This window comes from Cucurbita pepo, chromosome 6 (assembly GCF_057944985.1).
Source record: "Cucurbita pepo subsp. pepo isolate OVF chromosome 6, ASM5794498v1, whole genome shotgun sequence".
NCBI lineage: Eukaryota > Viridiplantae > Streptophyta > Magnoliopsida > Cucurbitales > Cucurbitaceae > Cucurbita > Cucurbita pepo.
In genome coordinates this window covers 13,796,597-13,857,544 of record NC_141803.1, presented here as the reverse complement: position 1 = coordinate 13,857,544, position 60,948 = coordinate 13,796,597, and the positions used below count along the sequence as shown (strand labels likewise).

The following is a 60,948-nucleotide window of genomic DNA, read 5'->3' as shown; positions in this document are numbered from 1 at the left end:
ATAATATTATTGAATATTGAACTTGGCTTTCGTAGTCTCACAAATAACCCTAAATAGAAACTAACCACAAATCTTGGAAACAAAAATCTTGTAAACAAATTTGGTAAACAAATCAAATATTTAAACTAACCCCATAAAAATACTCTAACTCTTCTTTGATCTAATCAAATTCTTCGAACATGAAGTGGTACGAAGGTTGTGTTTATAGGGAGTAGAAAGAGAGGGGCGAAGGGTTGTTTTAAGAGTATTGTTTGGTATTTAGTTTAATTATTTGTCATATAGTTAATATTTCTATTGTTATTTGTAAAGTTGTAAAAGCCAGGTTGAGTATTCAATAATATCATAACTTGACACTACGATTGTTTAGGTTTTCCTGAGTTATTACTAAGTCAAAATCTAACGCTTAATTGGGTTTTCATCTAATTTTCTTAATAATCATTTAAAACTCACCGTTCTTCCTTCTCAGACGGTGGCATACTCGTTGTGGCTAGTGTCTTCGTGCGGAATCCTAATGTCGCATCGTTCAAATACTCAAAAGCCACGATGGTGATTTACTACCACGACGAGGTGATCGGAGAAGGGGAGACGTCGGCGGATTGACGAAGGCAAAGGACACGATGACGATGAATGTGACGGTGGAGACCGAGGCGGAGGAAATGGATGAGGGTCTGAGTTTGATGGAGGATTTGAAGTCGGGAGGTTTGAATATCAGTAGCCACACGGAAATGCCAGGAAGGGTCAAAATAATTGGATTCATCAAGAAAAGGTTTGAGGTTAAAATGAACTACTCATCTACTTTCAATACTAAAACCCAAATGACTCAAAGGGAAGATTGTGACAAGCATGTACAAAATTTCTGATTAATGAAGAATTATGGGAGGAATTTGAAACCAAATGGCTACTAAGTTTGTAGTGTTTAATTACGAGGAGTATTAAAAATTTTAATTATGGTACGTAGGTTGTTTATACATTTTTTGGATTATATCACTTTTTACTTTGCTTATGTAACTATATTTGTACGTTGGATCAAGAGTGAATTTGTTTGACCATGAGTGAGTGTGACTCCCAAACCTTTGTAACGACTCATGTCTAGGATTTGACATGGTCAGGTTACCTACTCTTTGTTTCTAAGAGTGAAAGCTATTCTCGCGAACTAACTCGAGTTCTTCCGGCATGTCTTTTCCATATTCACATGCATCCTAGAAAAATTCTCCACAGGTTACGTGCATCATAGAATTGCTCCAAGCAAAACATACCTAACCATGAAGTTCTTATAATTGAGCTATCGAAAAGGAAAATGAACCTTATTGGTATATGGAGTGACTATCCATGTTCTAAAGTATTTCTTGGCTATCATATCCTCAGGATACCTCTCGTTTGGAAGTGGTTTCGGTTCAGTCATGTACCCCTCATTTGCTCGGGTGTCACATACCTACCAACTTTCACATTAGTTCGTTTTCAAACCACATCTTACTGGGAGAGATACTGCCCTAATACAATTTGTAACGGCTCATGTCCAAGATTTAGAGCCATTAGGTATCGAATCTGCATTACAAATCTTGATCTATCCTAGACATGACGCGTTACAATTTTGGTCGACCCTAAAAGCTTGATCAAACATTTTAGAATGATCCACTAATCCAAAACCAGTTCGGTGTAATGGCTCGTCCCTTCAAAAGTTGGCCTGAGTTTAACGACGTGACTTTTTAACCCGCCATCAAGAAAAAAGAAAGAGAATTTGTTTGAAAAAAGAAGGTCAGATGGCCAATTTATTTTTTTATCAGTGGGGACATAAAATTATAGACCTCATTTTTTCTCCTTCCACACAATCAAATTCAAAAGGTGACATTTTCCAAGCGTGGGCATGGAGGCTCATAATATAAGTTCTTACCAAACTACACATCGAATAGCCAAACTACACGTCGAATTGTTTACGGTCAAAAAGACAAAGCAATCTGAATTTATTTATTGTATGCTTTGGACCTTCTAAATATGCGACATAAAAATTCAATGTTCAGAATATTCTACTTTCTCTCCTAGAATATATATATATATATATATATATATATATATATATATATATATATATATATATATATATAAATTAATAAATGCATAGTATTGTATGAAAAGTGTATAAATAAAATATTTTCAATAATTTGATTACATTTTTTAAAATTAGATAATTAAGATGTTAACTATTCTATTTTTATTAAAATAATTTTATGTATTTGTGAATTATTAGGTGGAAAAATGTCCCCAACTCAAAAAATGTAGTAGGGGTATTATATAAGAACTTATCATAAACGTAGTTAGCTACTATTTTAATTTTTAATTTGAGACTGGAACAAGCTTCGAGTTTTATTTAAGAAAAAGGGGCCATAATGTTAAAATATTGGTTCTGTGGGCAAGATATGTATGAACGTTGCTAGCTTTGTTAGAAATATTTGCTTATTACTCAACAAATTATCAAAGTTAGAAACACAATTTATTAACAAAGCAACTGAATTAAGAAAAAAATGGAAGGAGTTTCACCGTTACATCGATCTTTGATCTTTTGAACAAATTTCAACCTATTAATGAGATATATAAGCAACCTTTGGGCTATGCTTCTCTCACCCCGATTCATAAAAGAGAAGAAAAAATGGGAAGAGCTTTTCAAGTTGTTCTTTTTCTAGCATTGTTTGTGTTTTTATCTCCTTCTGTTTATTCTTTACCGTTGTCAACAAAAGGAAGGTGGATCGTTGATTCGACAACAGGGCGTCGAGTGAAGCTTGTGTGCGTGAATTGGCCTTCCCACACACAGAGCATGCTAATAGAAGGTCTCAACCACAGGCCATTAAAAGAGCTGGCAGATGAGGCAATCAAGTTGAGGTTTAATTGTGTACGACTCACGTATGCAACTCAAATGTTCACTCGTTATGCAAATAGGACAGTTGAAGAGAATTTTGACCTCCTCGATTTAGAGCAAGCAAAAGCCGGATTGGCTCAATATAATCCTTTTGTGTTGAACAAGACTATTGCTGAAGCCTATGAAGCTGTTGTTGATGTGCTTGGAGAGAGTGGTTTAATGGTGATTGCCGACAACCATATGAGTCAGCCAAGATGGTGTTGCTCTCTTGACGATGGCAATGGATTTTTTGGAGACCGCTATTTTGACCCTCAAGAATGGCTACAAGGTCTTAGCTTAGTTGCTCAACGCTTTTCCAAGAAATCAACGGTACGTACAAATTAAGGAAAATTCTCACACTCTTGAAACTAAATTCTCACATTCTTTTGTTATGACATTTAGGTGGTTGGAATGAGCCTACGAAACGAGATACGAGGAACCAATGAAAATGCAAATGATTGGAACAATTATGTTACTCAAGGAGTAACAACAATCCACAACATTAACCCAAATGTTTTGGTGATTGTTTCGGGCCTAAATTTTGATAATGATCTTCGATGCTTAAAAGAGAAGCCCTTGAATGTAAGCACCTTAGACAACAAGTTGGTTTTTGAGGTGCACTTGTATTCGTTCAGTGGAGATCAAGAGAGTAAATTTATAAACCAGCCACTAAATAATATTTGTGCAAATATTATCGATGGCTTTGTAGACCATGCTGAATTTGTTAGAGAAGGACCAAACCCATTTCCTTTGTTTGTCAGCGAATATGGGTACGATCAGAGAGAGGTTAACGATGCAGAAAATCGGTTCATGAGTTGCTTCACAGCTCATCTTGCACAAGAAGATTTAGATTGGGCATTATGGACTTGGCAAGGTAGCTATTATTACAGGGAAGGTCAAGCAGGGCCGGCAGAAACTTTTGGAGTTCTCGACTCCAATTGGACTCAAATTAAAAATCCTAACTTTGTCCAGAAGTTTCAACTATTGCAGACTATGTTGCAAGGTAAGTATAAATATATTAACGATTTTGAATATATGGATCTATAACAAGTGTATAAGACATTTTTTTACGGTGCACAGATCCAAATTCCAATGCATCGTTCTCGTATGTTATATATCATCCACAAAGTGGCCAATGCATCCAAGTCTCAAATGACAACAAAGATATTTTCATGGGTAATTGCTCCATCTCATGTCGATGGACTCATGACAATGATAGCACTCCAATTAGGATGTCAAGCACTGGTTTATGCTTAAAGACAAGCGGAGAAGGCCTTATGCCATCTCTCTCAACGGATTGCTTCGGCCCTCAGAGTTCTTGGAGAGCCATTTCAAACACTAAGCTTCATTTGGCCACCGTAACTCAAGATGGGAAGAGTCTTTGCTTGCAGGTTGAAAGCTCTAATTCTTCAAATATTGTGACAAACTCATGTATTTGCACTGATGGTGCTCCAAATTGCCTCCAAGACACCCAAAGTCAATGGTTTGAACTCGTTGAAACCAACACGTTGTGAGTTGCTTATGTATTGGGAAGAATAAATATATGACATGCCCGACTTTGAATTGGCCCCTATTTTATCTCTAATTCTATTCATGCTCGTGCTTAACTATAACCGATTTTATTTATCGTACAAACATATATGAAAAATAATACCAACAATAATGATCGTATAAAAGATTGGACATATAATAAATAATAGAAAAATAATTATTGACCATTTAACTGCGAATTTAAGCATAAAATCGACAACCCTAATATGACTCCGGCATTTTCAAAACTTTCATGCCAACCCTAAATTCAAATTCCAACAACTACTAGTATATTGGACCAAATTCTAAATTTCTATTTTAAACTAATTAATAGACTAAGCAACATTTGTTGGAACAAGTTTGAACCATTGGGGTTGAGGATCATCGGTGCAACTTCCCTCGTCTCTAAAGCAAATGCATTTCTTCACAACAACTATAGTATCAGATTCCTTCTCCAAACAAAAATTGTCTTCGCCTATTTTGTTGGCCAATTGGAGATTTGCTTTCGAAGCCACCGTCCAATTGCTTCCATCGCCAGAGCATTCGTCGGATACCACCGGTGCTTTTCCATCTCTGACGGATTTCAAACCCTGCCCGTTTGACAACAACTTCATCGGGACTTCCATCTCCACTATGGTTCCATTGCTTCGGAGTGGCACAATCGCCGAGTTCAACTCCTCCTTTGTCCTCGGATTTGACACATTGCCCTGATACGGGATGCAGCATTATGTATGATATTGGTGCTTTAGAATTTGGATCCGCAAGAAAAGAGCTTTAGTTTCAAATTCTAACTAAAGAAATATATAAAGGTTTGATTTGTTATAATGCACGGTTAGATTGAGAAGCAACAAATTAACCTTGATTCACTCTCTTGATAAGTGGAAGCATTTGTTTAAGTGACGGGGGTACTATCTTTAGTCCAAGAGTGATCCATAACGCCAAAACTTTCACTCAGGATCTTCATTACACCGTCTGTACATATAACTTCCTTGGAACGCCCACAAGCCCCAATCAATATCCTTCCCGGCAATTCGAGCCAAAAAGCAGCTCATGAACCGATTCTCAGCCTCGTTGCCCCCCGAACAAAGAAAAATAGATTAAAGAAATTAGAGAGAGTGAGTTTGCCATTGTGGGAAGGTAGAAGTGACAAGTACTGGTTTTGACGTAACAAAGCCAAAAACATAAACAATTGAAGTTTGAGGTGATAATATTATTGAAAAGTGAACTTGGCTTTTATAGCCTTACAAATAACCCTACATAGAAACGTTTCTATCCACAAATCTTGGAAATGGAAACAAATCTGGTAAACAAATCTGAGAAATATTTAAACTAAATTCCTAAAAATACTCTTAACTCTTTTTCATCTAATCAAATTCTTCTTACCATTTCTCCCGTGTACTTATTCTTTTTTGTCAAGAATTAGTTCAAGTCAGAAAAACTCTGCACGCTAAGTTCTTCACGCAACTTCCGAAATGCTTTCTTATGTGTTTGGAACGTCCGTGTAGAACTGAATTTTTGGATAGCTTAATAGTTGAAGTATTACACACATTAGCTTTGTTCCTTCTATTTGAGAGTGACCAATCTCTTTGAGTATATCCTCCTCATCCAAACATCTTGACATGCACAAGAACTAGCAGCAACGAACTCAGCTTCTCTGGTTCATAAGTGACTATAGGCTGCTTACGAGAAAACCAAGCTACTGCTCCTCCACTAATCACAAGCACATGGCCTGAAGTACTCTTGCTTTCTTCCATGTCTCCGGCACAGTCACTACCAGTCGATCCAGTCAAATCACCGACTCCTCCTTTTTTATAAAATACAACATAATCTACCGTACCTTTCAAGTACCTTAAAACAGTTTTACCTGCTGCAAAATGTTGTTGTGTTGGACATGCCATAAAACGACTAATCAAACTTACAGCAAGCATGAGATCAAGACGAGTAGTTGTGAGATACATCAGACTTCCCACTATTTGTTTATACAAAGTTACATATACTTTTGCACCATTTTCATCTTTGCCAATTTTCTTTCCTGGAACAGTGGGATTACAAACAGAATTGTAATTCTCTATGCCAAGTCGATTTAAAACTTCAACAGCCTACTTTCTTTGACATGTGAAAATACCATCTAATCTTTGTATTACCTCTATTCCAAGAAAAAATTTCATCTGACCTAAGTCAGTCATATCAAACTCTTTCTTCAAGGAACGTTTAAACTCGTCCAATAGTTCTTCATCTGGTCTCCAGTAAATAAAAAATCATCAACGTAAATGCTTACGATAAGAATTTTACCTCCCTTCCTCTTGATGAAGAGTGTTTGCTCACTGGAACTGCTTTTGAATCCTTCCTTGATGAAGTAGGATTCTATTCGACCAAACCAGGTTCTAGGTGCTTGTTTTAATCCGTAGAGAGCCTTTTGGAGTTTGTACACCATCTCCTCACTTCCCATTTTCTCATAGCCTTCACCGGAATCTGTTAACCATACAGGTGGATGTCGATTTCTCCCCTCCCTTACTGTCAAATCTGGTGCGACGGTTACTGGAAAAATTGTTTTCAGCAACTTGTTCAATTGTTTCAGCAACCGATTCAGTCGTTTCTTCCGTGATTTTTCTTTCTCCGTTTTCAGCAACTGGTTCAATTGTTTCAGCAACCGGTTCAGTCGTTTCCTCTGTTATTCCTCCTCCTTCCGCTGTGTTCTTATCTATTTCAATGTTTTCCCCCAGTCTAATTTTTCCGTTGCTCTCCATTTACCCATTTTTTGAAATGGAGTTCCGATGTTGCTTGCCTTTCATACATGCCTCACAGGTGGGGTTTGGAGCCCCAATTTGCGGAAGGCCTTTCACCTTGTTTTTGTGTTTCAAGGTGCACAAGCCTTTGTAGCCGAGATGACCATATCGATGGTGCCAAAGTGTTGACTGGTCCGTATTTGAAACTTGGAGGCATCTTTCTTCATTTGTTGTGGTAGATGGTTCAGCACCCAAAATAAACTGCCGATTTGCGATCATAATTGACTCTGCTATTTTTCCTTTTTGTGGATGATAAATGCTACATACACCATCTTCAAACAGCACTGCTACTCCTTTTTTCTTGTAGTTGTCCAACGCTCAAGAGATTATTTTTTAGTTCAGGTACCCAATACACATTACTAATAGTGCAACGAACCCCATGCAAAGTTAATTTCACTGCACCCTTTCCCATAACTTTCCTACCTGTATTATTTCCAAGTTTTTCAATGTGGGAAAATGTCTTGTCTAAGCTGGAAAACATACCTTCACTTGCACACATATGGTTTGAGCAACCCGAATCTAAGAACCAAGCATCACTCCTTTTTGCTTCATGTCTTAACATATGAGCCATTAACAGCATTTCATCCTCTTCTTCCAGCTCTGCATAATTCAATTCCTTATTCATCTTTGAACATTCATAATTAAAATGAGCTAAGTCATGACACCTATAACATTCAACCATTGCTTTGTTGAAAGTTGATCTTCCTCTTCCGCGTCCTCTGCCCCTGTAAGTTCCTCTTCCTCCATTACTTATTTTCGTTCGTCCTTCGACTTTCAGAACTTGCTCCTCTCCATTAATGCTGGATCTGTTAGTTTATTCAATCTTGTATTAACCGTAATTCATTCGTATTTGTTGTTTGTATTTTAAATTATGTCAGTTTTAGTATTTGTGGATAAGATCAAGGGAAGTTATTAGCAGTTATTAATGTGTGGCTGAGATTGTAAGAAGTTAGTTTTTCTTTCTGTCTATATATGTACTGTGTAACAAGTTGAATAAAATAAGTAACTTGGTTTTGTTTATTTTCTAAGTATTGTCTCTCTTAGAGAATAACGTTATTGTGCAAAAATCACTTCCTCGTATGTGTGTTTTCTGTCATTTGGTATCAGAGCACTGGTTACATGCCAAAGATCATGCCGAGAAATAATAACAACAATGGAGAGAGAGGAGAGTCGTCGAAGTCTGCAACAAAGGAAGGTCTGGTATCACTCCAATGCCCGACGTTATCGAGAACCAACTACTCAGCATGGGCTATGAAGATGAAGGTCTATTTGCGTGCTCAAGGGGTGTGGGACGCAGTCCAATCAACTGAGTCTCTGGATAGTCTTGATGAAAGGAAGGATCAAATGGCCTTAGCAGCTATCTATCAAGCAATCCCTGAGGAGATGTTGTTTCTGTTAGCAGAGAAAGAGACAGCAAAAGAAGCATGGCAGACGTTAAAAACTATTCATGTGGGTGCTGAACGTGTAAAGGAGGCAAAGATCCAAACTCTGAAGATTGAGTTCGAAGTTATGAATATGAAGGAGTCCGAGACTATAGATGATTATGCAGCAAGATTGACATGAGTTGTTAATAAAATACGTACTTTTGGAGACAACTTCGAAGAGGCATGCTTGGTGAAAAAATTTCTCCGCTCAGTACCTTCTAAGTTTCTTCATATCGCATCGGCAATAGAGCAATTTGTCGATTTAAATGTGATGACCATGGAGGAAGTCATCGGCCGTCTTAAAGCATACGAGGAACGGATCGGTGGCAACAAAGAGAATGCTGAGCATGTCTTATTTACAAAAGGAGAATGGAAAGCAAAAGAATCGAAAGGCAAAGGTGAAAGTTCAACGTTCGAGAAAAAACGTAGCGACAATGGAGGCCATAGCCGAGGGCGAGGTCGCAGTGGTCGCTGGAGAGGGAGAGGTCATGGATGTGGAAACGACTCGTTACATCAAGAGAAGAAGAGTGACAAGAGCAAGGTAAAATGCTACAATTGTCGAGGCCTAGGCCACTATGCCTCAGAATGTCGGAAGGTGAAATGTTATAATTGTCAAAAGATTGGCCATTATGCATCCCACTGTAGATCGAAGAAAAGGGAGGATCAGGCGCACTTGACTGAGATGCAAGGTGATGAGGATGAGCCAGTCTTACTTATAGCACAAGTTTGTGAAGTCCGAACTCTCGGTTCACCAGAGTTGACGGAGATGGCTCTTTATGAAGAGAAGGTTGTCCCGGAAGAAATTGACAAGAAAAACAACACTTGGTTCCTAGATACGGGAGCCAGCAATCATATGACTGGTTGTCGAAGTTGGTTCTCGGAATTGAACGAGTCAGTGACCGGCACGGTGAAGTTCGGAGACGGATCACTTGTAGAGATAAAAGGACGTGGAGACGTGATGCTGCAATGTGAAAATGGAGATCACTGTATCCTTTCCGATGTATAATTCATTCCTAAACTTAAAAGTAACATTATAAGTTTAGGACAATTGGATGAACTGGGCTGTAAAGTTGAGATCGAACATGGTTTACTTGTCATTTTCACAAAGGCAAAGGAGTTCTTGGAAAAAGTGAAGCGGTCACGAAATAGGCTATATACAATTAGCCTAAAAACAACGAAACCAACATGTCTACTTGGTAAGTTGTCTGAAGATTCTTGGTTGTGGCATGCTAGATATGGGCATTTGAATTTTGAGGCTTTAAGAAACCTGTCTACGAAACAAATGGTGAAAGGAATTCCGCACGTTGAAAGGATCGAACAAGTTTGTGATAGTTGTGTAATCACTAAACAACGAAGAACACCATTCCCACAACAAGCGAATTTTCGAGCCGTTAGTGTTCTACAATTGGTGCATGGCGATTTGTGTGGTCCAATTACTCCAACAACTCATGGAGGTAATAAATTCTTTTTGCTGTTGGTAGATGATTTTAGTAGATATATGTGGATTGAATTGCTAAAAAATAAATCTGATGCATTCTTGGGATTCAAACGTGTTTAAAATAAAATTGAAGCTGAATCCGGAAAGAAATTGCAAGCGCTTAGAACTGATAGAGGTGGAGAATTTACAAGTATTGAGTTCAAAGAATATTGTGAGAGCAGTGGGATTAAAAGATATTTAACAGCACCCTATTCTCCGCAACAAAATGGTGTGGTTGAACGACGAAACCAAACGGTTATTGCAATGGTGCGAAGCATGTTGAAGTGCAAAAATTTGCCGATGCATTTCTGGGCAGAAGCAGTGAAGACAGCTGTCTAAATCCTCAATAGATCCCCAACGAAGAGTGTAATTGAAGCAACTCCTCATGAGAAATGGAGAGGAAGAAAGCCTAATGTAGAGCATTTTAGAGTGTTCGAAAGCCTGGCGTATGGAAGAAATACAACACCAAATTTAACCAAATTACAAGACCGAAGTGTGCCAATGATTTTCGTGGGATATGAAGCAGGTTCAAAAGCTTATCGTTTGTATGATCCTAAAGCGAAAAGACTTCATATCAGCCGAGACGTCAAGTTTCTAGAAGAAGAAGAATATAAATGGGATGTGCAACAATTGGAAGAAAATAAGAAGGAAGGTGGTAAATTCGCTGTTCATTATGATCCTCAGGTCTATGTGAAGGACGAGGACATTTTAGAAGAGCGGGGAGAATCATCAGGGACTCTATTGGGAGACGATTCATCACCAGCAAATGATTTATCAATAGGAGACGATTCATACGTCTCATCTAGTCCAAGAAAATTTCGATCGTTAAGAGAAATTTACTCTGATTCTATTGAGTTGAATGAAGAAGCTGGGATGTGTTTTCTTTCACTTGAGGAGCCAAATTCATATATGGAAGCAAGAGATAATGAAAAATGGCAGCAAGCAATGCTAGAAGAGTTGTCTGTTATTGAAAAAAATGGCACGTGAGAGTTCGCAAAACTACCAAAGGGACATCGAGCAATCGGGTTGAAATGGGTATATAAGTTGAATAGAAATTTGAATGGGGAGATCGTGAGGTATAAAGCTCGTTTAGTCGCAAAGGGTTTTGTCGAGAAATATGGAGTGGATTTTGATGAGGTATTTGCACCTGTTGCAAGGCTTGAAACAGTGCGAGTCTTGATTGCTATAGCAGCGCAGGAGAGTTGGGAGATTCATCATATGGATGTCAAGTCAGCGTTTCTTAATGGTGAGTTGAAGGAAGAGGTTTATGTAGAACTACCAGAAGAATTTGCTGTGGAAGGTCGAGAAGGGAATGTTTTACGACTTAGGAAAGCATTGTATGGCTTACGTCAAGCACCTCGTGCCTGGAATGCAAAACTGGATAATTTCTTAAAGTCTCTTGGATTTCAAAAGTGTCCTTTAGAGCATGCTGTGTATACACGTTGGAAAGAAAATAAAATTCAGATAGTTGGAGTTTATGTTGATGATTTAATTATTGTCGGGTCAAGCAAGGATGATATTTTGAGCTTCAACCAACAAATGAAGAAGTTGTTTGAAATGAGTGATTTAGGATTCCTGCCTTATTATTTGGGAATAGAAGTTAAACAAGACTTCGATGGAATCAGGTAATCTCAATCGAGTTATGCGGCAAAGCTTTTGGCAAAACTTGGAATGATGGATTGTAATCCGTGTCATGTTTTCCTATGGAGCCGAAAACAAAGCTAAGCAAAGCGAGTAATTGTCCATCTGTTGATTCCACTCTTTACAAGAGTATTATCGGAAGTCTTCGTTATTTAGTGAACACACGACCTGACTTATCATATTCCGTTGGAGTTATGAGTCGTTATATGGAAGCTCCGACCATGGTTCATATGGAAGCTGTGAAGCAAATACTCAGGTACGTGAAAGGAACCATTGATATTGGATGTCATTATGTGAAGGCAAAGCAAGTAGAAAATCGATTAATCGGATATAGTGATAGTGATCTTGCTGGAGATATAGATGATCGAAAGAGCACTACGGGGACATTGTTTTTCTTATATGGCAATCCAATTACATGGACTTCAAAGAAACAAAAGATGGTGGCACTTTCATCCTGTGAAGCGGAGTATATTGCGGCGACGTCAGCTGCTTGTCAAGGAATGTGGTTAGGACGTTTACTGAAGGAATTGCATGGGAAGGAAGTAAATCCAGTTCGTTTAAATATCGATAACAAGTCTGCTATAGCATTAGCGAAAAAACCAGTTCATCATGATCGCAGCAAACATATAGACATGAGGTTCCATTTCATTCGTGAATGTGTGCAAAAAGGAGATTGAAGTGGATCATGTAAAAACTGAGGATTAATTGGCTGATATACTTACGAAGCCAATAGGACGACAAAAATTTGTGGAGCTTCGAGAAAGAATTGGTTTGAAGAATGTAAGAATGTGAAGATCGAAATACAAGATTAAGGGGATGATTTGTTAGTTTATTTAATCTTGTATTAACCGTAATTCATTTGTATTTGCTTTTTGTATTTTAAATTATATCAGTTTTAGTATTTGTGGATAAGATCAAGGGAAGTTATTAGCAGTTATTAATGTGTGGCTAAGATTGTAAGAAGTTAGTTTTTCTCTCTGTCTGTATATATACTGTGTAACAAGTTGAATAAAATAAGTAAGTTGGTTTTGTTTATTTTCTAAGTATTGTCTCTCTTGGAGAATTACGTTATTGTGCAAAAATCACTTCCTCGTACGTGTGTTTTCTGTCAGGATCTTCGCAATTTTTGTTCATGCACCACTAATGAACTTTGTAATTCATCAATGGACATGTTATCAGTATCTTTGGATTCCTCCATGTATACTACAACATACTTAAATTTTTCAGTCAGGGTACGCAGAATTTTTTCTACAATTTTCTTGTCTGGCATATCTTCTCCACTGCTTCTCATCATGTTGGAGGTTATCATCACTCTTGCAAAATAATCTTTGATGCTTTTATCATTCTTCATCTCTAGGATCTCAAATTCTCTCCTTAATGCATTAAGAAGAGATTTCTTCACTTTTTGGTTTCCACAAAATTTTCGTTTCATTGAGTCCCAAACAATCTTGGCTGTGCGACGATCCAAGATTTGCTCAAAGACAGTTCGATAAATTGCCTGGAAGAGGTAATGCTTTACTTGGTGATCCTTGAGTCTAGCATCATCAAGGTGGCCCTTTTGTGCCTCAGTCAACATTGTTCCTTCCTCTTGACCTGAGAAACCAATCTCCACCACACTCCATAGACCTTTTGCTCTGAGCAAATATTCCATCAGCTCACTCCATCACTAAAATTATCAAAGTGACCATCGAAGTGAGGGATCTTCGTTAAAACTTTGTCTTCACTCATACTCTCTCTATTTGATCACTAAAAAATTGGGGCTATGATACCAATTGCTAGGTTTTGACACAACTAAGCCAGAAACATAAACAATTGAAGCTGGAAGTGATAATATTATTGAATATTGAACTTGGCTTTCGTAGTCTCACAAATAACCCTAAATAGAAACTAACCACAAATCTTGGAAACAAAAATCTTGTAAACAAATTTGGTAAACAAATCAAATATTTAAACTAACCCATAAAAATACTCTAACTCTTCTTTGATCTAATCAAATTCTTCGAACATGAAGTGGTACGAAGGTTGTGTTTATAGGGAGTAGAAAGAGAGGGGCGAAGGGTTGTTTTAAGAGTATTGTTTGGTATTTAGTTTAATTATTTGTCATATAGTTAATATTTCTATTGTTATTTGTAAAGTTGTAAAAGCCAGGTTGAGTATTCAATAATATCATAACTTGACACTACGATTGTTTAGGTTTTCCTGAGTTATTACTAAGTCAAAATCTAACGCTTAATTGGGTTTTCATCTAATTTTCTTAATAATCATTTAAAACTCACCGTTCTTCCTTCTCAGACGGTGGCATACTCGTTGTGGCTAGTGTCTTCGTGCGGAATCCTAATGTCGCATCGTTCAAATACTCAAAAGCCACGATGGTGATTTACTACCACGGCGAGGTGATCGGAGAAGGGGAGACGCCGGCAGATTGACGAAGGCAAAGGACACGATGACGATGAATGTGACGGTGGAGACTGAGGCGGAGGAAATGGATGAGGGTCTGAGTTTGATGGAGGATTTGAAGTCGGGAGGTTTGAATATCAGTAGCCACACGGAAATGCCAGGAAGGGTCAAAATAATTGGATTCATCAAGAAAAGGTTTGAGGTTAAAATGAACTGCTCATCTACTTTCAATACTAAAACCCAAATGACTCAAAGGGAAGATTGTGACAAGCATGTACAAAATTTCTGATTAATGAAGAATTATGGGAGGAATTTGAAACCAAATGGCTACTAAGTTTGTAGTGTTTAATTATTAGGAGTATTAAAATTTTTAATTATGGTACGTAGGTTGTTTCTACATTTTTTTGGATTATATCACTTTTTACTTTGCTTATGTAACTATATTTGTACGTTGGATCAAGAGTGAATTTGTTTGACCATGAGTGAGTGTGACTCCCAAACCTTTGTAACGACTCATGTCTAGGATTTGACATGGTCAGGTTACCTACTCTTTGTTTCTAAGAGTGAAAGCTATTCTCGCGAACTAACTCGAGTTCTTCCGGCATGTCTTTTCCATATTCACATGCATCCTAGAAAAATTCTCCACAGGTTACGTGCATCATAGAATTGCTCCAAGCAAAACATACCTAACCATGAAGTTCTTATAATTGAGCTATCGAAAAGGAAAATGAACCTTATTGGTATATGGAGTGACTATCCATGTTCTAAAGTATTTCTTGGCTATCATATCCTCAGGATACCTCTCGTTTGGAAGTGGTTTCGGTTCAGTCATGTACCCCTCATTTGCTCGGGTGTCACATACCTACCAACTTTCACATTAGTTCGTTTTCAAACCACATCTTACTGGGAGAGATACTGCCCTAATACAATTTGTAACGGCTCATGTCCAAGATTTAGAGCCATTAGGTATCGAATCTGCATTACAAATCTTGATCTATCCTAGACATGACGCGTTACAATTTTGGTCGACCCTAAAAGCTTGATCAAACATTTTAGAATGATCCACTAATCCAAAACCAGTTCGGTGTAATGGCTCGTCCCTTCAAAAGTTGGCCTGAGTTTAACGACGTGACTTTTTAACCCGCCATCAAGAAAAAAGAAAGAGAATTTGTTTGAAAAAAGAAGGTCAGATGGCCAATTTATTTTTTTTATCAGTGGGGACATAAAATTATAGACCTCATTTTTTCTCCTTCCACACAATCAAATTCAAAAGGTGACATTTTCCAAGCGTGGGCATGGAGGCTCATAATATAAGTTCTTACCAAACTACACATCGAATAGCCAAACTACACGTCGAATTGTTTACGGTCAAAAAGACAAAGCAATCTGAATTTATTTATTGTATGCTTTGGACCTTCTAAATATGCGACATAAAAATTCAATGTTCAGAATATTCTACTTTCTCTCCTATATATATATATATATATATATATATATATAAATTAATAAATGCATAGTATTGTATGAAAAGTGTATAAATAAAATATTTTCAATAATTTGATTACATTTTTTAAACTTAGATAATTAAGATGTTAACTATTCACTTTTTATTAAAATAATTTTATGTATTTGTGAATTATTAGGTGGAAAAATGTCCCCAACTCAAAAAATGTAGTAGGGGTATTATATAAGAACTTATCATAAACGTAGTTAGCTACTATTTTATTTTTTAATTTGAGACTGGAACAAGCTTCGAGTTTTATTTAAGAAGAAGGGGCCATAATGTTAAAATATTGGTTCTGTGGGCAAGATATGTATGAACGTTGCTAGCTTTGTTAGAAATATTTGCTTATTACTCAACAAATTATCAAAGTTAGAAACACAATTTATTAACAAAGCAACGGAATTAAGAAAAAAATGGAAGGAGTTTCACCGTTACATCGATCTTTGATCTTTTGAACAAATTTCAACCTATTAATGAGATATATAAGCAACCTTTGGGCTATGCTTCTCTCACCCCGATTCATAAAAGAGAAGAAAAAATGGGAAGAGCTTTTCAAGTTGTTCTTTTTCTAGCATTGTTTGTGTTTTTATCTCCTTCTGTTTATTCTTTACCGTTGTCAACAAAAGGAAGGTGGATCGTTGATTCGACAACAGGGCGTCGAGTGAAGCTTGTGTGCGTGAATTGGCCTTCCCACACACAGAGCATGCTAATAGAAGGTCTCAACCACAGGCCATTAAAAGAGCTGGCAGATGAGGCAATCAAGTTGAGGTTTAATTGTGTACGACTCACGTATGCAACTCAAATGTTCACTCGTTATGCAAATAGGACAGTTGAAGAGAATTTTGACCTCCTCGATTTAGAGCAAGCAAAAGCCGGATTGGCTCAATATAATCCTTTTGTGTTGAACAAGACTATTGCTGAAGCCTATGAAGCTGTTGTTGATGTGCTTGGAGAGAGTGGTTTAATGGTGATTGCCGACAACCATATGAGTCAGCCAAGATGGTGTTGCTCTCTTGACGATGGCAATGGATTTTTTGGAGACCGCTATTTTGACCCTCAAGAATGGCTACAAGGTCTTAGCTTAGTTGCTCAACGCTTTTCCAAGAAATCAACGGTACGTACAAATTAAGGAAAATTCTCACACTCTTGAAACTAAATTCTCACATTCTTTTGTTATGACATTTAGGTGGTTGGAATGAGCCTACGAAACGAGATACGAGGAACCAATGAAAATGCAAATGATTGGAACAATTATGTTACTCAAGGAGTAACAACAATCCACAACATTAACCCAAATGTTTTGGTGATTGTTTCGGGCCTAAATTTTGATAATGATCTTCGATGCTTAAAAGAGAAGCCCTTGAATGTAAGCACCTTAGACAACAAGTTGGTTTTTGAGGTGCACTTGTATTCGTTCAGTGGAGATCAAGAGAGTAAATTTATAAACCAGCCACTAAATAATATTTGTGCAAATATTATCGATGGCTTTGTAGACCATGCTGAATTTGTTAGAGAAGGACCAAACCCATTTCCTTTGTTTGTCAGCGAATATGGGTACGATCAGAGAGAGGTTAACGATGCAGAAAATCGGTTCATGAGTTGCTTCACAGCTCATCTTGCACAAGAAGATTTAGATTGGGCATTATGGACTTGGCAAGGTAGCTATTATTACAGGGAAGGTCAAGCAGGGCCGGCAGAAACTTTTGGAGTTCTCGACTCCAATTGGACTCAAATTAAAAATCCTAACTTTGTCCAGAAGTTTCAACTATTGCAGACTATGTTGCAAGGTAAGTATAAATATATTAACGATTTTGAATATATGGATCTATAACAAGTGTATAAGACATTTTTTTACGGTGCACAGATCCAAATTCCAATGCATCGTTCTCGTATGTTATATATCATCCACAAAGTGGCCAATGCATCCAAGTCTCAAATGACAACAAAGATATTTTCATGGGTAATTGCTCCATCTCAAGTCGATGGACTCATGACAATGATAGCACTCCAATTAGGATGTCAAGCACTGGTTTATGCTTAAAGACAAGTGGAGAAGGCCTTATGCCATCTCTCTCAACGGATTGCTTCGGCCCTCAGAGTTCTTGGAGAGACATTTCAAACACTAAGCTTCATTTGGCCACCGTAACTCAAGATGGGAAGAGTCTTTGCTTGCAGGTTGAAAGCTCTAATTCTTCAAATATTGTGACAAACTCATGTATTTGCACTGATGGTGCTCCAAATTGCCTCCAAGACACCCAAAGTCAATGGTTTGAACTCGTTGAAACCAACACGTTGTGAGTTGCTTATGTATTGGGAAGAATAAATATATGACATGCCCGACTTTGAATTGGCCCCTATTTTATCTCTAATTCTATTCATGCTCGTGCTTGACTATAACCGATTTTATTTATCGTACAAACATATATGAAAAATAATACCAACAATAATGATCGTATAAAAGATTGGACATATAATAAATAATAAAAAAATAATTATTGACCATTTAACTGCGAATTTAAGCATAAAATCGACAACCCTAATATGACTCCGGCATTTTCAAAACTTTCATGCCAACCCTAAATTCAAATTCCAACAACTACTAGTATATTGGACCAAATTCTAAATTTCTATTTTAAACTAATTAATAGACTAAGCAACATTTGTTGGAACAAGTTTGAACCATTGGGGTTGAGGATCATCGGTGCAACTTCCCTCGTCTCTAAAGCAAATGCATTTCTTCACAACAACTATAGTATCAAATTCCTTCTCCAAACAAAAATTGTCTTCGCCAATTTTGTTGGCCAATTGGAGATTTGCTTTCGAAGCCACCGTCCAATTGCTTCCATCGCCAGAGCATTCGTCGGATACCACCGGTGCTTTTCCATCTCTGACGGATTTCAAACCCTGCCCGTTTGACAACAACTTCATCGGGACTTCCATCTCCACTATGGTTCCATTGCTTCGGAGTGGCACAATCGCCGAGTTCAACTCCTCCTTTGTCCTCGGATTTGACACATTGCCCTGATACGGGATGCAGCATTATGTATGATATTGGTGCTTTAGAATTTGGATCCGCAAGAAAAGAGCTTTAGTTTCAAATTCTAACTAAAGAAATATATAAAGGTTTGATTTGTTATAATGCACGGTTAGATTGAGAAGCAACAAATTAACCTTGATTCACTCTCTTGATAAGTGGAAGCATTTGTTTAAGTGACGGGGGTACTATCTTTAGTCCAAGAGTGATCCATAACACCAAAACTTTCACTCAGGATCTTCATTACACCGTCTGTACATATAACTTCCTTGGAACGCCCACAAGCCCCAATCAATATCCTTCCCGGCAATTCGAGCCAAAAAGCAGCTCATGAACCGATTCTCAGCCTCGTTGCCCCCCGAACAAAGAAAAATAGATTAAAGAAATTAGAGAGAGTGAGTTTGCCATTGTGGGAAGGTAGAAGTGACAAGTACTGGTTTTGACGTAACAAAGCCAAAAACATAAACAATTGAAGTTTGAGGTGATAATATTATTGAAAAGTGAACTTGGCTTTTATAGCCTTACAAATAACCCTACATAGAAACGTTTCTATCCACAAATCTTGGAAATGGAAACAAATCTGGTAAACAAATCTGAGAAATATTTAAACTAAATTCCTAAAAATACTCTTAACTCTTTTTCATCTAATCAAATTCTTCTGACCATTTCTCCCGTGAACTTATTCTTCTTTGTCAAGAATTAGTTCAAGTCAGAAAAACTCTGCACGCTAAGTTCTTCACGAAACTTCCGAAATGCTTTCTTATGTGTTTGGAACTTCCGTGTAGAACTGGATTTTTGGATAGCTTAATAGTTGAAGTATTACACACATTAGCTTTGTTCCTTCTATTTGAGAGTGACCAATCTCTTTGAGTATATCCTCCTCATCCAAACAGCTTGACATGCACAGGAACTAGCAGCAACGAACTCAGCTTCTGTGGTTCATAAGCGACTATAGGCTGCTTACGAGAAGACCAAACTACTGCTCCTCCATTAATCACAAGCACATGGCCTGAAGTACTCTTGCTTTCTTCCATGTCTCCGCCACAGTCACTACCAGTCGATCCAGTCAAATCACCGACTCCTCCTTTTTTATAAAATACACCATAATCTACCGTACCTTTCAAGTACCTTAAAACCATTTTACCTGCTGCAAAATGTTGTTGTGTTGGACATGCCATAAAACGACTAATCAAACTTACAGCAAGCATGAGATCAAGACGAGTGGTTGTGAGATACATCAGACTTCCCACTATTTGTTTATACAAAGTTACATATACTTTTGCACCATTTTCATCTTTGCCAATTTTCTTTCCTGGAACAGTGGGATTACAAACAGAATTGTAATTCTCTATGCCAAGTCGATTTAAAACTTCAACAGCCTACTTTCTTTGACATGTGAAAATACCATCTAATCTTTGTATTACCTCTATTCCAAGAAAAAATTTCATCTGACCTAAGTCAGTCATATCAAACTCTTTCTTCAAGGAACGTTTAAACTCGTCCAATAGTTCTTCATCTGGTCTCCAGTAAATAAAAAATCATCAACGTAAATGCTTACGATAAGAATTTTACCTCCCTTCCTCTTGATGAAGAGTGTTTGCTCACTGGAACTGCTTTTGAATCCTTCCTTGATGAAGTAGGATTCTATTCGACCAAACCAGGTTCTAGGTGCTTGTTTTAATCCGTAGAGAGCCTTTTGGAGTTTGTACACCATCTCCTCACTTCCCTTTTTCTCTAGCCTTCACCGAAATCTGTTAACCATACAGGTGGATGTCGATTTCTCCCCTCCCTTACTGTCAAATCTGGTGCGACGGTTACTGGAAAAATTGTTTTCAGCAACTTGTTCAATTGTTTCAGCAACCGATTCAGTCGTTTCTTCCGTGATTTTTCTTTCTCCGTTTTCAGCAACTGGTTCAATTGTTTCAGCAACCGGTTCAGTCGTTTCCTCTGTTATTCCTCCTCCTTCGGCTGTGTTCTTATATATTTCAATGTTTTCCCCCAGTCTAATTTTTCCGTTGCTCTCCATTTACCCATTTTTTGAAATGGAGTTCTGATGTTGCTTGCCTTTCATACATGCCTCACAGGTGGGGTTTGGAGCCCCAATTTGCGGAAGGCCTTTCACCTTGTTTTTGTGTTTCAAGGTGCACAAGCCTTTGTAGCCGAGATGACCATATCGATGGTGCCAAAGTGTTGACTGGTCCGTATTTGAAACTTGGAGGCATCTTTCTTCATTTGTTGTGGTAGATGGTTCAGCACCCAAAATAAACTGCCGATTTGCGATCATAATTGACTCTGCTATTTTTCCTTTTTGTGGATGATAAATGCTACATACACCATCTTCAAACAGCACTGCTACTCCTTTTTTCTTGTAGTTGTCCAACGCTCAAGAGATTATTTTTTAGTTCAGGTACCCAATACACATTACTAATAGTGCAACGAACCCCATGCAAAGTTAATTTCACTGCACCCTTTCCCATAACTTTCCTACCTGTATTATTTCCAAGTTTTTCAATGTGGGAAAATGTCTTGTCTAAGCTGGAAAACATACCTTCACTTGCACACATATGGTTTGAGCAACCCGAATCTAAGAACCAAGCATCACTCCTTTTTGCTTCATGTCTTAACATATGAGCCATTAACAGCATTTCATCCTCTTCTTCCAGCTCTGCATAATTCAATTCCTTATTCATCTTTGAACATTCATAATTAAAATGAGCTAAGTCATGACACCTATAACATTCAACCATTGCTTTGTTGAAAGTTGATCTTCCTCTTCCGCGTCCTCTGCCCCTGTAAGTTCCTCTTCCTCCATTACTTATTTTCGTTCGTCCTTCGACTTTCAGAACTTGCTCCTCTCCATTAATGCTGGATCTGTTAGTTTATTCAATCTTGTATTAACCGTAATTCATTCGTATTTGTTGTTTGTATTTTAAATTATGTCAGTTTTAGTATTTGTGGATAAGATCAAGGGAAGTTATTAGCAGTTATTAATGTGTGGCTGAGATTGTAAGAAGTTAGTTTTTCTTTCTGTCTATATATGTACTGTGTAACAAGTTGAATAAAATAAGTAACTTGGTTTTGTTTATTTTCTAAGTATTGTCTCTCTTAGAGAATAACGTTATTGTGCAAAAATCACTTCCTCGTATGTGTGTTTTCTGTCATTTGGTATCAGAGCACTGGTTACATGCCAAAGATCATGCCGAGAAATAATAACAACAATGGAGAGAGAGGAGAGTCGTCGAAGTCTGCAACAAAGGAAGGTCTGGTATCACTCCAATGCCCGACGTTATCGAGAACCAACTACTCAGCATGGGCTATGAAGATGAAGGTCTATTTGCGTGCTCAAGGGGTGTGGGACGCAATCCAATCAACTGAGTCTCTGGATAGTCTTGATGAAAGGAAGGATCAAATGGCCTTAGCAGCTATCTATCAAGCAATCCCTGAGGAGATGTTGTTTCTGTTAGCAGAGAAAGAGACAGCAAAAGAAGCATGGCAGACGTTAAAAACTATTCATGTGGGTGCTGAACGTGTAAAGGAGGCAAAGATCCAAACTCTGAAGATTGAGTTCGAAGTTATGAATATGAAGGAGTCCGAGACTATAGATGATTATGCAGCAAGATTGACATGAGTTGTTAATAAAATACGTACTTTTGGAGACAACTTCGAAGAGGCATGCTTGGTGAAAAAATTTCTCCGCTCAGTACCTTCTAAGTTTCTTCATATCGCATCGGCAATAGAGCAATTTGTCGATTTAAATGTGATGAACATGGAGGAAGTCATCGGCCGTGTTAAAGCATACGAGGAACGGATCGGTGGCAACAAAGAGAATGCTGAGCATGTCTTATTTACAAAAGGAGAATGGAAAGCAAAAGAATCGAAAGGCAAAGGTGAAAGTTCAACTTTCAAGAAAAAACGTAGCGACAATGGAGGCCATAGCCGAGGGCGAGGTCGCAGTGGTCGCTGGAGAGGGGGAGGTCATGGACGTGGAAACGACTCGTTACATCAAGAGAAGAAGAGTGACAAGAGCAAGGTAAAATGCTACAATTGTCAAGGCCTAGGCCACTATGCCTCAGAATGTCGGAAGGTGAAATGTTATAATTGTCAAAAGATTGGCCATTATGCATCCCACTGTAGATCGAAGAAAAGGGAGGATCAGGCGCACTTGACTGAGATGCAAGGTGATGAGGATGAGCCAGTCTTACTTATAGCACAAGTTTGTGAAGTCCGAACTCTCGGTTCACCAGAGTTGACGGAGATGGCTCTTTATGAAGAGAAGGTTGTCCCGGAAGAAATTGACAAGAAAAACAACACTTGGTTCCTAGATACGGGAGCCAGCAATCATATGACTGGTTGTCGAAGTTGGTTCTCGGAATTGAACGAGTCAGTGACCGGCACGGTGAAGTTCGGAGACGGATCACTTGTAGAGATAAAAGGACGTGGAGACGTGATGCTGCAATGTGAAAATGGAGATCACTGTATCCTTTCCGATGTATAATTCATTCCTAAACTTAAAAGTAACATTATAAGTTTAGGACAATTGGATGAACAGGGCTGTAAAGTTGAGATCGAACATGGTTTACTTGTCATTTTCACAAAGGCAAAGGAGTTCTTGGCAAAAGTGAAGCGGTCACGAAATAGGCTATATACAATTAGCCTAAAAACAACGAAACCAACATGTCTACTTGGTAAGTTGTCTGAAGATTCTTGGTTGTGGCATGCTAGATATGGGCATTTGAATTTTGAGGCTTTAAGAAACCTGTCTACGAAACAAATGGTGAAAGGAATTCCGCACGTTGAAAGGATCGAACAAGTTTGTGATAGTTGTGTAATCACTAAACAACGAAGAACACCATTCCCACAACAAGCGAATTTTCGAGCCGTTAGTGTTCTATAATTGGTGCATGGCGATTTGTGTGGTCCAATTACTCCAACAACTCATGGAGGTAATAAATTCTTTTTGCTGTTGGTAGATGATTTTAGTAGATATATGTGGATTGAATTGCTAAAAAATAAATCTGATGCATTCTTGGGATTCAAACGTGTTTAAAATAAAATTGAAGCTGAATCCGGAAAGAAATTGCAAGCGCTTAGAACTGATAGAGGTGGAGAATTTACAAGTATTGAGTTCAAAGAATATTGTGAGAGCAGTGGGATTAAAAGATATTTAACAGCACCCTATTCTCCGCAACAAAATGGTGTGGTTGAACGACGAAACCAAACGGTTATTGCAATGGTGCGAAGCATGTTGAAGTGCAAAAATTTGCCGATGCATTTCTGGGCAGAAGCAGTGAAGACAGCTGTCTAAATCCTCAATAGATCCCCAACGAAGAGTGTAATTGAAGCAACTCCTCATGAGAAATGGAGAGGAAGAAAGCCTAATGTAGAGCATTTTAGAGTGTTCGAAAGCCTGGCGTATGGAAGAAATACAACACCAAATTTAACCAAATTACAAGACCGAAGTGTGCCAATGATTTTCGTGGGATATGAAGCAGGTTCAAAAGCTTATCGTTTGTATGATCCTAAAGCGAAAAGACTTCATATCAGCCGAGACGTCAAGTTTCTAGAAGAAGAAGAATATAAATGGGATGTGCAACAATTGGAAGAAAATAAGAAGGAAGGTGGTAAATTCGCTGTTCATTATGATCCTCAGGTCTATGTGAAGGATGAGGACATTTTAGAAGAGCGGGGAGAATCATCAGGGACTCTATTAGGAGACGATTCATCACCAGCAAATGATTTATCAATAGGAGACGATTCATACGTCTCATGTAGTCCAAGAAAATTTCGATCGTTAAGAGAAATTTACTCTGATTCTATTGAGTTGAATGAAGAAGCTGGGATGTGTTTTCTTTCACTTGAGGAGCCAAATTCATATATGGAAGCAAGAGATAATGAAAAATGGCAGCAAGCAATGCTAGAAGAGTTGTCTGTTATTGAAAAAAATGGCACGTGAGAGTTCGCAAAACTACCAAAGGGACATCGAGCAATCGGGTTGAAATGGGTATATAAGTTGAATAGAAATTCGAATGGGGAGATCATGAGGTATAAAGCTCGTTTAGTCGCAAAGGGTTTTGTCGAGAAATATGGAGTGGATTTTGATGAGGTATTTGCACCTGTTGCAAGGCTTGAAACAGTGCGAGTCTTGATTGCTATAGCAGCGCAGGAGAGTTGGGAGATTCATCATATGGATGTCAAGTCAGCGTTTCTTAATGGTGAGTTGAAGGAAGAGGTTTATGTAGAACTACCAGAAGAATTTGCTGTGGAAGGTCGAGAAGGGAATGTTTTACGACTTAGGAAAGCATTGTATGGCTTACGTCAAGCACCTCGTGCCTGGAATGCAAAACTGGATAATTTCTTAAAGTCTCTTGGATTTCAAAAGTGTCCTTTAGAGCATGCTGTGTATACACGTTGGAAAGAAAATAAAATTCAGATAGTTGGAGTTTATGTTGATGATTTAATTATTGTCGGGTCAAGCAAGGATGATATTTTGAGCTTCAACCAACAAATGAAGAAGTTGTTTGAAATGAGTGATTTAGGATTCCTGCCTTATTATTTGGGAATAGAAGTTAAACAAGACTTCGATGGAATCAGGTAATCTCAATCGAGTTATGCGGCAAAGCTTTTGGCAAAACTTGGAATGATGGATTGTAATCCGTGTCATGTTTTCCTATGGAGCCGAAAACAAAGCTAAGCAAAGCGAGTAATTGTCCATCTGTTGATTCCACTTTTTACAAGAGTATTATCGGAAGTCTTCGTTATTTAGTGAACACACGACCTGACTTATCATATTCCGTTGGAGTTATGAGTCGTTATATGGAAGCTCCGACCATGGTTCATATGGAAGCTGTGAAGCAAATACTCAGGTACGTGAAAGGAACCATTGATATTGGATGTCATTATGTGAAGGCAAAGCAAGTAGAAAATCGATTAATCGGATATAGTGATAGTGATCTTGCTGGAGATATAGATGATCGAAAGAGCACTACGGGGACATTGTTTTTCTTATATGGCAATCCAATTACATGGACTTCAAAGAAACAAAAGATGGTGGCACTTTCATCCTGTGAAGCGGAGTATATTGCGGCGACGTCAGCTGCTTGTCAAGGAATGTGGTTAGGACGTTTACTGAAGGAATTGCATGGGAAGGAAGTAAATCCAGTTCGTTTAAATATCGATAACAAGTCTGCTATAGCATTAGCGAAAAAACCAGTTCATCATGATCGCAGCAAACATATAGACATGAGGTTCCATTTCATTCGTGAATGTGTGCAAAAAGGAGATTGAAGTGGATCATGTAAAAACTGAGGATTAATTGGCTGATATACTTACGAAGCCAATAGGACGACAAAAATTTGTGGAGCTTCGAGAAAGAATTGGTTTGAAGAATGTAAGAATGTGAAGATCGAAATACAAGATTAAGGGGATGATTTGTTAGTTTATTTAATCTTGTATTAACCGTAATTCATTTGTATTTGCTTTTTGTATTTTAAATTATGTCAGTTTTAGTATTTGTGGATAAGATCAAGGGAAGTTATTAGCAGTTATTAATGTGTGGCTAAGATTGTAAGAAGTTAGTTTTTCTCTCTGTCTGTATATATACTGTGTAACAAGTTGAATAAAATAAGTAAGTTGGTTTTGTTTATTTTCTAAGTATTGTCTCTCTTAGAGAATTACGTTATTGTGCAAAAATCACTTCCTCGTACGTGTGTTTTCTGTCAGGATCTTCGCAATTTTTGTTCATGCACCACTAATGAACTTTGTAATTCATCAATGGACATGTTATCAGTATCTTTGGATTCCTCCATGGATACTACAACATACTTAAATTTTTCAGTCAGGGTACGCATAATTTTTTCTACAATTTTCTTGTCTGGCATATCTTCTCCACTGCTTCTCATCTTGTTGGAGGTTATCATCACTCTTACAAAATAATCTTTGATGCTTTTATCATTCTTCATCTCTAGGATCTCAAATTCTCTCCTTAATGCATTAAGAAGAGATTTCTTCACTTTTTGGTTTCCACAAAATTTTCGTTTCATTGAGTCCCAAACAATCTTGGCTGTGCGACGATCCAAGATTTGCTCAAAGACAGCTCGATAAATTGCCTGGAAGAGGTAATGCTTTACTTGGTGATCTTTGAGTCTAGCATCATCAAGGTGGCCCTTTTGTGCCTCAGTCAACATTGTTCCTTCCTCTTGACCTGAGAAACCAATCTCCGCCACACTCCATAGACCTTTTGCTCTGAGCAAATATTCCATCAGCTCACTCCATCACTAAAATGATCAAAGTGACCATCGAAGTGAGGGATCTTCGTTAAAACTTAGTCTTCACTCATACTCTCTCTATTTGATCACTAAAAAATTGGGGCTATGATACCAATTGCTAGGTTTTGACACAACTAAGCCAGAAACATAAACAATTGAAGCTGGAAGTGATAATATTATTGAATATTGAACTTGGCTTTCGTAGTCTCACAAATAACCCTAAATAGAAACTAACCACAAATCTTGGAAACAAAAATCTTGTAAACAAATTTGGTAAACAAATCAAATATTTAAACTAACCCCATAAAAATACTCTAACTCTTCTTTGATCTAATCAAATTCTTCGAACATGAAGTGGTACGAAGGTTGTGTTTATGGGGAGTAGAAAGAGAGGGGCGAAGGGTTGTTTTAAGAGTATTGTTTGGTATTTAGTTTAATTATTTGTCATATAGTTAATATTTCTATTGTTATTTGTAAAGTTGTAAAAGCCAGGTTGAGTATTCAATAATATCATAACTTGACACTACGATTGTTTAGGTTTTCCTGAGTTATTACTAAGTCAAAATCTAACGCTTAATTGGGTTTTCATCTAATTTTCTTAATAATCATTTAAAACTCACCGTTCTTCCTTCTCAGACGGTGGCATACTCGTTGTGGCTAGTGTCTTCGTGCGGAATCCTAATGTCGCATCGTTCAAATACTCAAAAGCCACGATGGTGATTTACTACCACGGCGAGGTGATCGGAGAAGGGGAGACGCCGGCGGATTGACGAAGGCAAAGGACACGATGACGATGAATGTGACGGTGGAGACCGAGGCAGAGGAAATGGATGAGGGTCTGAGTTTGATGGAGGATTTGAAGTCGGGAGGTTTGAATATCAGTAGCCACACGGAAATGCCAGGAAGGGTCAAAATAATTGGATTCATCAAGAAAAGGTTTGAGGTTAAAATGAACTACTCATCTACTTTCAATACTAAACCCAAATGACTCAAAGGGAAGATTGTGACAAGCATGTACAAAATTTCTGATTAATGAAGAATTATGGGAGGAATTTGAAACCAAATGGCTACTAAGTTTGTAGTGTTTAATTATGAGGAGTATTAAAAATTTTAATTATGGTACGTAGGTTGTTTATACATTTTTTGGATTATATCACTTTTCACTTTGCTTATGTAACTATATTTGTACGTTGGATCAAGAGTGAATTTGTTTGACCATGAGTGAGTGTGACTCCCAAACCTTTGTAACGACTCATGTCTAGGATTTGACATGGTCAGGTTACCTACTCTTTGTTTCTAAGAGTGAAAGCTATTCTCGCGAACTAACTCGAGTTCTTCCGGCATGTCTTTTCCATATTCACATGCATCCTAGAAAAATTCTCCACAGGTTACGTGCATCATAGAATTGTTCCAAGCAAAACATACCTAACCATGAAGTTCTTATAATTGAGCTATCGAAAAGGAAAATGAACCTTATTGGTATATGGAGTGACTATCCATGTTCTAAAGTATTTCTTGGCTATCATATCCTCAGGATACCTCTCGTTTGGAAGTGGTTTCGGTTCAGTCATGTACCCCTCATTTGCTCGGGTGTCACATACCTACCAACTTTCACATTAGTTCGTTTTCAAACCACATCTTACTGGGAGAGATACTGCCCTAATACAATTTGTAACGGCTCATGTCCAAGATTTAGAGCCATTAGGTATCGAATCTGCATTACAAATCTTGATCTATCCTAGACATGACGCGTTACAATTTTGGTCGACCCTAAAAGCTTGATCAAACATTTTAGAATGATCCACTAATCCAAAACCAGTTCGGTGTAATGGCTCGTCCCTTCAAAAGTTGGCCTGAGTTTAACGACGTGACTTTTTAACCCGCCATCAAGAAAAAAGAAAGAGAATTTGTTTGAAAAAAGAAGGTCAGATGGCCAATTTATTTTTTTATCAGTGGGGACATAAAATTATAGACCTCATTTTTTCTCCTTCCACACAATCAAATTCAAAAGGTGACATTTTCCAAGCGTGGGCATGGAGGCTCATAATATAAGTTCTTACCAAACTACACATCGAATAGCCAAACTACACGTCGAATTGTTTACGGTCAAAAAGACAAAGCAATCTGAATTTATTTATTGTATGCTTTGGACCTTCTAAATATGCGACATAAAAATTCAATGTTCAGAATATTCTACTTTCTCTCCTAGAATATATATATATATATATATATATATATATATATATATATATATATATATATATATAAATTAATAAATGCATAGTATTGTATGAAAAGTGTATAAATAAAATATTTTCAATAATTTGATTACATTTTTTAAACTTAGATAATTAAGATGTTAACTATTCTATTTTTATTAAAATAATTTTATGTATTTGTGAATTATTAGGTGGAAAAATGTCCCCAACTCAAAAAATGTAGTAGGGGTATTATATAAGAACTTATCATAAACGTAGTTAGCTACTATTTTATTTTTTAATTTGAGACTGGAACAAGCTTCGAGTTTTATTTAAGAAGAAGGGGCCATAATGTTAAAATATTGGTTCTGTGGGCAAGATATGTATGAACGTTGCTAGCTTTGTTAGAAATATTTGCTTATTACTCAACAAATTATCAAAGTTAGAAACACAATTTATTAACAAAGCAACGGAATTAAGAAAAAAATGGAAGGAGTTTCACTGTTACATCGATCTTTGATCTTTTGAACAAATTTCAACCTATTAATGAGATATATAAGCAACCTTTGGGCTATGCTTCTCTCACCCCGATTCATAAAAGAGAAGAAAAAATGGGAAGAGCTTTTCAAGTTGTTCTTTTTCTAGCATTGTTTGTGTTTTTATCTCCTTCTGTTTATTCTTTACCGTTGTCAACAAAAGGAAGGTGGATCGTTGATTCGACAACAGGGCGTCGAGTGAAGCTTGTGTGCGTGAATTGGCCTTCCCACACACAGAGCATGCTAATAGAAGGTCTCAACCACAGGCCATTAAAAGAGCTGGCAGATGAGGCAATCAAGTTGAGGTTTAATTGTGTACGACTCACGTATGCAACTCAAATGTTCACTCGTTATGCAAATAGGACAGTTGAAGAGAATTTTGACCTCCTCGATTTAGAGCAAGCAAAAGCCGGATTGGCTCAATATAATCCTTTTGTGTTGAACAAGACTATTGCTGAAGCCTATGAAGCTGTTGTTGATGTGCTTGGAGAGAGTGGTTTAATGGTGATTGCCGACAACCATATGAGTCAGCCAAGATGGTGTTGCTCTCTTGACGATGGCAATGGATTTTTTGGAGACCGCTATTTTGACCCTCAAGAATGGCTACAAGGTCTTAGCTTAGTTGCTCAACGCTTTTCCAAGAAATCAACTGTACGTACAAATTAAGGAAAATTCTCACACTCTTGAAACTAAATTCTCACATTCTTTTGTTATGACATTTAGGTGGTTGGAATGAGCCTACGAAACGAGATACGAGGAACCAATGAAAATGCAAATGATTGGAACAATTATGTTACTCAAGGAGTAACAACAATCCACAACATTAACCCAAATGTTTTGGTGATTGTTTCGGGCCTAAATTTTGATAATGATCTTCGATGCTTAAAAGAGAAGCCCTTGAATGTAAGCACCTTAGACAACAAGTTGGTTTTTGAGGTGCACTTGTATTCGTTCAGTGGAGATCAAGAGAGTAAATTTATAAACCAGCCACTAAATAATATTTGTGCAAATATTATCGATGGCTTTGTAGACCATGCTGAATTTGTTAGAGAAGGACCAAACCCATTTCCTTTGTTTGTCAGCGAATATGGGTACGATCAGAGAGAGGTTAACGATGCAGAAAATCGGTTCATGAGTTGCTTCACAGCTCATCTTGCACAAGAAGATTTAGATTGGGCATTATGGACTTGGCAAGGTAGCTATTATTACAGGGAAGGTCAAGCAGGGCCGGCAGAAACTTTTGGAGTTCTCGACTCCAATTGGACTCAAATTAAAAATCCTAACTTTGTCCAGAAGTTTCAACTATTGCAGACTATGTTGCAAGGTAAGTATAAATATATTAACGATTTTGAATATATGGATCTATAACAAGTGTATAAGACATTTTTTTACGGTGCACAGATCCAAATTCCAATGCATCGTTCTCGTATGTTATATATCATCCACAAAGTGGCCAATGCATCCAAGTCTCAAATGACAACAAAGATATTTTCATGGGTAATTGCTCCATCTCAAGTCGATGGACTCATGACAATGATAGCACTCCAATTAGGATGTCAAGCACTGGTTTATGCTTAAAGACAAGCGGAGAAGGCCTTATGCCATCTCTCTCAACGGATTGCTTCGGCCCTCAGAGTTCTTGGAGAGCCATTTCAAACACTAAGCTTCATTTGGCCACCGTAACTCAAGATGGGAAGAGTCTTTGCTTGCAGGTTGAAAGCTCTAATTCTTCAAATATTGTGACAAACTCATGTATTTGCACTGATGGTGCTCCAAATTGCCTCCAAGACACCCAAAGTCAATGGTTTGAACTCGTTGAAACCAACACGTTGTGAGTTGCTTATGTATTGGGAAGAATAAATATATGACATGCCCGACTTTGAATTGGCCCCTATTTTATCTCTAATTCTATTCATGCTCGTGCTTGACTATAACCGATTTTATTTATCGTACAAACATATATGAAAAATAATACCAACAATAATGATCGTATAAAAGATTGGACATATAATAAATAATAGAAAAATAATTATTGACCATTTAACTGCGAATTTAAGCATAAAATCGACAACCCTAATATGACTCCGGCATTTTCAAAACTTTCATGCCAACCCTAAATTCAAATTCCAACAACTACTAGTATATTGGACCAAATTCTAAATTTCTATTTTAAACTAATTAATAGACTAAGCAACATTTGTTGGAACAAGTTTGAACCATTGGGGTTGAGGATCATCGGTGCAACTTCCCTCGTCTCTAAAGCAAATGCATTTCTTCACAACAACTATAGTATCAGATTCCTTCTCCAAACAAAAATTGTCTTCGCCAATTTTGTTGGCCAATTGGAGATTTGCTTTCGAAGCCACCGTCCAATTGCTTCCATCGCCAGAGCATTCGTCGGATACCACCGGTGCTTTTCCATCTCTGACGGATTTCAAACCCTGCCCGTTTGACAACAACTTCATCGGGACTTCCATCTCCACTATGGTTCCATTGCTTCGGAGTGGCACAATCGCCGAGTTCAACTCCTCCTTTGTCCTCGGATTTGACACATTGCCCTGATACGGGATGCAGCATTATGTATGATATTGGTGCTTTAGAATTTGGATCCGCAAGAAAAGAGCTTTAGTTTCAAATTCTAACTAAAGAAATATATAAAGGTTTGATTTGTTATAATGCACCGTTAGATTGAGAAGCAACAAATTAACCTTGATTCACTCTCTTGATAAGTGGAAGCATTTGTTTAAGTGACGGGGGTACTATCTTTAGTCCAAGAGTGATCCATAACACCAAAACTTTCACTCAGGATCTTCATTACACCGTCTGTACATATAACTTCCTTGGAACGCCCACAAGCCCCAATCAATATCCTTCCCGGCAATTCGAGCCAAAAAGCAGCTCATGAACCGATTCTCAGCCTCGTTGCCCCCCGAACAAAGAAAAATAGATTAAAGAAATTAGAGAGAGTGAGTTTGCCATTGTGGGAAGGTAGAAGTGACAAGTACTGGTTTTGACGTAACAAAGCCAAAAACATAAACAATTGAAGTTTGAGGTGATAATATTATTGAAAAGTGAACTTGGCTTTTATAGCCTTACAAATAACCCTACATAGAAACGTTTCTATCCACAAATCTTGGAAATGGAAACAAATATGGTAAACAAATCTGAGAAATATTTAAACTAAATTCCTAAAAATACTCTTAACTCTTTTTCATCTAATCAAATTCTTCTGACCATTTCTCCCGTGAACTTATTCTTCTTTGTCAAGAATTAGTTCAAGTCAGAAAAACTCTGCACGCTAAGTTCTTCACGAAACTTCCGAAATGCTTTCTTATGTGTTTGGAACTTCCGTGTAGAACTGGATTTTTGGATAGCTTAATAGTTGAAGTATTACACACATTAGCTTTGTTCCTTCTATTTGAGAGTGACCAATCTCTTTGAGTATATCCTCCTCATCCAAACAGCTTGACATGCACAGGAACTAGCAGCAACGAACTCAGCTTCTGTGGTTCATAAGCGACTATAGGCTGCTTACGAGAAGACCAAACTACTGCTCCTCCATTAATCACAAGCACATGGCCTGAAGTACTCTTGCTTTCTTCCATGTCTCCGCCACAGTCACTACCAGTCGATCCAGTCAAATCACCGACTCCTCCTTTTTTATAAAATACACCATAATCTACCGTACCTTTCAAGTACCTTAAAACCATTTTACCTGCTGCAAAATGTTGTTGTGTTGGACATGCCATAAAACGACTAATCAAACTTACAGCAAGCATGAGATCAAGACGAGTGGTTGTGAGATACATCAGACTTCCCACTATTTGTTTATACAAAGTTACATATACTTTTGCACCATTTTCATCTTTGCCAATTTTCTTTCCTGGAACAGTGGGATTACAAACAGAATTGTAATTCTCTATGCCAAGTCGATTTAAAACTTCAACAGCCTACTTTCTTTGACATGTGAAAATACCATCTAATCTTTGTATTACCTCTATTCCAAGAAAAAATTTCATCTGACCTAAGTCAGTCATATCAAACTCTTTCTTCAAGGAACGTTTAAACTCGTCCAATAGTTCTTCATCTGGTCTCCAGTAAATAAAAAATCATCAACGTAAATGCTTACGATAAGAATTTTACCTCCCTTCCTCTTGATGAAGAGTGTTTGCTCACTGGAACTGCTTTTGAATCCTTCCTTGATGAAGTAGGATTCTATTCGACCAAACCAGGTTCTAGGTGCTTGTTTTAATCCGTAGAGAGCCTTTTGGAGTTTGTACACCATCTCCTCACTTCCCTTTTTCTCTAGCCTTCACCGAAATCTGTTAACCATACAGGTGGATGTCGATTTCTCCCCTTCCTTACTGTCAAATCTGGTGCGACGGTTACTGGAAAAATTGTTTTCAGCAACTTGTTCAATTGTTTCAGCAACCGATTCAGTCGTTTCTTCCGTGATTTTTCTTTCTCCGTTTTCAGCAACTGGTTCAATTGTTTCAGCAACCGGTTCAGTCGTTTCCTCTGTTATTCCTCCTCCTTCGGCTGTGTTCTTATATATTTCAATGTTTTCCCCCAGTCTAATTTTTCCGTTGCTCTCCATTTACCCATTTTTTGAAATGGAGTTCTGATGTTGCTTGCCTTTCATACATGCCTCACAGGTGGGGTTTGGAGCCCCAATTTGCGGAAGGCCTTTCACCTTGTTTTTGTGTTTCAAGGTGCACAAGCCTTTGTAGCCGAGATGACCATATCGATGGTGCCAAAGTGTTGACTGGTCCGTATTTGAAACTTGGAGGCATCTTTCTTCATTTGTTGTGGTAGATGGTTCAGCACCCAAAATAAACTGCCGATTTGCGATCATAATTGACTCTGCTATTTTTCCTTTTTGTGGATGATAAATGCTACATACACCATCTTCAAACAGCACTGCTACTCCTTTTTTCTTGTAGTTGTCCAACGCTCAAGAGATTATTTTTTAGTTCAGGTACCCAATACACATTACTAATAGTGCAACGAACCCCATGCAAAGTTAATTTCACTACACCCTTTCCCATAACTTTCCTACCTGTATTATTTCCAAGTTTTTCAATGTGGGAAAATGTCTTGTCTAAGCTGGAAAACATACCTTCACTTGCACACATATGGTTTGAGCAACCCGAATCTAAGAACCAAGCATCACTCCTTTTTGCTTCATGTCTTAACATATGAGCCATTAACAGCATTTCATCCTCTTCTTCCAGCTCTGCATAATTCAATTCCTTATTCATCTTTGAACATTCATAATTAAAATGAGCTAAGTCATGACACCTATAACATTCAACCATTGCTTTGTTGAAAGTTGATCTTCCTCTTCCGCGTCCTCTGCCCCTGTAAGTTCCTCTTCCTCCATTACTTATTTTCGTTCGTCCTTCGACTTTCAGAACTTGCTCCTCTCCATTAATGCTGGATCTGTTAGTTTATTCAATCTTGTATTAACTGTAATTCATTCGTATTTGTTGTTTGTATTTTAAATTATGTGAGTTTTAGTATTTGTGGATAAGATCAAGGGAAGTTATTAGCAGTTATTAATGTGTGGCTGAGATTGTAAGAAGTTAGTTTTTCTTTCTGTCTATATATGTACTGTGTAACAAGTTGAATAAAATAAGTAACTTGGTTTTGTTTATTTTCTAAGTATTGTCTCTCTTAGAGAATAACGTTATTGTGCAAAAATCACTTCCTCGTATGTGTGTTTTCTGTCATTTGGTATCAGAGCACTGGTTACATGCCAAAGATCATGCCGAGAAATAATAACAACAATGGAGAGAGAGGAGAGTCGTCGAAGTCTGCAACAAAGGAAGGTCTGGTATCACTCCAATGCCCGACGTTATCGAGAACCAACTACTCAGCATGGGCTATGAAGATGAAGGTCTATTTGCGTGCTCAAGGGGTGTGGGACGCAATCCAATCAACTGAGTCTCTGGATAGTCTTGATGAAAGGAAGGATCAAATGGCCTTAGCAGCTATCTATCAAGCAATCCCTGAGGAGATGTTGTTTCTGTTAGCAGAGAAAGAGACAGCAAAAGAAGCATGGCAGACGTTAAAAACTATTCATGTGGGTGCTGAACGTGTAAAGGAGGCAAAGATCCAAACTCTGAAGATTGAGTTCGAAGTTATGAATATGAAGGAGTCCGAGACTATAGATGATTATGCAGCAAGATTGACATGAGTTGTTAATAAAATACGTACTTTTGGAGACAACTTCGAAGAGGCATGCTTGGTGAAAAAATTTCTCCGCTCAGTACCTTCTAAGTTTCTTCATATCGCATCGGCAATAGAGCAATTTGTCGATTTAAATGTGATGAACATGGAGGAAGTCATCGGCCGTCTTAAAGCATACGAGGAACGGATCGGTGGAAACAAAGAGAATGCTGAGCATGTCTTATTTACAAAAGGAGAATGGAAAGCAAAAGAATCGAAAGGCAAAGGTGAAAGTTCAACTTTCAAGAAAAAACGTAGCGACAATGGAGGCCATAGCCGAGGGCGAGGTCGCAGTGGTCGCTGGAGAGGGGGAGGTCATGGACGTGGAAACGACTCGTTACATCAAGAGAAGAAGAGTGACAAGAGCAAGGTAAAATGCTACAATTGTCAAGGCCTAGGCCACTATGCCTTAGAATGTCGGAAGGTGAAATGTTATAATTGTCAAAAGATTGGCCATTATGCATCCCACTGTAGATCGAAGAAAAGGGAGGATCAGGCGCACTTGACTGAGATGCAAGGTGATGAGGATGAGCCAGTCTTACTTATAGCACAAGTTTGTGAAGTCCGAACTCTCGGTTCACCAGAGTTGACGGAGATGGCTCTTTATGAAGAGAAGGTTGTCCCGGAAGAAATTGACAAGAAAAACAACACTTGGTTCCTAGATACGGGAGCCAGCAATCATATGACTGGTTGTCGAAGTTGGTTCTCGGAATTGAACGAGTCAGTGACCGGCACGGTGAAGTTCGGAGACGGATCACTTGTAGAGATAAAAGGACGTGGAGACGTGATGCTGCAATGTGAAAATGGAGATCACTGTATCCTTTCCGATGTATAATTCATTCCTAAACTTAAAAGTAACATTATAAGTTTAGGACAATTGGATGAACAGGGCTGTAAAGTTGAGATCGAACATGGTTTACTTGTCATTTTCACAAAGGCAAAGGAGTTCTTGGCAAAAGTGAAGCGGTCACGAAATAGGCTATATACAATTAGCCTAAAAACAACGAAACCAACATGTCTACTTGGTAAGTTGTCTGAAGATTCTTGGTTGTGGCATGCTAGATATGGGCATTTGAATTTTGAGGCTTTAAGAAACCTGTCTACGAAACAAATGGTGAAAGGAATTCCGCACGTTGAAAGGATCGAACAAGTTTGTGATAGTTGTGTAATCACTAAACAACGAAGAACACCATTCCCACAACAAGCGAATTTTCGAGCCGTTAGTGTTCTATAATTGGTGCATGGCGATTTGTGTGGTCCAATTACTCCAACAACTCATGGAGGTAATAAATTCTTTTTGCTGTTGGTAGATGATTTTAGTAGATATATGTGGATTGAATTGCTCAAAAATAAATCTGATGCATTCTTGGGATTCAAACGTGTTTAAAATAAAATTGAAGCTGAATCCGGAAAGAAATTGCAAGCGCTTAGAACTGATAGAGGTGGAGAATTTACAAGTATTGAGTTCAAAGAATATTGTGAGAGCAGTGGGATTAAAAGATATTTAACAGCACCCTATTCTCCGCAACAAAATGGTGTGGTTGAACGACGAAACCAAACGGTTATTGCAATGGTGCGAAGCATGTTGAAGTGCAAAAATTTGCCGATGCATTTCTGGGCAGAAGCAGTGAAGACAGCTGTCTAAATCCTCAATAGATCCCCAACGAAGAGTGTAATTGAAGCAACTCCTCATGAGAAATGGAGAGGAAGAAAGCCTAATGTAGAGCATTTTAGAGTGTTCGAAAGCCTGGCGTATGGAAGAAATACAACACCAAATTTAACCAAATTACAAGACCGAAGTGTGCCAATGATTTTCGTGGGATATGAAGCAGGTTCAAAAGCTTATCGTTTGTATGATCCTAAAGCGAAAAGACTTCATATCAGCCGAGACGTCAAGTTTCTAGAAGAAGAAGAATATAAATGGGATGTGCAACAATTGGAAGAAAATAAGAAGGAAGGTGGTAAATTCGCTGTTCATTATGATCCTCAGGTCTATGTGAAGGACGAGGACATTTTAGAAGAGCGGGGAGAATCATCAGGGACTCTATTAGGAGACGATTCATCACCAGCAAATGATTTATCAATAGGAGATGATTCATACGTCTCATCTAGTCCAAGAAAATTTCGATCGTTAAGAGAAATTTACTCTGATTCTATTGAGTTGAATGAAGAAGCTGGGATGTGTTTTCTTTCACTTGAGGAGCCAAATTCATATATGGAAGCAAGAGATAATGAAAAATGGCAGCAAGCAATGCTAGAAGAGTTTTCTGTTATTGAAAAAAATTGCACGTGAGAGTTCGCAAAACTACCAAAGGGACATCGAGCAATCGGGTTGAAATGGGTATATAAGTTGAATAGAAATTCGAATGGGGAGATCATGAGGTATAAAGCTCGTTTAGTCGCAAAGGGTTTTGTCGAGAAATATGGAGTGGATTTTGATGAGGTATTTGCACCTGTTGCAAGGCTTGAAACAGTGCGAGTCTTGATTGCTATAGCAGCGCAGGAGAGTTGGGAGATTCATCATATGGATGTCAAGTCAGCGTTTCTTAATGGTGAGTTGAAGGAAGAGGTTTATGTAGAACTACCAGAAGAATTTGCTGTGGAAGGTCGAGAAGGGAATGTTTTACGACTTAGGAAAGCATTGTATGGCTTACGTCAAGCACCTCGTGCCTGGAATGCAAAACTGGATAATTTCTTAAAGTCTCTTGGATTTCAAAAGTGTCCTTTAGAGCATGCTGTGTATACACGTTGGAAAGAAAATAAAATTCAGATAGTTGGAGTTTATGTTGATGATTTAATTATTGTCGGGTCAAGCAAGGATGATATTTTGAGCTTCAACCAACAAATGAAGAAGTTGTTTGAAATGAGTGATTTAGGATTCCTGCCTTATTATTTGGGAATAGAAGTTAAACAAGACTTCGATGGAATCAGGTAATCTCAATCGAGTTATGCGGCAAAGCTTTTGGCAAAACTTGGAATGATGGATTGTAATCCGTGTCATGTTTTCCTATGGAGCCGAAAACAAAGCTAAGCAAAGCGAGTAATTGTCCATCTGTTGATTCCACTTTTTACAAGAGTATTATCGGAAGTCTTCGTTATTTAGTGAACACACGACCTGACTTATCATATTCCGTTGGAGTTATGAGTCGTTATATGGAAGCTCCGACCATGGTTCATATGGAAGCTGTGAAGCAAATACTCAGGTACGTGAAAGGAACCATTGATATTGGATGTCATTATGTGAAGGCAAAGCAAGTAGAAAATCGATTAATCGGATATAGTGATAGTGATCTTGCTGGAGATATAGATGATCGAAAGAGCACTACGGGGACATTGTTTTTCTTATATGGCAATCCAATTACATGGACTTCAAAGAAACAAAAGATGGTGGCACTTTCATCCTGTGAAGCGGAGTATATTGCGGCGACGTCAGCTGCTTGTCAAGGAATGTGGTTAGGACGTTTACTGAAGGAATTGCATGGGAAGGAAGTAAATCCAGTTCGTTTAAATATCGATAACAAGTCTGCTATAGCATTAGCGAAAAAACCAGTTCATCATGATCGCAGCAAACATATAGACATGAGGTTCCATTTCATTCGTGAATGTGTGCAAAAAGGAGATTGAAGTGGATCATGTAAAAACTGAGGATTAATTGGCTGATATACTTACGAAGCCAATAGGACGACAAAAATTTGTGGAGCTTCGAGAAAGAATTGGTTTGAAGAATGTAAGAATGTGAAGATCGAAATACAAGATTAAGGGGATGATTTGTTAGTTTATTTAATCTTGTATTAACCGTAATTCATTTGTATTTGCTTTTTGTATTTTAAATTATGTCAGTTTTAGTATTTGTGGATAAGATCAAGGGAAGTTATTAGCAGTTATTAATGTGTGGCTAAGATTGTAAGAAGTTAGTTTTTCTCTCTGTCTGTATATATACTGTGTAACAAGTTGAATAAAATAAGTAAGTTGGTTTTGTTTATTTTCTAAGTATTGTCTCTCTTAGAGAATTACGTTATTGTGCAAAAATCACTTCCTCGTACGTGTGTTTTCTGTCAGGATCTTCGCAATTTTTGTTCATGCACCACTAATGAACTTTGTAATTCATCAATGGACATGTTATCAGTATCTTTGGATTCCTCCATGGATACTACAACATACTTAAATTTTTCAGTCAGGGTACGCATAATTTTTTCTACAATTTTCTTGTCTGGCATATCTTCTCCACTGCTTCTCATCTTGTTGGAGGTTATCATCACTCTTACAAAATAATCTTTGATGCTTTTATCATTCTTCATCTCTAGGATCTCAAATTCTCTCCTTAATGCATTAAGAAGAGATTTCTTCACTTTTTGGTTTCCACAAAATTTTCGTTTCATTGAGTCCCAAACAATCTTGGCTGTGCGACGATCCAAGATTTGCTCAAAGACAGCTCGATAAATTGCCTGGAAGAGGTAATGCTTTACTTGGTGATCTTTGAGTCTAGCATCATCAAGGTGGCCCTTTTGTGCCTCAGTCAACATTGTTCCTTCCTCTTGACCTGAGAAACCAATCTCCGCCACACTCCATAGACCTTTTGCTCTGAGCAAATATTCCATCAGCTCACTCCATCACTAAAATGATCAAAGTGACCATCGAAGTGAGGGATCTTCGTTAAAACTTAGTCTTCACTCATACTCTCTCTATTTGATCACTAAAAAATTGGGGCTATGATACCAATTGCTAGGTTTTGACACAACTAAGCCAGAAACATAAACAATTGAAGCTGGAAGTGATAATATTATTGAATATTGAACTTGGCTTTCGTAGTCTCACAAATAACCCTAAATAGAAACTAACCACAAATCTTGGAAACAAAAATCTTGTAAACAAATTTGGTAAACAAATCAAATATTTAAACTAACCCCATAAAAATACTCTAACTCTTCTTTGATCTAATCAAATTCTTCGAACATGAAGTGGTACGAAGGTTGTGTTTATGGGGAGTAGAAAGAGAGGGGCGAAGGGTTGTTTTAAGAGTATTGTTTGGTATTTAGTTTAATTATTTGTCATATAGTTAATATTTCTATTGTTATTTGTAAAGTTGTAAAAGCCAGGTTGAGTATTCAATAATATCATAACTTGACACTACGATTGTTTAGGTTTTCCTGAGTTATTACTAAGTCAAAATCTAACGCTTAATTGGGTTTTCATCTAATTTTCTTAATAATCATTTAAAACTCACCGTTCTTCCTTCTCAGACGGTGGCATACTCGTTGTGGCTAGTGTCTTCGTGCGGAATCCTAATGTCGCATCGTTCAAATACTCAAAAGCCACGATGGTGATTTACTACCACGGCGAGGTGATCGGAGAAGGGGAGACGCCGGCGGATTGACGAAGGCAAAGGACACGATGACGATGAATGTGACGGTGGAGACCGAGGCAGAGGAAATGGATGAGGGTCTGAGTTTGATGGAGGATTTGAAGTCGGGAGGTTTGAATATCAGTAGCCACACGGAAATGCCAGGAAGGGTCAAAATAATTGGATTCATCAAGAAAAGGTTTGAGGTTAAAATGAACTACTCATCTACTTTCAATACTAAACCCAAATGACTCAAAGGGAAGATTGTGACAAGCATGTACAAAATTTCTGATTAATGAAGAATTATGGGAGGAATTTGAAACCAAATGGCTACTAAGTTTGTAGTGTTTAATTATGAGGAGTATTAAAAATTTTAATTATGGTACGTAGGTTGTTTATACATTTTTTGAATTATATCACTTTTCACTTTGCTTATGTAACTATATTTGTACGTTGGATCAAGAGTGAATTTGTTTGACCATGAGTGAGTGTGACTCCCAAACCTTTGTAACGACTCATGTCTAGGATTTGACATGGTCAGGTTACCTACTCTTTGTTTCTAAGAGTGAAAGCTATTCTCGCGAACTAACTCGAGTTCTTCCGGCATGTCTTTTCCATATTCACATGCATCCTAGAAAAATTCTCCACAGGTTACGTGCATCATAGAATTGCTCCAAGCAAAACATACCTAACCATGAAGTTCTTATAATTGAGCTATCGAAAAGGAAAATGAACCTTATTGGTATATGGAGTGACTATCCATGTTCTAAAGTATTTCTTGGCTATCATATCCTCAGGATACCTCTCGTTTGGAAGTGGTTTCGGTTCAGTCATGTACCCCTCATTTGCTCGGGTGTCACATACCTACCAACTTTCACATTAGTTCGTTTTCAAACCACATCTTACTGGGAGAGATACTGCCCTAATACAATTTGTAACGGCTCATGTCCAAGATTTAGAGCCATTAGGTATCGAATCTGCATTACAAATCTTGATCTATCCTAGACATGACGCGTTACAATTTTGGTCGACCCTAAAAGCTTGATCAAACATTTTAGAATGATCCACTAATCCAAAACCAGTTCGGTGTAATGGCTCGTCCCTTCAAAAGTTGGCCTGAGTTTAACGACGTGACTTTTTAACCCGCCATCAAGAAAAAAGAAAGAGAATTTGTTTGAAAAAAGAAGGTCAGATGGCCAATTTATTTTTTTATCAGTGGGGACATAAAATTATAGACCTCATTTTTTCTCCTTCCACACAATCAAATTCAAAAGGTGACATTTTCCAAGCGTGGGCATGGAGGCTCATAATATAAGTTCTTACCAAACTACACATCGAATAGCCAAACTACACGTCGAATTGTTTACGGTCAAAAAGACAAAGCAATCTGAATTTATTTATTGTATGCTTTGGACCTTCTAAATATGCGACATAAAAATTCAATGTTCAGAATATTCTACTTTCTCTCCTAGAATATATATATATATATATATATATATATATATATATATATATATATAAATTAATAAATGCATAGTATTGTATGAAAAGTGTATAAATAAAATATTTTCAATAATTTGATTACATTTTTTAAACTTAGATAATTAAGATGTTAACTATTCTATTTTTATTAAAATAATTTTATGTATTTGTGAATTATTAGGTGGAAAAATGTCCCCAACTCAAAAAATGTAGTAGGGGTATTATATAAGAACTTATCATAAACGTAGTTAGCTACTATTTTATTTTTTAATTTGAGACTGGAACAAGCTTCGAGTTTTATTTAAGAAGAAGGGGCCATAATGTTAAAATATTGGTTCTGTGGGCAAGATATGTATGAACGTTGCTAGCTTTGTTAGAAATATTTGCTTATTACTCAACAAATTATCAAAGTTAGAAACACAATTTATTAACAAAGCAACGGAATTAAGAAAAAAATGGAAGGAGTTTCACTGTTACATCGATCTTTGATCTTTTGAACAAATTTCAACCTATTAATGAGATATATAAGCAACCTTTGGGCTATGCTTCTCTCACCCCGATTCATAAAAGAGAAGAAAAAATGGGAAGAGCTTTTCAAGTTGTTCTTTTTCTAGCATTGTTTGTGTTTTTATCTCCTTCTGTTTATTCTTTACCGTTGTCAACAAAAGGAAGGTGGATCGTTGATTCGACAACAGGGCGTCGAGTGAAGCTTGTGTGCGTGAATTGGCCTTCCCACACACAGAGCATGCTAATAGAAGGTCTCAACCACAGGCCATTAAAAGAGCTGGCAGATGAGGCAATCAAGTTGAGGTTTAATTGTGTACGACTCACGTATGCAACTCAAATGTTCACTCGTTATGCAAATAGGACAGTTGAAGAGAATTTTGACCTCCTCGATTTAGAGCAAGCAAAAGCCGGATTGGCTCAATATAATCCTTTTGTGTTGAACAAGACTATTGCTGAAGCCTATGAAGCTGTTGTTGATGTGCTTGGAGAGAGTGGTTTAATGGTGATTGCCGACAACCATATGAGTCAGCCAAGATGGTGTTGCTCTCTTGACGATGGCAATGGATTTTTTGGAGACCGCTATTTTGACCCTCAAGAATGGCTACAAGGTCTTAGCTTAGTTGCTCAACGCTTTTCCAAGAAATCAACGGTACGTACAAATTAAGGAAAATTCTCACACTCTTGAAACTAAATTCTCACATTCTTTTGTTATGACATTTAGGTGGTTGGAATGAGCCTACGAAACGAGATACGAGGAACCAATGAAAATGCAAATGATTGGAACAATTATGTTACTCAAGGAGTAACAACAATCCACAACATTAACCCAAATGTTTTGGTGATTGTTTCGGGCCTAAATTTTGATAATGATCTTCGATGCTTAAAAGAGAAGCCCTTGAATGTAAGCACCTTAGACAACAAGTTGGTTTTTGAGGTGCACTTGTATTCGTTCATTGGAGATCAAGAGAGTAAATTTATAAACCAGCCACTAAATAATATTTGTGCAAATATTATCGATGGCTTTGTAGACCATGCTGTATTTGTCAGAGAAGGACCAAACCCATTTCCTTGGTTTGTCAGCGAATATGGGTACGATCAGAGAGAGGTTAACGATGCAGAGGTTCATGAGTTGCTTCACAGCTCATCTTGCACAAGAAGATTTAGATTGGGCATTATGGACTTGGCAAGGTAGCTATTATTACAGGGAAGGTCAAGCAGGGCCGGCAGAAACTTTTGGAGTTCTCGACTCCAATTGGACTCAAATTAAAAATCCTAACTTTGTCCAGAAGTTTCAACTATTGCAGACTATGTTGCAAGGTAAGTATAATTATATTAACGATTTTGAATATATGGATCTATAACAAGTGTATAAGACATTTTTTTACGGTGCACAGATCCAATTCCAATGCATCGTTCTCGTATGTTATATATCATCCACAAAGTGGCCAATGCATCCAAGTCTCAAATGACAACAAAGATATTTTCATGGGTAATTGCTCCATCTCAAGTCGATGGACTCATGACAATGATAGCACTCCAATTAAGATGTCAAGCACTGGTTTATGCTTAAAGACAAGCGGAGAAGGCCTTATGCCATCTCTCTCAACAGATTGCTTCGGCCCTCAGAGTTCTTGGAGAGCCATTTCAAACACTAAGCTTCATTTGGCCACCGTAACTCAAGATGGGAAGAGTCTTTGCTTGCAGGTTGAAAGCTCTAATTCTTTAAAAATTGTGACAAACTCATGTATTTGCACCAATGGTGCTCCAAATTGCCTCCAAGACACCCAAAGTCAATGGTTTGAACTCGTTGAAACCAACACGTTCTGAGTTGCTTATGTATTGGGAAGAATAAATATATGACATGCCCGACTTTGAATTGGCCCCTATTTTTTCTCTAATTCTATTCATGCTCGTGCTTAACTATAACCGATTTTATTTATCGTACAAACATATATGAAAAATAATACCAACAATAATGATCGTATAAAAGATTGGACATATAATAAATAATAGAAAAATAATTATTGACCATTTAACTACAAATTTAAGCATAAAATCGACAACCCTAATATGACTCCGACATTTTCAAAACTTTCATGCCAACCCTAAATTCAAATTCCAACAACTACTAGTATATTGGACCAAATTCTAAATTTCTATTTTAAACTAATTAATAGACTAAGCAACATTTGTTGGAACAAGTTTGAACCATTGGGGTTGAGGATAACCGGTGCAACTTCCCTTGTCTCTAAAGCAAATGCATTTCTTCACAACAACTATAGTATCAGATTCCTTCCCCAAACAAAAATTGTCTTCGCCAATTTTGTTGGCCAATTGGAGATTTGCTTTCGAAGCCACCGTCCAATTGCTTCCATCGCCAAAGCATTCGTTGGATACCACCGGTGCTTTTCCATCTCTGACAGATTTCATACCCTGCCCGTTTGACAACAACTTCATCGGGACTTCCATCTCCACTATGGTTCCATTCTTCGGAGTGGCACAATCACCGAGTTCAACTCCTCATTTTTCCTCGGATTTGACACATTGCCCTGATACGAGATGCAGCATTATGTATGATATTGGTGCTTTAGAATTTTGATCCGCAAGAAAAGAGCTTTAGTTTCAAATTCTAACTAAAGAAATATATAAAGGTTTGATTTGTTATAATGCACGGTTAGATTGAGAAGCAACAAATGAACCTTGATTCACTCTCTTGATAAGTGGAAGCATTTGTTTAAGTGATGGGGGTACTATCTTTAGTCCAAGAGTTGAAGGAAGAGGTTTATGTAGAACTACCAGAAGAATTTGCTGTGGAAGGTCGAGAAGGGAATGTTTTACGACTTAGGAAAGCATTGTATGGCTTACGTCAAGCACCTCGTGCCTGGAATGCAAAACTGGATAATTTCTTAAAGTCTCTTGGATTTCAAAAGTGTCCTTTAGAGCATGCTGTGTATACACGTTGGAAAGAAAATAAAATTCATATAGTTGGAGTTTATGTTGATGATTTAATTATTGTCGGGTCAAGCAAGGATGATATTTTGAGCTTCAACCAACAAATGAAGAAGTTGTTTGAAATGAGTGATTTAGGATTCCTGCCTTATTATTTGGTAATAGAAGTTAAACAAGATGTTGATGGAATCAGGTAATCTCAGTCGAGTTACGCGACAAAGCTTTTGGCAAAACTTGGAATGATGGATTGTAATCCGTGTCATGTTTTCCTATGGAGCCGAAAACAAAGCTAAGCAAAGCGAGTAATTGTCCATCTGTTGATTCCACTCTTTACAAGAGTATTATCGGAAGTCTTCGTTATTTAGTGAACACACGACCTGACTTATCATATTCCGTTGGAGTTATGAGTCGTTATATGGAAGCTCCGACCATGGTTCATATGGAAGCTGTGAAGCAAATACTCAGGTACGTGAAAGGAACCATTGATATTGGATGTCATTATGTGAAGGCAAAGCAAGTAGAAAATCGATTAATCAGATATAGTGATAGTGATCTTGCTGGAGATATAGATGATCGAAAGAGCACTACGGGGACATTGTTTTTCTTATATGGCAATCCAATTACATGGACTTTAAAGAAACAAAAGATGGTGGCACTTTCATCCTGTGAAGCGGAGTATATTGCGGCGACGTCAGCTGCTTGTCAAGGAATGTGGTTAGGACGTTTACTGAAGGAATTGCATGGGAAGGAAGTAAATCCAGTTCGTTTAAATATCGATAACAAGTCTGCTATAGCATTAGCGAAAAAATCAGTTCATCATGATCGCAGCAAACATATAGACATGAGGTTCCATTTCATTCGTGAATGTGTGCAAAAAGGAGATTGAAGTGGATCATGTAAAAACTGAGGATTAATTGGCTGATATACTTACGAAGCCAATAGGACCACAAAAATTTGTGGAGCTTCGAGAAAGAATTGGTTTGAAGAATGTAAGAATGTGAAGATCGAAATACAAGATTAAGGGGATGATTTGTTAGTTTATTTAATCTTGTATTAACAGTAATTCATTTGTATTTGCTTTTTGTATTTTAAATTATGTCAGTTTTAGTATTTGTGGATAAGATCAAGGGAAGTTATTATAGTTATTAATGTGTGGCTAAGATTGTAAGAAGTTAGTTTTTCTCTCTGTCTGTATATATACTGTGTAACAAGTTGAATAAAATAAGTTGGTTTTGTTTATTTTCTAAGTATTGTCTCTCTTAGAGAATTACGTTATTGTGCAAAAATCACTTCCTCGTACGTGTGTTTTCTGTCAGGATCTTCGCAGTTTTTGTTCATGCACCACTAATGAACTTTGTAATTCATCAATGGACATGTTATCAGTATCTTTGGATTCCTCCATGGATACTACAACATACTTAAATTTTTCAGTCAGGGTATCCAGAATTTTTTCTACAATTTTCTTGTCTGGCATATCTTCTCCACTGCTTCTCATCATGTTGGAGGTTATCATCACTCTTGCAAAATAATCTTTGATGCTTTTATCATTCTTCATCTCTAGGATCTCAAATTCTCTCCTTAATGCATTAAGAAGAGATTTCTTCACTTTTTGGTTTCCACAAAATTTTCGTTTCATTGAGTCCCAAACAATCTTGGCTGTGCGACGATCCAAGATTTGCTGAAAGACAGTTCGATAAATTGCCTGGAAGAGGTAATGCTTTACTTGGTGATCCTTGAGTCTAGCATCATCAAGGTGGCCCTTTTGTGCCTCAGTCAACATTGTTCCTTCCTCTTGACCTGAGAAACCAATCTCCACCACACTATATAGACCTTTTGCTCTGAGCAAATATTCCATCAGCTCACTCCATCACTAAAATTATCAAAGTGACCATCGAAGTGAGGGATCTTCGTTAAAACTTTGTCTTCACTCATACTCTCTCTATTTGATCACTAAAAAATTAGGGCTATGATACCAATTGCTAGGTTTTGACACAACTAAGCTAGAAACATAAACAATTGAAGCTGGAAGTGATAATATAATTGAATATTGAACTCGGCTTTCGTAGTCTCACAAATAACCCTAAATAGAAACTAACCACAAATCTTGGAAACAAAAATCTTGTAAACAAATTTGGTAAACAAATCAAATATTTAAACTAACCCCATAAAAATACTCTAACTCTTCTTTGATCTAATCAAATTCTTCGAACATGAAGTGGGACGAAGGTTGTGTTTATAGGGAGTAGAAAGAGAGGGGCGAAGGGTTGTTTTAAGAGTATTGTTTGGTATTTAGTTTAATTATTTGTCATATAGTTAATATTTCTATTGTTATTTGTAAAGTTGTAAAAGCCAGGTTGAGTATTCAATAATATCACGATTGTTTAGGTTTTCCTGAGTTATTACTAAGTCAAAATCTAACGCTTAATTGGGTTTTCATCCAATTTTCTTAATAATCATTTAAAACCCACCGTTCTTCCTTCTCAGACGGTGGCATACTCGTTGTGGCTAGTGTCTCCGTGCGGAATCCTAATGTCGCATCGTTCAAATACTCAAAAGCCACGATGGTGATTTACTACCACGGCGAGGTGATCGGAGAAGGGGAGACGCCGGCGGATTGACGAAGGCAAAGGACACGATGACGATGAATGTGACGGTGGAGACTGAGGCGGAGGAAATGGATGAGGGTCTGAGTTTGATGGAGGATTTGAAGTCGGGAGGTTTGAATATCAGTAGCCACACGGAAATGCCAGGAAGGGTCAAAATAATTGGATTCATCAAGAAAAGGTTTGAGGTTAAAATGAACTGCTCATCTACTTTCAATACTAAAACCCAAATGACTCAAAGGGAAGATTGTGAGAAGCATGTACAAAATTTCTGATTAATGAAGAATTATGGGAGGAATTTGAAACCAAATGGCTACTAAGTTTGTAGTGTTTAATTATGAGGAGTATTAAAATTTTTAATTATGGTACGTAGGTTGTTTCTACATTTTTTTGGATTATATCACTTTTTACTTTGCTTATGTAACTATATTTGTACGTTGGATCAACAGTGAATTTGTTTGACCATGAGTGAGTGTGACTCCCAAACCTTTGTAACGACTCATGTCTAGGATTTGACATGGTCAGGTTACCTACTCTTTGTTTCTAAGAGTGAAAGCTATTCTCGCGAACTAACTCGAGTTCTTCCGGCATGTCTTTTCCATATTCACATGCATCCTAGAAAAATTCTCCACAGGTTACGTGCATCATAGAATTGCTCCAAGCAAAACATACCTAACCATGAAGTTCTTATAATTGAACTATCGAAAAGGAAAATGAACCTTATTGGTATATGGAGTGACTATCCATGTTCTAAAGTATTTCTTGGCTATCATATCCTCAGGATACCTCTCGTTTGGAAGTGGTTTCGGTTCATTCATGTACCCCTCATTTGCTCGGGTGTCACATACCTACCAACTTTCACATTAGTTCGTTTTCAAATCACATCTAACTGGGAGAGATACTGCCCTAATACAATTTGTAACGTCTCATGTCCAAGATTCAGAGCCATTAGGTATCGAATCTGCCTTACAAATCTTGATCTATCCTAGACATGACGCGTTACACTTTTGGTCGACCCTAAAAGCTTGATCAAACATTTTAGAATGATCCACTAATCCAAAACCAGTTCGGTGTAATGGCTCGTCCCTTCAAAAGTTGGCCTGAGTTTAACGACGTGACTTTTTAACCCGCCATCAAGAAAAAAGAAAGAGAATTTGTTTGAAAAAAGAAGGCCAGATGGCCAATTTATTTTTTTTATCAGTGGGGACATAAAATTATAGACCTCATTTTTTCTCCTTCCATACAATCAAATTCAAAAGGTGACATTTTCCAAGCGTGGGCATGGAGGCTCATAATATAAGTTCTTACCAAACTACACATCGAATAGCCAAACTACACGTCGAATTGTTTACGGTCAAAAAGACAAAGCAATCTGAATTTATTTATTGTATGCTTTGGACCTTCTAAATATGCGACAACAAAAATTCAATGTTCAGAATGTTCTACTTTCTCTCCTAGAATATATATATATATATATATAAATTAATAAATGCATAGTATTGTATGAAAAGTGTATAAATAAAATATTTTCAATAATTTGATTACATTTTTTTAAATTAGATAATTAAGATGTTAACTATTTTATTTTTATTAAAATAATTTTATGTATTTGTGAATTATTAGGTGGAAAAATGTCCCCAACTCAAAAATGTAGTAGGGGTATTATATAAGAACTTATCATAAACGTAGTTAGCTACTATTTTAATTTTTAATTTGAGACTGGAACAAGCTTCGAGTTTTATTTAAGAAAAAGGGGCCATAATGTTAAAATATTGGTTCTATGGGCAAGATATGTATGAACTTTGCTAGCTTTCTTAGAAATATTTGCTTATTACTCAACAAATTATCAAAGTTAGAAACACAATTTATTAACAAAGCAACTGAATTAAGAAAAATGGAAGGAGTTTCACCGTTACATCGATCTTTGATCTTTTGAACAAATTTCAACCTATTAATGAGATATATAAGCAACCTTTGGGCTATGCTTCTCTCACCCCGATTCATAAAAGAGAAGAAAAAATGGGAAGAGCTTTTCAAGTTGTTCTTTTTCTAGCATTGTTTGTGTTTTTATCTCCTTCTGTTTATTCTTTACCGTTGTCAACAAAAGGAAGGTGGATCGTTGATTCGACAACAGGGCGTCGAGTGAAGCTTGTGTGCGTGAATTGGCCTTCCCACACACAGAGCATGCTAATAGAAGGTCTCAACCACAGGCCATTAAAAGAGCTGGCAGATGAGGCAATCAAGTTGAGGTTAATTGCGTACGACTCACGTATGCAACTCAAATGTTCACTCGTTATGCAAATAGGACAGTTGAAGAGAATTTTGACCTCCTCGATTTAGAGCAAGCAAAAGCCGGATTGGCTCAATATAATCCTTTTGTGTTGAACAAGACTATTGCTGAAGCCTATGAAGCTGTTGTTGATGTGCTTGGAGAGAGTGGTTTAATGGTGATTGCCGACAACCATATGAGTCAGCCAAGATGGTGTTGCTCTCTTGACGATGGCAATGGATTTTTTGGAGACCGCTATTTTGACCCTCAAGAATGGCTACAAGGTCTTAGCTTAGTTGCTCAACGCTTTTCCAAGAAATCAACGGTACGTACAAATTAAGGAAAATTCTCACACTCTTGAAACTAAACTCAAACGTTTAAAGACTTCTATAATTTTTCACTAACAAAAGAACATTCTTTTGTTATGACATTTAGGTGGTTGGAATGAGCCTACGAAACGAGATACGAGGAACCAATGAAAATGCAAATGATTGGAACAATTATGTTACTCAAGGAGTAACAACAATCCACAACGTTAACCCAAATGTTTTGGTGATTGTTTCGGGCCTATATTTTGATAATGATCTTCGATGCTTAAAAGAGAAGCCCTTGAATGTAAGCACCTTAGACAACAAGTTGGTTTTTGAGGTGCACTTGTATTCGTTCAGTGGAGATCAAGAGAGTAAATTTATAAACCAGCCACTAAATAATATTTGTGCAAATATTATCGATGGCTTTGTAGACCATGCTGAATTTGTTAGAGAAGGACCAAACCCATTTCCTTTGTTTGTCAGCGAATATGGGTACGATCAGAGAGAGGTTAACGATGCAGAAAATCGGTTCATGAGTTGCTTCACAGCTCATCTTGCACGAGAAGATTTAGATTGGGCATTATGGACTTGGCAAGGTAGCTATTATTACAGGGAAGGTCAAGCAGGGCCGGCAGAAACTTTTGGAGTTCTCGACTCCAATTGGACTCAAATTAAAAATCCTAACTTTGTCCAGAAGTTTCAACTATTGCAGACTATGTTGCAAGGTAAGTATAAATATATTAACGATTTTGAATATATGGATCTATAACAAGTGTATAAGACATTTTTTTACGGTGCACAGATCCAAATTCCAATGCATCGTTCTCGTATGTTATATATCATCCACAAAGTGGCCAATGCATCCAAGTCTCAAATGAAAACAAAGATATTTTCATGGGTAATTGCTCCATCTCAAGTCGATGGACTCATGACAATGATAGCACTCCAATTAGGATGTCAAGCACTGGTTTATGCTTAAAGACAAGCGGAGAAGGCCTTATGCCATCTCTCTCAACGGATTGCTTCGGCCCTCAGAGTTCTTGGAGAGCCATTTCAAACACTAAGCTTCATTTGGCCACCGTAACTCAAGATGGGAAGAGTCTTTGCTTGCAGGTTGAAAGCTCTAATTCTTCAAATATTGTGACAAACTCATGTATTTGCACTGATGGTGCTCCAAATTGCCTCCAAGACACCCAAAGTCAATGGTTTGAACTCGTTGAAACCAACACGTTGTGAGTTGCTTATGTATTGGGAAGAATAAATATATGACATGCCCGACTTTGAATTGGCCCCTATTTTATCTCTAATTCTATTCATGCTCGTGCTTAACTATAACCGATTTTATTTATCGTACAAACATATATGAAAAATAATACCAACAATAATGATCGTATAAAAGATTGGACATATAATAAATAATAGAAAAATAATTATTGACCATTTAACTGCGAATTTAAGCATAAAATCGACAACCCTAATATGACTCCGGCATTTTCAAAACTTTCATGCCAACCCTAAATTCAAATTCCAACAACTACTAGTATATTGGACAAAATTCTAAATTTCTATTTTAAACTAATTAATAGACTAAGCAACATTTGTTGGAACAAGTTTGAACCATTGGGGTTGAGGATCATCGGTGCAACTTCCCTCGTCTCTAAAGCAAATGCATTTCTTCACAACAACTATAGTATCAGATTCCTTCTCCAAACAAAAATTGTCTTCGCCAATTTTGTTGGCCAATTGGAGATTTGCTTTCGAAGCACCGTCCAATTGCTTCCATCACCAGAGCATTCGTCGGATACCACCGGTGCTTTTCCATCTCTGACAGATTTCAAACCCTGCCCATCTGACAACAACTTCATCGGGACTTCCATCTCCACTATGGTTCCATTGCTTCGGAGTGGCACATCGCCGAGTTCAACTCCTCCTTTGTCCTCGGATTTGACACATTGCCCTAATACGGGATGCAGCATTATGTATGATATTGGTGCTTTAGAATTTGGATCCGCAAGAAAAGAGCTTTAGTTTCAAATTCTAACTAAAGAAATATATAAAGGTTTGATTTGTTATAATACACCGTTAGATTGAGAAGCAACAAATTAACCTTGATTCACTCTCTTGATAAGTGGAAGCATTTGTTTAAGTGATGGGGGTACTATCTTTAGTCCAAGAGTGAACACCAAAACTTTCACTCAGGATCATCATGACACCGTCTGTACATATAACTTCCTTGGAACGCCCACAAGCCCCAATCAATATCCTTCCCGGCAATTCGAGCCAAAAAGCAGCTCATGAACCGATTCTCAACCTCGTTGCCCCCCGAACAAAGAAAAATAGATTAAAGAAATTAGTGAGAGTGAGTTTGCCATTGTGGGAAAGTAGAAGTGACAAGTTCTGGTTTTGACGTAACAAAGCCAAAAACATAAACAATTGAAATTTGAAGTGATAATATTATTGAAAAGTGAACTTGGCTTTTATAGCCTTACAAATAACCCTACATAGAAACATTTCTATCCACAAATCTTGGAAATGGAAACAAATCTGGTAAACAAATCTGAGAAATATTTAAACTAAATTCCTAAAAATACTCTTAACTCTTTTTCATCTAATCAAATTCTTCTGACCATTTCTCCCGTGAACTTATTCTTCTTTGTCAAGAATTAGTTCAAGTCAGAAAAACTCTGCACGCTAAGTTCTTCACGCAACTTCCGAAATGCTTTCTTATGTGTTTGGAACGTCTGTGTAGAACTGGATTTTTGGATAGCTTAATAGTTGAAGTATTACACACATTAGCTTTGTTCCTTCTATTTGAGAGTGACCAATCTCTTTGAGTATATCCTCCTCATCCAAACAGCTTGACATGCACAGGAACTAGCAGCAACGAACTCAGCTTCTGTGGTTCATAAGCGACTATAGGCTGCTTACGAGAAGACCAAGCTACTGCTCCTCCACTAATCACAAGCACATGGCCTGAAGTACTCTTGCTTTCTTCCATGTCTCCGGCACAGTCACTACCAGTCGATCCAGTCAAATCACCGACTCCTCCTTTTTTATAAAATACACTATAATCTACCGTACCTTTCAAGTACCTTAAAACCATTTTACCTGCTGCAAAATGTTGTTGTGTTGGACATGCCATAAAACGACTAATCAAACTTACAGCAAGCATGAGATCAAGACGAGTAGTTGTGAGATACATCAGACTTCCCACTATTTGTTTATACAAAGTTACATATACTTTTGCACCATTTTCATCTTTGCCAATTTTCTTTCCTAGAACAGTGGGATTACAAACAGAATTGTAATTCTCTATGCCAAGTCGATTTAAAACTTCAACAGCCTACTTTCTTTGACATGTGAAAATACCATCTAATCTTTGTATTACCTCTATTCCAAGAAAAAATCTCATCTGACCTAAGTCAGTCATATCAAACTCTTTCTTCAAGGAACGTTTAAACTCGTCCAATAGTTCTTCATCTGGTCTCCAGTAAATAAAAAATCATCAACGTAAAGGCTTACGATAAGAATTTTACCTCCCTTCCTCTTGATGAAGAGTGTTTGCTCACTGGAACTGCTTTTGAATCCTTCCTTGATGAAGTAGAATTCTATTCGACCAAACTAGGTTCTAGGTGCTTGTTTTAATCCGTAGAGAGCCTTTTGGAGTTTGTACACCATCTCCTCACTTCCCTTTTTCTCATAGCCTTCACCGGAATCTGCTAACCATACAGGTGGATGTCGATTTCTCCCCTCCCTTACTGTCAAATCTGGTGCGACAGTTACTGGAAAAATTGTTTTCAGCAACTGGTTCAATTGTTTCAGCAGCCGATTCAGTCGTTTTTTCCGTGATTTTTCTTTCTCCGTTTTCAGCAACTGGTTCAATTGTTTCAGCAACCGGTTCAGTCGTTTGCTCTGTTATTCCTCCTCCTTCCGCTGTGTTCTTATCAATTTCAATGTTTTTCCCCAGTCTAATTTTTTCGTTGCTCTCCATTTACCCAATTTTTGAAATGGAGTTCCGATGTTGCTTGCCTTTCATACATGCCTCACAGGTGGGGTTTGGAGCCCCAATTCGCGGCAGGCCTTTCACCATGTTTTTGTGTTTCAAGGTGCACAAGCCTTTGTAGCAGAGATGACCATATCGAGTGTGCCAAAGTGTTGACTGGTCCGTATTTGAAACTTGGAGGCATCTTTCTTCATTTGTTGTGGTAGATGGTTCAGCACCGAAAATAAACTGCCGATTTGCGATCATAATTGACTATGCTATTTTTCCTTTTTGTGGATGATAAATGCTACATACACCATCTTCAAGCAGCACTGCTACTCCTTTTTTCTTGTAGTTGTCCAACGCTCAAGAGATTATTTTTTAGTTCAGGTACCCAATACACATTACTAATAGTGCAACGAACCCCATGTTAGGATCGCACAACAACGCACACGCTCGATCTAGATGATCACAAAGAAAAGGATAGAGAGAATTGCAAGGAGAACTCTGGCTAAAAGGATTTTTCTATTGATGACTTCAGGTATGTACAACAAGAGAAAGTACAGAGAATAGAAAGTACATTTCAAAGCTTTACTGGACGGGATATATATATGGTTCAGTCTACTAAATATAGCTTTACCAGATTTAACCATCTATTATATATAGCTATGTACCATATATAGCTTTACCGGATACATCTTTACCATATATGGCTTTACCAAATATAGCTTTACCGGATATAGCCGTTGACCAAGCTATAAATACAGGGAGCAGACTCCATAACTCAACAATTCTCCCACTTGGAGACTGATCCTACACCATACCAATTAGGGCTTTGCATAGCTTTAATTTTCCAACATCAACACATTTTGTCAACATGTCTGCTGGATTCTTTGTACCCTCTATCTTCTCCAAACACATATCGCCTTCTTCCACTAACCTGCGAGTGAAATGGTACCGTCTTCTAATGTGTTTTGTCCTTGAATGATAGACTGGGTTTTTCACCAACTGTATGGCACTCTGACTATCTGTATAAAGGATCTTCTTGCACTGCTTCCGGCCTAATTCTTCTAGATAGTCTGTCATCCATATCATCTCCTTTCCAGCTTCAGCTATGGCCACGTACTCAGCTTCAGTAGATGAAAGAGGAACGCATTTCTGAAGCTTGGACATCCAACTCACTACTGTTCCATCTATAGTGTAGATATACCCTGATGTGCTCTTGCTGGAGTCTACATCTCCACTCAGATCAGCATCCACAAAACCTTGCAGAACTACTTTGCCATTGCCATAACAAAGTGTAGTATTGGATGTACCTCTCAGATATCTCAGAAGCCACTTCACAGCTTCCCAATGTTCCTTCCCTGGATTTGCCATGTACTTGCTAACAACTCCCACTGCATGTGTTATGTCAGGTCTAATGCAGACCATAGCATACATCAAACTCCCAACTACAGAAGCGTACGGAACTGATGCCATGTACTCACGTTCCTCAACTGTCTTGGGAGATTGCCCCTTTGACAATTTAATATGATTTGCCAAGGGGGTAGTCCTGAGTTTAGCGTTATTCATCTTGAATTTGGACAACACCTTCTCAATGTACTGCTCTTGGGATAGATTTAATGTGCCAGCAGATCTATCTCGAGAATTCCTCATCCCAAGGATCTGCTTCGCTGCACCTAAATCTTTCATCTCAAATACTGAAGACAAGCTTGCCTTCAGGTGGTTTATCTCCCTCATACTTGATCCAGCAATTAGTATATCATCCACATACAGGAGTAGAAACACATAAGAATCAGTGTATTTCTTGAGGTAGCAACACTGATCCTTTTCACTTCTGTGGAAACCACTCTTGCTCATGAAGGAGTCAAACTTCTTGTACCATTGTCTCGGTGCTTGTTTCAGTCCATACAAGCTCTTATTGAGCTTACACACCATGTGCTCCTTGCCTGGAGCTGCAAATCCTTCGGGTTGTTACATATAGATCTCCTCATCTAGATCTCCATGTAAAAATGCCGTTTTTACATCCATTTGCTCAAGGTGCAAATTCTCCGATGCAACAATACTCAGTAGAATTCGGATAGTAGTTAACTTCACAACTGGAGAAAAGATCTTAGCATAATTAATGCCTTTTCTTTGTGAATATCATTTAACTACTAACCGAGCCTTAAACCTTCTTCAGCCATCTGGTTCAACCTTGATTTTGAACACCCATTTGTTCAACAGAGCTCTCTTTCCTGTAGGCAACTCAGTCAGCACCCACGTATTATTCCTTTCAAGTGAGCTCATCTCATCATCCATGGCTTACTCCCACTTGGTTGAATCTTCCACTTGTAGGGCCTCATCAAAGGACTCTGGTTCTCCTTCGTCAGTCAGCAACAGATAATGTAATGAGGTTGAATATCTATATGGTGCTCTGGTAGTTCTGGATGGTCTTCTCAACACCTGCTCAGGTGCAACTTGCTCCACGTCTGGTTCTTCAGCAATAGGATCAGGAGTTTCTTGAGCTTCTGTTGTACCATCACTGTGTGAATTTTCTTGCCACTCAAGTTCAACTCCCACTTGCTTCGTAGTCTCAGAGTTTATCTTCTCTCTGTCCTTGTACATGACATTTTCATCAAAGGTCACATCACAGTGTCTTAGGATCTTCATATTTTTCTCATCCCAAAACCTGTACCCGAACATGTCAGAGCCGTAGCCTATGAAGTAGCATTTCACAGCCTTAGCATCAAGCTTATCTCTCTTCTCTGGATCAACATGAACATACGCAGTACAGTCAAAGGTTCTCAAGTGAGAGTACTTGAGTTCTTTTCTTGTCCATACTTCTTCTGGCAATTTGAACTTCAAGGGTACTGACGGCCCTCTATTAATCAAATATGCTGCTGTGTTCACAGCATCAGCCCAGAATGTCTTTGGCAATCCAGAATGAATCCTCATGCTTCTTGCTCGCTCATTCAAGGTTCTGTTCATCCTTTCTGCAATACCATTTTGTCTTGCCTTACCGGGAATTGTTCTTATTAATCTAATTCCCTCAGCTGCACAAAATGTTATAAACTCTGATTTGTTGTACTCTCCTCCATTGTCAGACCTCAGGCATTTGATCTTCAAGCCGGTCTGATTTTCAACTTCAGCTTTCCACTTCTTGAAGGTGGTAAACACATCTGACTTGTGTTTCAGAAAGTAAACCCATACCTTCCTGCTGAAGTCATCAATGAAGGTGACGTAGTACCTTGATCCACCAAGTGATGAAACTGGAGATGGTTCCCAGACGTCCGTATGGACCATTTCCAACCGCAATTTCTTCGGTTCTCTGGCAGCCTTTGTGAAACTAACTTGTTTCTGTTTGCCCATAACGCAGCTCTCACAAAGACCCATATCAACAGATTTTAAGCCTTCTAAAGCTCCTTTCGCAGTCAGCATCTTCATTCCTTTGACGCTCATATGTCCAAGTCTATTGTGCCATAGACTTGAATTGGAAGCACTCTCAGCAGCAGCAGTCATGTTTATACACTCTGCAGTAGTGTATAAGGTTCCAGATTTTGTGCCACGCGCAACAACCATGGCGCCCTTCACAATCTTCCAGGAACTCTTTCCAAACTCTGCTGCATAGCCTGTGCTATCCAACTGACCAATAGAGATCAGGTTCTTTTTGAGACCAGGAATGTATCTGACATCTTGTAATGTCCATTGATTTCCTGCTGGAGTTTGTATGGAGACATCTCCCTTTCCTTCAATCTCTAAGGTTTTGTTGTCGGCAAGATACACCTTCCCGAAATTTCCTGATTTGAAATTTCGAAATAATTCCTTACTTGGAGACAAATGGAACGATGCACCTGAATCCAAAATCCAGGATTCAGCTGGGCTATCCACACTAAGGATTAAAATGTCCTCAGCATCTTCTGTTGTGTATATAGAATCATCATCATCTTCAGATTTATGATTCTGCTTCTTCTTTAGCTTTGTACAATCTGTCCGAAAGTGTCCTTTTCCCCCACAGCTCCAACACGTTACGTTGGGTTTGTTTGGAGATTTTCCCCGGTTCTTTGATTTTGAACGCCCATGTTTGTTTGAGCTCTTTGATTTGCTTCTTCCCCTTCGATCAACACTGAGAGCATTGCCTGATGAATCTCCAGTTTTCCGTTTGCGAATACTTTCGCTGAGAACTACATCTCGAATTTCATCAAACTTCAGTTTATCAGATCCTTGAGAACTGCTGATTGCAGCAACAACAGTATCCCATGACTCGGGTAAGGATGACATCAAAATCAACGCTTTAATTTCATCTTCGAAATTAATTTCCACCGAACCCAGTTGACTTATGATCATATTGAATTCATTTATATGATTCGCAACACGTCCACCTTCAGACATCTGTAGATTGAACAATCTACGCATCAAATACACCTTGTTCATAGCCGACGGTTTTTCATACATATTTGACAGCGCCTTCATCAGATCTGACGTTGTCTTCTCCTTGATGATGTTAAACGCCACGTTTCTGGATAGCGTCAACCGGATCATCCCTAAGGCTTGTCGATCCTTGAGCATACAGGTGGATGTCGATTTCTCCCCTCCCTTACTGTCAAATCTGGTGCGACGGTTACTGGAAAAATTGTTTTCAGCAACTGGTTCAATTGTTTCAGCAGCCGATTCAGTCGTTTCTTCCGTGATTTTTCTTTCTCCTATTTCAGCAACTGGTTCAATTGTTTCAGCAACCGGTTAAGTCGTTTCCTCTGTTATTCCTCCTCCTTCCGCTGTGTTCTTATCAATTTCAATGTTTTTCCCCAGTCTAATTTTTCCGTTGCTCTCCATTTACCCATTTTTTTGAAATGGAGTTCCGATGTTGCTTGCCTTTCATACATGCCTCACAGGTGGGGTTTGGAGCCCCAATTTGCAGCAGGCCTTTCACCATGTTTTTGTGTTTCAAGGTGCACAAGCCTTTGTAGCCGAGATGACCATATCGATGGTGCCAAAGTGTTGACTGGTCCGTATTTGAAACTTGGAGGCATCTTTCTTCATTTGTTGTGGTAGATGGTTCAGCACCCAAAATAAACTGTCGATTTGCGATCATAATTGACTCTGCTTTTTTTTTTTCTTTTTGTGGATGATAAATGCTACATACACCATCTTCAAACAGCACTGCTACTCCTTTTTTCTTGTAGTTGTCCAACGCTCAAGAGATTATTTTTTAGTTCAGGTACCCAATACACATTACTAATAGTGCAACGAACCCCATGCAAAGTTAATTTCACTGCACCCTTTCCCATAACTTTCCTACCTGTATTATTTCCAAGTTTTTCAATGTGGGAAAATGTCTTGTCTAAGCTTGAAAACATACCTTCACTTGCACACATATGGTTTGAGCAACCAGAATCTAAGAACCAAGCATCACTCCTTTTTGCTTCATGTCTTAACATATGAGCCATTAACAGCATTTCATCCTCTTCTTCCAGCTCGGCATAATTCAATTCCTTATTCATCTTTGAACATTCATAATTAAAATGAGCTAAGTCATGACACCTATAACATTCAACCGTTGCTTTGTTGAAAGTTGATCTTCCTCTTCCGCGTCCTCTGCCCCTGTAGGTTCCT

General features: G+C 37.9%; 4 protein-coding genes and 2 pseudogenes across 4 annotated transcripts; all 6 read left to right on the top strand.

Annotated features, from left to right (window-relative positions):
- Positions 1-2,644: 2,644 nt before the first annotated feature.
- Positions 2,645-4,404, top strand: LOC147792367 (glycosyl hydrolase 5 family protein-like). The gene is made up of 3 exons (XM_087124585.1): positions 2,645-3,220; positions 3,293-3,893; positions 3,971-4,404. The coding sequence occupies exons 1-3, from the start codon at positions 2,645-2,647 to the stop codon at positions 4,402-4,404; spliced, it is 1,611 nt and encodes a 536-aa protein (XP_086980711.1).
- Positions 4,405-11,810: 7,406 nt separating this feature from the next.
- On the top strand, positions 11,811-12,425 carry LOC147792366 (secreted RxLR effector protein 161 pseudogene; annotated as a pseudogene).
- A 3,762-nt stretch (positions 12,426-16,187) lies between these two features.
- On the top strand, positions 16,188-17,947 carry LOC147792365 (glycosyl hydrolase 5 family protein-like). Its single transcript, XM_087124578.1, has 3 exons — positions 16,188-16,763; positions 16,836-17,436; positions 17,514-17,947. Exons 1-3 carry the CDS (start codon positions 16,188-16,190, stop codon positions 17,945-17,947), a joined length of 1,611 nt encoding a protein of 536 aa, XP_086980704.1.
- Positions 17,948-29,756: 11,809 nt separating this feature from the next.
- Positions 29,757-31,516, top strand: LOC147792364 (glycosyl hydrolase 5 family protein-like). Its single transcript, XM_087124569.1, has 3 exons — positions 29,757-30,332; positions 30,405-31,005; positions 31,083-31,516. The coding sequence occupies exons 1-3, from the start codon at positions 29,757-29,759 to the stop codon at positions 31,514-31,516; spliced, it is 1,611 nt and encodes a 536-aa protein (XP_086980695.1).
- Positions 31,517-41,303: 9,787 nt separating this feature from the next.
- LOC147792363 (glycosyl hydrolase 5 family protein-like) lies at positions 41,304-45,069 on the top strand. The gene is made up of 4 exons (XM_087124462.1): positions 41,304-41,452; positions 43,603-43,891; positions 43,964-44,430; positions 44,637-45,069. The coding sequence occupies exons 1-4, from the start codon at positions 41,304-41,306 to the stop codon at positions 45,067-45,069; spliced, it is 1,338 nt and encodes a 445-aa protein (XP_086980588.1).
- A 5,744-nt stretch (positions 45,070-50,813) lies between these two features.
- On the top strand, positions 50,814-52,610 carry LOC147792362 (glycosyl hydrolase 5 family protein-like; annotated as a pseudogene).
- The last annotated feature ends 8,338 nt before the right edge of the window (positions 52,611-60,948 follow it).

What these genes read in the sequence shown, in the direction of transcription:
- LOC147792367 (XM_087124585.1), top strand. Translation starts at nt 2,645, where the DNA reads ATGGGAAGAGCTTTTCAAGTTGTTCTTTTTCTAGCATTGTTTGTGTTT. An exon ending in GCTTTTCCAAGAAATCAACG is followed by an intron (nt 3,221 to 3,292) that starts GTACGTACAAAT and finishes TATGACATTTAG; the next exon opens with GTGGTTGGAATGAGCCTACG. An exon ending in ATTGCAGACTATGTTGCAAG is followed by an intron (nt 3,894 to 3,970) that starts GTAAGTATAAAT and finishes TACGGTGCACAG; the next exon opens with ATCCAAATTCCAATGCATCG.
- LOC147792365 (XM_087124578.1), top strand. Translation starts at nt 16,188, where the DNA reads ATGGGAAGAGCTTTTCAAGTTGTTCTTTTTCTAGCATTGTTTGTGTTT. An exon ending in GCTTTTCCAAGAAATCAACG is followed by an intron (nt 16,764 to 16,835) that starts GTACGTACAAAT and finishes TATGACATTTAG; the next exon opens with GTGGTTGGAATGAGCCTACG. An exon ending in ATTGCAGACTATGTTGCAAG is followed by an intron (nt 17,437 to 17,513) that starts GTAAGTATAAAT and finishes TACGGTGCACAG; the next exon opens with ATCCAAATTCCAATGCATCG.
- LOC147792364 (XM_087124569.1), top strand. Translation starts at nt 29,757, where the DNA reads ATGGGAAGAGCTTTTCAAGTTGTTCTTTTTCTAGCATTGTTTGTGTTT. An exon ending in GCTTTTCCAAGAAATCAACT is followed by an intron (nt 30,333 to 30,404) that starts GTACGTACAAAT and finishes TATGACATTTAG; the next exon opens with GTGGTTGGAATGAGCCTACG. An exon ending in ATTGCAGACTATGTTGCAAG is followed by an intron (nt 31,006 to 31,082) that starts GTAAGTATAAAT and finishes TACGGTGCACAG; the next exon opens with ATCCAAATTCCAATGCATCG.
- LOC147792363 (XM_087124462.1), top strand. Translation starts at nt 41,304, where the DNA reads ATGACGATGAATGTGACGGTGGAGACCGAGGCAGAGGAAATGGATGAG. An exon ending in ATTGGATTCATCAAGAAAAG is followed by an intron (nt 41,453 to 43,602) that starts GTTTGAGGTTAA and finishes TTATGCAAATAG; the next exon opens with GACAGTTGAAGAGAATTTTG. An exon ending in GCTTTTCCAAGAAATCAACG is followed by an intron (nt 43,892 to 43,963) that starts GTACGTACAAAT and finishes TATGACATTTAG; the next exon opens with GTGGTTGGAATGAGCCTACG.